This window comes from Castor canadensis, chromosome 1 (assembly GCF_047511655.1).
Source record: "Castor canadensis chromosome 1, mCasCan1.hap1v2, whole genome shotgun sequence".
Taxonomy (NCBI): domain Eukaryota; kingdom Metazoa; phylum Chordata; class Mammalia; order Rodentia; family Castoridae; genus Castor; species Castor canadensis.
In genome coordinates this window covers 156,843,666-156,915,754 of record NC_133386.1, presented here as the reverse complement: position 1 = coordinate 156,915,754, position 72,089 = coordinate 156,843,666, and the positions used below count along the sequence as shown (strand labels likewise).

The window sequence follows — 72,089 nt, the reverse complement described above, 5'->3', positions numbered from 1 at the left end:
TATGGTTTTCAGATTTTTCTGGACCTAAAAAATTAAAAGGATGGTTTGTAAGACATGAATAAAGTCTTAAACAGACCCATACTTAATAATAGCAAGGGGAAGCCAGAAAACTGCTGGCCACCATCACTGCTTTTAATTTAGGTCTGGGGTTTTTTTCAAGTCTTCTTTAAGTGAGGAAGTTCCTCTTTAGTTTTTCAATACTAAGCAGAACACTTCTAAAAGAAAAAGTAATTGTTAAAGAGGGAATTTAGGCTTCAGGTTTCAGTTGCTGAGTGCATGCATGGTCTCTGAAATTCTGGGACATTTTTCTTTTTACCAGAACACAATTGTCTTTCACAAATCACTGATGAATGGTGTGCTTTCATAGTGCAAAGGAGCTTCTAATTGTCCTGATGAAATCAAAGAGAGTTTCCTCTGTTTCCAAGATGTGTTGGTAGTTGGCCAGTTGGGGTGGGGTTGCCTGCAATTAGTAGTGAGCACTCTTCATAATTTACAAAGTGCCATTACTGCTGTAGCCAACAGTCACTCTCCAGGCCGAGGATGGTCTTAATGTACTGTTGCAAACTGGAGGAAATCCTAGGGCAGCGGGAACTGTTCTGATTAGCCTCTGTCTCAATGACTGCTTCTGTGTTTTCTAAGTTTCTCTGCTACTGTTTGCCCTGCCCTTAGGATCTCTCTCTCTCTCTCTCTCTCTCTCTTTCTCCCTCCTCTCCACCCCCCCCCCACTTCTCTTCTTTTCTGTTCTCTCTCTTGGTCTATATAGTCCAGACTGGCCTCTAACTCACAATCCTCATACCTCCACCTCCCTAGTGCTGGGATTACAAGTATGTACCACCATGCCTGGCTTAGGATCACTCTTCTGCTGTACACTGTTCAATTTCTCCAAAGTACTAGGAGACTGTGTCCAAGTCTGCTCTGTCCAGCAGTTATTACCAGAGGATTTTAAAATAATCTCTGTATGGGCTTGCATGGGCATTCTGCAATGTTGGAGTTGTGGGAGGAACTGACCAGACAACTTGTCTTTCAACCAACAAGGGATAAATAGCCACATTTTAAGCTCCACTGTTTACATACCATAAAGAGGGTTAGTACATTTTTGGTGACAGGGAGTGACAAAGGAGTTAAGTTATTATATTTTTAGGCTATGACTGGGGTCCCTTTTCTTCCAAGTTTCACATTCCGGCTTAAGGCATATCCAGGTTAGGTAAAGCCCTACATCCCATAAGGGACAAAATGATGTTTTGTGTATTCATCTAAATAAATACATACATTTTAAAATATATTCATAGTTATATATATTTGAGAGTGTTAAGTTATTTCTGTTATTTGTTAGAGTGAATCAACTTAACAAGGAGTTTCATTGTGATATTTCCATGTGTACACATAATGTACCCTGATCAAGTTCACCCCCACTATTACTTTTTCTTTACCCGCCCCCCACTTCCTTTCATAAACAGTTTTAGTGGGTTTTATAGAGTGATTTTCATACATATATATAATGTGCTCGGTCATATTCACCCCTCATCACACACTCCTTTTCCCTTCCAACCCCATACTAGTTCCCCTCCCCCTCCAACAGTTTCCCTTTTACAATCATGTCATATTATTTTTTAATACTAGTTTCCACATGGGAGTAAAAATGTGATATCTGTCTTTGTGAATTTGTCTTATCTCACTCAACATGATGGTCTCCAGTCCCATCCATTTTCCCAAAAATGACATAATTTCATCATTTTTTATTGCTGAATAATAACCCACTGTGTACATATACCAAGTTTTGAGGGGCACTTTGGCTGATTGTATAACTTGGATATTGTGAATAGTGCTGCAGTAAACATGGGTGTGCAGGTGCCTCTATTATATGCTAACTTAATTCCTCAGATATCTGCCCAAGAGTGTCATAGCAGAATGATATGATAGTTCTATTTTGAGGATTTTGAGGAACCTCCACACTGATTTCCATAGCTGCTACACTAATTTACATTTCTACCCATAGTGTAAAAGAGTTCCTTTTCCTACATCCAGGCCAGTAAATTTGTCATTGTTTGTTTCCTTGATGATAGCCATTCTGACTGTGACTAGTTCCAAAGTCTCTTTCATGAGCTAGACTTGATCGTTGTCTCTGCCTCCTCCAGTAACCTCAACTTTTCCCAACTTCACCAAGTGAAATGAACACTGATTCCAGTGTTGGCCATGCATCTCCCACACACAGCTAGAATCTCTTTCTCCCCTCATTCTTTGTTCCATGGCATCTCACCCACTTATTTTGCAAAAGACAGTTCTTCCGCACAGCCCCGCATTCACTAACTTCTGCTTTTCATTGCGTTCATGAGAGTGCAAGAGCTGTAACTCTTTCCTGTACATATGTGTTACATTTTAAATTAATTCTTCTCGAACTAACCTTTTCTCTAGTTCCTGATCCCCTTCTCCTATTGGCCTCTGTCGCTTTAAAGTTTCTGCATTAGTTCCTTTGCATTGAGGACATCAAATGTTATCTTGGTTTTTTTTTTGAGGGGGGGTTTCTTGCCTATCCTCATACCTCCCTTGTGTGCTCTTGCTTTATCATGTGATCAAAGTCCAATCCCCTTGTTGTGTTTGCCCTTGATCTAATGTCCGCATATGAGGGAGAACATAGATTTTTGGTCTTTTGGGCCAGGCTAACCTTACTCAGAATGATGTTCTCCAATTCCATCCATTTACCAGTGAATGATAACATTCCGTTCTTCTTCATGGCTGCATAAAATTCCACTGTGTATAAATACCACATTTTCTTAAGCCATTCATCAGTAGTGGGGCATCTTGGGTATTTCCATAACTTGGCTATTGTGAATAGTGATGCAATAAACATGGGTGTGCAGGTGCCTCTGGAGTAACCTGTGTCACATTCTTTTGGGTATATCCCCAAGAGTGGTATTGCTGGATCAAATGGTAGATCAATGTTTAGCTTTTTAAGTAGCCTCCACATTTTTTTCCAGAGTGGTTGTACTAGTTTACATTCCCACCAACAGTGTAAGAGGGTTCCTTTTCCCCAGCGTCCTCGCCAACACCTGTTGTTAGTGGTGTTGCTAATGATGGCTATTCTAACAGGGGTGAGGTGGAATCTTAGTGTGGTTTTAATTTGCATTTCCTTTATGGCTAGAGACGGTGAGCATTTTTTCATGTGTTTTTTGGCCATTTGAATTTCTTCTTTTGAGAAAGTTCTGTTTAGTTCACTTGCCCATTTCTTTATTGGTTCATTAGTTTTGGGAGAATTTAGTTTTTTAAGTTCCCTATATATTCTGGTTATCAGTTCTTTGTCTGATGTGTAGTTGACAAATATTTTCTCCCACTCTGTGGGTGTTCCCTTCAGTTTAGAGACCATTTCTTTGTTGAGCAGAAGCTTTTTAGTTTTATGAAGTCCCATTTATCTATGCTATCTCTTAGTTGCTGTGCTGCTGGGGTTCAATTGAGAAAGTTCTTGCCTATACCTATTAATTCCAGAGTATTTCCTACTCTTTCCTGTACCACTTTAGAGTTTGTGGTCTGATATTAAGATCCTTGATCCATTTTGAGTTAATATTGTTATAGGGAGATATAAATGAATCTAGTTTCAGTTTTTTGCAGACTGCTAAAAGTTTTCCCAGCAGTTTTTGTTGAAGAGGCTGTCTTTTCTCCATCATATATTTTTAGCTCCTTTGTCAAAGAGAAGTTGGTTATAGTTGTGTGGCTTCATATCTGGGTCCTTGATTCTGTTCCACTAGTCTTCATGTCTGTTTTTGTGCCAGTACCATGCTGTTTTTATTGTTATTGCTTTGTAATATAGCTTGAAGTCAGGTATTTTGATACCTCCTGCATTGTTCTTTTGACTGAGTATTGCCTTGGCTATTCGTGGCCTCTTGTATTTCCATATAAATTTAATGGTAGATTTTTCAATCTCTTTGATGAATGTCATTGGAATTTTGATGGGAATTGCATTAAACATGTAGATTACTTTTGGGAGTATAGACATTTTTACTATATTGATTCTACCAATCCATGAGCATGGGAGATCTCTCCACTTTCTAGAGTCTTCCTCAATCTCTTTCTTCAGAAGTTTATAGTTTTCCTTGTAGAGGTCTTTCACATCCTTGTTAAGTTTACACCTAGGTATTTGATTTTTTTTTGAGGCTATTGTAAATGGAATTGTTTTCATAATTCTTTCTCAATTTGTTCATTATTAGTGTATAGAAATGCTAATGATTTTTCTATGTTGACTTTATATCCTGCTACCTTGCTATACTGTTGATGATGTCTAGAAGCTTTTGAGTAGAGTTTTTGGGTCTTTAAAGTATAGGATCATATCGTCTGTAAGTAGGGATATTTTGACAGCTTCTTTACCTATTTGTATTCCTTTTATTCCTTCTTCTTGCCTAATTGCTCTGGCTAGGAATTCCAGTACTTGTTGATTAGGAGTGGAGATAGTGGGCATCCTTGTCTAGTTCCTGATTTTAGAGAGAATGGTTTCAGTTTTTCTCCGTTAAGTATAATGCTGGCTGTAGGTTTGTCATATATAGCTTTTATAATGTTGAGGTACTTTCCTTCAATTCCTAGTTTTCTTAGAGCCTTTATCAGGTAATTGTGTTGGATCTTATCAAAGGCTTTTTCTGCACCTATTGAGATGATCAAGTGATTTTTGTCTTTGCTTCTGTTAATGTGGATTATTACGTTTATTGATTTTCATATGTTGAACCATCCCTGCATTCCTGGGATGAAGTCCTACTTGGTCATGGTGAATGATCTTTTTGATGTGTTATTGAATTCAGTTTGTCATTATTTTATTGAGGATTTTTACATCAATGTTCATTAAGGAAATTGGCCTATAGTTCTCCTTTTTGGAGGTGTCTTTGCCTGGTTTTGGGATAAGTGTGATACTGGCTTCATAAAATGTGTTAGGCTGTTTTCTTTCCCTTTCTATTTCATGGAACAGTTTAAAGAGGGTTGATATCAGTTCTTCTTTAAAGGTCTGATAGAATTCAGCAGAGAAGGAACCTTTTTATTTTAATGCAATACTGTTTGTCCATTTTTCCTCTTATTCCTAAGCAATTGAGTCCTATTCAGGAGGACATTACTTATGCTATATCTTCCATTGTTTTCTCTATGTTTTCCTCTAGTATTTTCAAAGTTTCCTTTCTTACATTAAGATCTTTGCTCTGTTTTCAGTTGCCTTTTTATGGTATGAGATATAGGGATCTAGTTTAAGTCTTTTACATGTGGATATCCAGTTTTCCCAACACTATTTGTTGAAGAAACTGTCTTTTCTCCAACATCTGTTTATGATTCCTTTGTCAAAGTCAGACGGCATTTGCTATATGAGTTTATTTCTTGGTCTTCTATTCTATTCCATTGGTATGATGTGTGGATCTGTTCTTGTATCAGCACCATACTATTTTTGTTACTATGGATCTGTAGTATAATTTGAAATCTGGTATTGTGATATCTCCAGCATTGTTCTTTTGCTTAGGATTTCTTTGGTAATTAAAGTCTCTTATACTTCCATATGAATTTAAGAATTAATTTTTCTATTTCTATGAATAATGACACTAGAATTCTGAGGGGGATCGCATTAAATCTGTAGATTGCTTTCTGAAGCATAGGAAGTTTCACAATGTTAATTCTGCCAGTCTATAAACTTGTGAGATCTTTCTAACTTCTAGTGTTTTTTCTAATTTCCTGCTTCAATGGTTTATAATTTTCATTGTAGCTATCTTTCATCTCCTTACTTAAACTTGTTCCTAAGTTCAAACACAAAGTCTTGAGTTCAGCCCTCAGTACCAACAAAAATAAGTAAATAAATAAATAAACAAACAAATTCCTAGGTATTTTTGAGGCTACTATGAGTAAGATTGTTTTCTCATTTCTTCATCTGCCTATTCATTGTTGATATATAGACATATATTGATTTTCTGTGTTAATTTTGTATCATTTTATCTGCTAAAAATGCTTCTCAAATCTAATTTTGGTGTAGTCTTTAGGGTCTTCTAAGTATAGGATTATATTATCTAAAATTAGTGATTATTTGACTTCTTCCTTTCCTGTTTATATCCCTTTTATTTCTTTTTATTTTTCCTTCTCTTCCTTGTCTATTCAGAGCTTTTATCATGAAGGGATAGTGACTTTTGTCAAAGATTTTTCTGCATCTATTGAGATGATCATGTGATATTTGTCCTTATTCTATTTGCATACAGTGTCATGTTTATTGATTTACATGTGTTCAACCATCTTGCATGATTGAAGTGAAACCAACTTGACAATGGTGTTTGGTCTTTTTAATGTGTTGTTGAAAATGGTTTGCAAGTATTTTATTGACAATTTTTGCATTTATGTTCATCAAGTAAATTGGTCTATAATTTTCTTTTTTGTTGTGTCCTTATCCAGTTGTGCATCAGACTTCTTGCAGTCAGTTTGATAACATTCCTTCCCTTTCCGTTTTATGGAATAGTTTGAAAGCATTGATGTTAGCTCTTCCTTAAATATCTGGTAGAATTTGGAAATGAATCTTGTCTAGTCATGGTTTTTTTCTTTGTTGGAAGACTCTCCATTACTGTTTCAATTTCATTGCTGCTTTTAGATCTGTTTAAGTGGTTAATATCCTCTTGGTTCAATTTTGAAAAGTTATATGCATCTAAAAATTTATCCATTTCCTCTAGACTTTCCACTTTATTAGAATATAAATTTTCAAAGTATTTCCTAATGATCCTCCAAATGTCATTAGTATTTGTTGAGATATCCCCTTTCTCATCTCTAATCTTATTAATTTGGATCTTCCTCTTTCTTTTGGTTAATTTGGCTGAGGATTTGTCAATCTTACTTGTCTTTTCAAAGAACCAACATTTCGTTTCATTGACACTTTGTGTCATTATTTTAGTCTCTAGTCCAATTATTTTTGCCCTGATCTTTATTATTTATTTCTGCATACTAATATGGATCTGATTTGTTCTTGTTTTTCTAAGAGTTTGAGGTGTAACATTAGGTTATTTATTTGAGATCTCTCTGTTTTCTTGATGTAGCCACCCATGCTATAAACTCTCTTCTTAGCACTCTTTGCTGTGCCTCAAAGGTTCTGATAAGTGTGTTTTCATTTTCATTTTATTATAGCAATTTTTTATTCTCTCTGTCCCCAGTTTCTTTGATGACCCACTGATCATTCAGCAGTGTATTATTTAGTTTCCATTTTTTCTGTACTATATTTGCTTTTTATTTCTAGTTTTATTCCATTCTGGTCTGATAAAATACAGGAGGTTATTTAATTTTCTTATATTTGTTAAGACTTGTTTTACATCCTAAAATATTATCTAGGCTGCTGAGAAGAATGTTTATTCTTCAGCTGTTGGATAGAATATGCTGTAGATTTCGGTTAAGTCCATTTGATCTGTAGTATAATTTAACCCTGAAGTTTCCTTATTGATTTTATCTGGATGAACTATCTATTGATGATCATGTATTACTGAAGTAGCAACCAACTATTACTCTATTGTGGTCTGTCTGTGCTTTTAGGTATAGCAATGTTTATTTTATGAAATTGGATGTGCTGATTTTATGAAATTGATGCAGACCTTGGTCAGCAGATTACCTCCCTCGGGGAGGAGACGAGGCTTTGGAAATCATGTGACATGGACGGCCTTGGCTTGGAACTCTCAGACCCACCTGGCACAAAAACATGGGCCCAGGTGACAGCTCCTGGAAGCCAAGCACTCTATCAGTCATGGCGAGGCACTCTGTTTCTGTTGTGACCCACAGGTGATGAGACTCACTCTAGCCAGGGAGGGCAGGGCTTCTAATCAATGTATCTGAGCTCCTCTTTCTTGAGACTTCTCATCAGGTCCATGTAAAAGTCTCTCCCTCTCCACAACCACCTCTTGTGGCCATTTCCCAGCCAGACACTGTGGTAAGCTGTCCTAGACTCATTGAGCCGTGATTGTTCTTTACTTTCAAGTTCCAGAGAATCTCAATCTGAATAGGACCCCTCTCAAGAAGGCACCTTATAAAAAAAAAAGGTCACCTTACTGTAGCTATCTGAGGTAAGGGGACAGAAAAAACATTTCTGACGCCACCCTGTTCTACAGTAGCAGTCATTGTCACACCAAATTCACACACTGGATTTAAAGTTTATGAGCTATCCTGAAGCTAGATTTGCCTGTCCATTGCCAGGGGCAACCAGCTTACTTATGGTTGTGTTTTCAGCATCTCTTCTTTTAAGGAGCCAGGAATGGAATTGTGGCCCATTTTCTACTGTCATCTTTGTTTCTCCATGCTTTTCAATTGTCTCGTCATACATTTTGTGATTCCTGATGCTCTTCCTCTCCTCATTTCAAAATGTAGTCTCCCTTTTGTTACTCAGGGGGTCAAATGAAGGATGTTTCTTATCTGCCATCATGCACTACCCTGAAAAATTAAAAGCTATTTTCACACAAAAACTGTATAAGACTATTTAGAACAGCTTTACTAATAGTCAAAAAAAAGTCAGAAGCATAATCCCTGCTCACACAAGATTTATAACAGATAAAGGAGAACCAATAAAATGGATATTAAAAGTTGAAATAGTGTATTAGGCAATGGAGAGTATGATAAAGGAAAGTGTAATAATAACTGCAAATAGGGATTTGGAAATGTCAATATAAGTAAGATGTTCATGGTAGGCTGAGAAGGGCAAAGATTGAGCAACAAAGAGAGGAACTTAATCTTGTGGATATCTGAGGCAAGAGGAGATTGCAAATGTCTAAAGCATCCTAGGAGCAGCAGGGAGGTTGTGGTGGCTAGAGCAGACTAAGTGAGGGAACAGAGTAAAAGGACAGCAGAACAATAGTAATGAGGTCTGATCACATAAGGAATTTACCTTTACACTGGAGGGCTGTGATCACAGAAGTGACAATTCAACAGCTTCATTGTCTACTGAGTTATGAAAATACAACAAAAAGAAGAAGCAAAGGTAATTTTGAACTGTGCAGTAAAGTAGGGAAGAAATAGAGAAGACTACCTCCATGGTGGTAGCAGTAAAGATGATCATATTCTTCTGAAATTAGAGCCAATAGGATTTGCTAAATGTTGGATGAAAGAGGTAGAGAAAGTGAAGAAGTCTCTGGGACTTGGGAATTGAGCAACTGGAAAGATGACATCACCACTAACTCAGATTGGAAAGTCTGTTGAAAGAGATGGTTTACAATTGGCCGTGAAGATTTCAGTTAGAGTCATGTAAGTATCACAACAGGTAACCAGTGAGGTAGCTATAATTCTAAGAGGCCCACACCATTGTATAATCCCTTTTACTTAGGTAGGAATGGGACCTTTAGCTTACTTTTAACCAGTGAACATGATGAAGATGGTGGAATATCACTCCACTGACTACATTACATTATGTGGCAAAGGTAAAGAAATTTCTTCAAAAAACTAAATTAGAACTACTGTATGATCCTGTTATATCACTCCTAGGTATATATCCAAATGAATTAAAGCCAACATTAAACTGATACCTGCATACCCATTTTTATCACTGCGTTCTTCACAACAGCCAAGCCATGGAATCTGCCTAGGTACCCATCAACAGACAAATGCATAAAGAAAATGTGATATATATAGACACACAATAGAGTGATATTCAGCCATAAAAAAATTTTGTAGGATGGATGGAACTGAAGATTATCATGTTAAGCAAAAAAGCCAACTCAGAAAGACAAATGTTGCATGTTTTTTCTTTTATATGTGGAATTTAGATTTTAAAAAAAGACAAGAAACTAGGAAGGGAATTATTTGGGAAGAGGAAGAGGACCAACAGGAAGGGGGAGGAGGGACAAAAGACAGTGATAAGGAGGTATGATCAAAGTACATTATATACATGTGTAAAAATGTCACAATGAAACCCATCATTTTATACAACTAACATACCCTGAAAAAAATGAGGAAAAGGTAAAGTGATTTCTTGGTTGTGGCTAAGTTAATCAAAAGGAGATTATCCTGGGTAGGGATGACCTAATCAGGAGAGACCTTTCAAAAGGGTCTGGCTTTCAGTGAGGAATTCCCAGAGACACTCAACTGTTGCCTTAAAGAAGCAAAGTGCTTGCTATGCTGTGGAGAACACTGGATTCTGCTAAAACCAGTCAGCCTCAAAGAGACACTGAGCTTAAGATAAGTCCCAGAGCCCCAGTTAACTCCTGACTGCAGCCTTGTGAGACCCTAAGCAGAAGACCCAACAAAGTCATACCCTGGCTCCTGACGCATGGAAACTATAATATAATTTATGTGGTTTTTTAAGCCTCTAACTTCATGCTAATTTGTTATGCAGGAACTTAAAAATAAATACAACTGTCAACTAAAGTCTGGAATTAAGAGATTCTGATAGGGATAAAAATTTGGAAATCATTGATATAGATCACATTTGTGAAGTTTATTGTCCATTTGCCCCACTCCTACCTTCCCAATTTCTCTTTATCCCCAGGAAGTTGCCATCTGTTAACTACACACATGAACTCCCTTGGGTCAGCCAATGGGAGGCAACAGTGGGAGCTGAGAAAGCAAGAGAATGGTCAAAATATATATCCCCTACTCCCTCCAAGGTCTGATTAATACAGTACTTTGATGTGAGTGACAGTGTCCCCTACCAAACCAGCAATGCCCTCTGCTACCTTATGGGATTGGCCTATTAGTATCAGTAATAGTTCAGCTACAGTAGTAGAAGCTGAGGTAAAATATAGAGTTAAAGATACTAGAGAGAGGTGGAGCCCTGAGGAGTTCCTCTTGCTATTGTCACAGTAAAGGAAGTCAGCTGAGGTGAGAATGTTGGAGAAGGTGTCAGAGGTCTAAGGAAAGAGATATCAGGGAATAGCTGTCTATGAGAATAGAAGATAAAATGATCTAGAGAAACATAGCATATTGGCTGGCAGCATCAAAGATGCTCTTGAGACAGTTGGTCTTTCTAAAGTGATAACACTTAGCAAAATTCTATCCCCAACTACGTTCAGATGCAGACACAAAATAAGCACAGTCAGAGTTTTTGAGGATTGAGACTTGTCCAGGTATAACAAACTGTTAGTAACCTGTCCAAATCTCATGTCATTCCTTTCATCAATTTGTTTCAAATAATCCACCCACTAGCTGGAGCAGGATCCACTACAAATAGCTCACATCTGCAACCTTCTTCAGAGGATTATATTTGCTTGAGTGGAACCACCTTACCCTGTGATGCCTGACCTCACACAAAGTTCAAAATCCTTTTTTCTTGCCACAGGATGGGACAGAGTCCATGTTACAGCTGATATTCAAGATCAAGATGGGAGGATGGTAGAGTGGCTCAAGTGGTAGATCACCTGCCCAACAAGCATGAGGCCCTGAGTGCAAGCCCCAGTACTGCCACAAAAAAAAAAAAGAGCAAGAGCAAGATGGGAGCCAGGTGCCAGTGGCTCATGCCTGTAATCCTAGATACTTGGGAGGCTGGGAGGATAGCAGCTCAAGGTCAGCCCAGGCAAGTAGTTCATGAGATCCCATCTCCAAAATGGACTTGAGGTGTGGCTCAAGTAGTAGAGTGCCTGCTTTGCCAGTACAAAGCCCTGAGCTTAAACCCCAGTCCCACAAAAAAAAAAAAAAGATCAAGATGGGACTTGAGTTTGCCTGAAATAATCATTTCATAATTAACTATGCCCCTTCCCTATTCTTCTTCCCTCTCTTATAGGTTCTCCTGAACACTATCCATTTCAGGCTCTGATTCTCACAACAGTACAGAGGAAACTTTTTCAGGATGATAGGGAACAATGAAAGGGAAAGGGGAGAAAGAAAAGAATGATTGAGAATCCCAGTGGGGCTTTCTCTGCAAGCTAGAGCCAACAGTAGGAAATATTGTTATAAGACCAGACTCCCTGGTTTCAGTGGGATAAAAGGACCTAGAAAAGAGAAGTGGAACAGTACTATTAATCATTAGAGGAACATAGGTAACACGTGAACAGAGTACCAGCCAGGGGTCCCAATGGAGATGGATAATCATGGAGATGGAGAGGTTAAGATTTTTTTTTCATTTTTCTTTTATTATTCATATGTGCATACAAGGCTTGGGTCATTTCTCCCCCCTGCCCCCACCCCCTCCCTCTCCCCCCCCCTCAATACCCAGCAGAAACTATTTTGCCCTTATTTCTAATTTTGTTGTAGAGAGAGTATAAGCAATAATAGGAAGGAACAAGGGTTTTTGCTGGTTGAGATAAGGATAGCTATACAGGGCATTGACTCACATTGATTTCCTGTGCGTGTGTGTTACCTTCTAGGTTAATTCTTTTTGATCTCACCTTTTCTCTAGTTCCTGGTCCCCTTTTCCTATTGGCCTCAGTTGCTTTTAAGGTATCTGCTTTAGTTTCTCTGCGTTAAGGGCAACAAATGCTAGCTAGTTTTTTAGGTGTCTGACCTATCCTCACCCCTCCCTTGTGTGCTCTCGCTTTTATCATGTGCTCATAGTCCAATCCCCTTGTTGTGTTTGCCCTTGATCTAATGTCCACATATGAGAGAGAACATACGATTTTTGGTTTTTTGAGCCAGGCTAACCTCACTCAGAATGATGCTCTTCAATTCCATCCATTTACCAGCGAATGATAACATTTCATTCTTCTTCATGGCTGCATAAAATTCCATTGTGTATAGATACCACATTTTCTTAATCCATTCGTCAGTGCTGGGGCATCTTGGCTGTTTCCATAACTTGGCTATTGTGAATAGTGCCGCAATAAACATGGGTGTGCAGGTGCCTCTGGAGTAACAGTCTTTTGGGTATATCCCCAAGAGTGGTATTGCTGGATCAAATGGTAGATCGATGTCCAGCTTTTTAAGTAGCCTCCAGATTTTTTTCCAGAGTGGTTGTACTAGTCTACATTCCCACCAACAGTGTAAGAGGGTTCCTTTTTCCCCGCATCCTCGCCAACACCTGTTGGTGGTGGTGTTGCTGATGATGGCTATTCTAACAGGGGTGAGGTGGAATCTTAGCGTGGTTTTAATTTGCATTTCCTTTATTGCTAGAGATGGTGAGCATTTTTTCATGTGTTTTCTGGCCATTTGAATTTCTTCTTTTGAGAAAGTTCTGTTTAGTTCACGTGCCCATTTCTTTATTGGTTCATTAGTTTTGGGAGAATTTAGTTTTTTAAGTTCCCTATATATTCTGGTTATCAGTCCTTTGTCTGATGTATAGTTGGCAAATATTTTCTCCCACTCTGTGGGTGTTCTCTTCAGTTTAGAGACCATTTCTTTTGATGAACAGAAGCTTTTTAGTTTTATGAGGTCCCATTTGTCTATGCTATCTCTTAGTTGCTGTGCTGCTGGGGTTTCATTGAGAAAGTTCTTACCTATACCTACTAACTCCAGAGTATTTCCTACTCTTTCCTGTATCAACTTTAGAGTTTGGGGTCTGATATTAAGATCCTTGATCCATTTTGAGTTAATCTTGGTATAGGATGATATACATGGATCTAGTTTCAGTTTTTTGCAGACTGCTAACCAGTTTTCCCAGCAGTTTTTGTTGAAGAGGCTGCTATTTCTCCATCGTATGTTTTTAGCTCCTTTGTCAAAGATAAGTTGCTTATAGTTGTGTGGCTTCATATCTGGATCCTCTACTCTGTTCCACTGGTCTTCATGTCTGTTTTTGTGCCAGTACCATGCTGTTTTTATTGTTATTGCTTTGTAATATAGTTTGAAGTCAGGTATTGTGATAGAGAGGTTAAGATTTTCAGGTGTCAAAGATACCACTTGAGAGTAGGTAAGGATCAAGAATGGGGAATGATTGCTAAAGTATACAGAACTTCTTTTTGAAGTGAAGAAAATGTTCTAAAATTATACTGTGATGATGTTTGCACAACTCCACAAATATGCTTTAAAAACATAGATTTGTATCACACATTAATGCCTGCTAGAGAGCATCCACTGGGTGGGGGGCGGAAAGCATGAAGCAACCAAGTGAGTAGGATCCGGTAACTGTCAACCAACTTGTGTCCTGGGTCACTCTAATGCTGGCACAATGGGATTGTGGATGGAACAGCCATGGTGGAAAAAATGAAAGTTATACACATGCCCTATGGCACAATTTCACTCTCACCAAGGTTGATATGACTATTGTACTTCTGCTGAATATCTAGACTGCCAACAACAAAGCCCAACACTAAGGCTGCCACTAAGGTTACTCAAGGAGGCCAAGCAGCTACATGTTGATACTTGTGTTATAATTCGACACCTTCATCCAGAAAATAACAGCAATTCATTCTGACCAGAGTGAAAGGTTTAATCGTTGGCTTTTCCTGACCTGAGCACCTCCATCCTCACCATTATCTATGGGCTTGTAGAGTCATCGCCAGGAACAAGGTGAAACCACAAACAGTACTATGTTGGCCTATACCACTAGATTGTCGGTCTCTAGAAGTTCTGGTTCCCAAAGGAAGCATCCTTACACAAGTATACAAAAAAAGATTTTCCTGGCCTTGACAGGAAGTGCTGTCTATGCCAGTGGACCACTGGTCAAAGAAAGGAATTACCATGCAACCAGGAGCTATGAATGTCAAGTCATCATTATGAGGAGGTAGGGTTGCTGCCACATAGTTGGGGTGGGTAGGAATGTGTTTTCCGTTGGCTGTCTCTTACTCACATGCCAAGTTTTAATAGAAATAGGCAAAATGGAGCTACCATGACCTGATAAAGACATGACAAAAAGAAGTTCAGACCTTCAAGGAAGAGGGTCTAGTCTCTCTACCAACTAAGCCACTTAGACCAGCAAAAAACACTGGCTTGACTGGAGAGATCCCTAACAGATGGTAGAGAAGGGAAATGATAAGTAACATTTGTAGTCTGGGGACCAGCTACAGGACTGGGGCTGTAACTCATCCCATATCCCTCTCTTGTAATTTTCACTAGAAATTTTAGCCATCAAGAACCCTGGAAAAGCTGAAACAAGATGAGGTAAAGTCAACAGAAGAAGTGAGTAGGCCGTAGGTCTAGTAATGTAGTAGGTGAACAATAGCAGATATTATTGGTGCTATGGGATTCCTTTGACAAGTGAATTTCTATTAATAGCTCACATTTGCAACTCCACCAATGAATTGCCCTTGTGTGGTTGGAGCCACTTTACAGTTCGCATTGCCCTAACCCAGGCTGCCTCTAGCCAATGACTAAACAGTTCTCTGAACCCAGAGGGACAAGATCTCTGGTGCAATCTACACTCCAGAACTCCTACAAAATCATGAGACTCTGCAACTACAGATTTGTTTATTCTTTAATCTCAGAAGTAATCACCTTCCAATTTATAAACTGTATCTCACTTTATAGGACATTTATTCTTATTTTTTATTCTGCCTTGTGGGTTATACAAAGGCAGGATTTATTAAATACAGTACTTGCTAATGGCAGAAAAACTCTGCAATTTTCACACGGGTTGTCAGGGGGCAAGTGTATTGCTTAATGATCACATCCCTGCTGCTAGGACTTGTAGAATCAGAGGGACTTAAAGACTAAATGATCACAGATATTTAGGTCCTGATACAGCCTTTCTACAACACTTTGAAGTTGAAGGCTCCATGGTTGCCTGACAACCAGCCCCAGCCTCTGTTCACGTTCCAGGCAGTCACAGACCACCACAGGGGACATTTTAACCTGTGTCTTACATTCTCTGCTGCCTCCTGAACCCACTTGCCAAGAGAATCTGCCTTGTGGTGCACTGGAGAGCTTGGTAAATGATTACAATCAGTGAAATCCAATTTCTAGAAGATGGGAGAGGTGAAGAAGATTATGAAATAGAGGTCCTTCTAAGACAAGCCACTGCACACTCAGGGGAGTTAAAGAACATAAAAAAGAAAGCTGAGAATTTACAGATAAAACAAATGCTGTAAAAGGGCTGAATTTAAACAAAAATGAAACCAGTTATGCCATTGACCAAGTGGCCACATCTGTGTAGTTTCACCTCCAGGTTTTACCTCCTGTGTCTTCTCCTGATATTGAAATGTTCCTGCCTGCTTCTGAGGAAACTCCCACAGTCCTCTGTCTTTACCAGCACTGTGTGTCACCTCCCAGTGTCCAGTGTCTGCTGTTCTCTCTCAGGAAGTACATTACTCATCCTTCAAAGGATCATTGCACCTGTTGGTCTCCTGACCTGATTTTTTCTTCTTTAGCTTTGGTTGTAAGTAGAATATACTTCTGTCAACATCTGACTTTCATTTTTGTTTTATGCTGAGGGATGGGAGTTTTTAATCCTTCTCCTCTCTATACAATGGGATATTTTAAACCCAACTTCTCTTGAACCTACTGATAAGAGATAGTTGTGGGGCAGGAGTAATTGATAACTTTTTAAACTTTTGTGTGACAGTTCAGAGCATTTTGTAACAAAAACTATGTATTTCTTTTTTGTTATTTTATCTTGATGACTTGAACATTTTAGTATTTGTGCAGAAAAATAAACTGGTACTGAAGTAATTTGTTTTTATTTGTATCATACACTTACATCTTACTATATCCTGTGTCATTCAAACCAATAGTAAACAATGGCACCCTTGAGCAGTGAGATAAGAAGAGGAATGAGGTAATTTTAAAGTAGTGTTGCATTTTAATCAGTAATCTAACAGTGGATTTGGGTTTTGTTTTGGTTTTGGACTTGAGCCATGCCCCAGCCCCGGTGGGTTTGTTTTTAACAAAAACAAACAAATAAACAAACAAACTTATCAATGTTTTGGAAATTATATCACTTGCTTTTATTTGAAAAGGTGAACCAAAGAATTAGACTACTCGTATTTCATTTCTTAGATTTTAACTTTTCATGACTAAGTCTCTTCTAATGAGTACAATGTCAGACTATGCCTACTCCAAAGGTCTGTGCCATTTGTATAACAAAATAGAGAAGAAAATACAAAAAGAGAAAACAGGTTCAGAAATTCAGCAAGAGGTGGTAAAGTGGTGGAGGGGGTGGAGGGCAAGGGGGAGAGGTGGCCCAAACAATGTATACACATATGAATAAATGTAAAAACAATTTAAAAAGTATAGAAAGCAACCTAAAAAAAATTCAGTGGATAAGAATGAATCTTATTATTCCACCTCACCCCTGTTAGAATAGCCATCATTAGCAACACCACCAACAACAGGTGTTGGCGAGGATGTGGGGAAAAAGGAACCCTCTTACACTGTTGGTAGGAATGTAAACTAGTACAACCACTCTGGAAAAAAATTTGGAGGCGACTTAAAAAGCTACACATTGATCTACCATGTGATCCAGCAATACCACTCTTGGGGATATACCCAAAAGACTATGACACAGGTTACTCCAGAGACACCTGCACATCCATGTTTATTGCGGCACTATTCACAATAGCCAAGTTATGGAAAGAGCCAAGATGCCCCACCACTGATGAATGGATTAAGAAAATGTGGTATCTATACACAATGGAATTTTATGCAGCCATGAAGAAGAACAAAATGTTATCATTCGCTGGTAAGTGGATGGAATTGGAGAACATCATTCTGAGTGAGGTTAGCCTGGCCCAAAAGACCAAAAATCATATGTTCTCCCTCATATGTGGACATTAGATCAAGGGCAAACACAACAAGGGGATTGGACTTTGAGCACATGATAAAAGCGAGTGCACACAAGGGAGGGGTGAGGATAGGTAAGACACCTAAAAAATTAGCTAGCATTTGTTGCCCTTAATGCAGAGAAACTAAAGCAGATACCTTAAAAGCAACTGAGGCCAATAGGAAAAGGGGACCAGGAACTAGAGAAAAGGTGAGATCAAAAAGAATTAACCTAGAAGGTAACACACACGCACAGGAAATTAATGTGAGTCAATGCCCTGTATAGCTATCCTTATCTCAACCAGCAAAAACCCTTGTTCCTTCCTATTATTGCTTATACTCTCTCTACAACAAAATTAGAGATAAGGGCAAAATAGTTTCTGCTGGGTATTGAGAGGGGGGGAGAGGGAGGGGGTGGAGTGGGTGGTAAGGGAGGGGGTGGGGGCAGGGGGGAGAAATGACCCAAGCCTTGTATGCACATATGAATAATAAAAAAAAAAGAATGAATCTTATTGAAGAAAGCTTTAAAAGTTTTACATCATATAAGACCACAATAAAGAAAAATAGCCTACTATCATAACAGAAAAAAATTAAAACATAGAACTGAAGCCTGTGCCATTAATAAAATGACCAAATGCCCTGAGGGACAATAAGAGAGGATGTAGTTTTCCCCCACATCCACCTTAGACCACCTGGGACTGCAGGAACTGGAGAGCACATGACGGATGCCCTCAGTCGTGATGCCTAAAGGGTCCTCTTTCACTTAGCTCATCATGCTCTGTTGAGTACTGGGAGGTCTGAGCCAATGAGGGCCTTTTCTAAGGCAGGAAGGGGGTTCCCGGGCTCTGGAATCTGCTTCTGTTCTCCTCCATCCAACACTTCTTTCTTCCATATTTTCTGGGATGTTCTTCCTGGTAGTTTCCAAATTTATCTATTCTCTAACGATAAGACATATATGTGAATGCCATTTTTAAATCATGAGAGTCAAGGTTCCATTTCCCCATTCCCTTGCCATGTTTGTGGACACTCTGCACTGGCAGTGAAGCTGCAGTTCAGCTGCCAGTTTTTGGAGTGAGACCAGGAACAAATGACTCAACCTCCTTGTGTTTCTGCTTCCTTTTATAAGATGAAAATAATGATAGGACTTACATCCTATGGCTAATTAGGATAAAATCACTCAATCAGCAGATATCGTTTAACTCCTTCTAAACTGATCCTTGCTTCCTATCTGAAACTTGCATAACATCCCTACTTATACCCAAAGCCTTTGGTACAGTGGAAAAGAGCACTTTTTGGCAAGCGCTCTACAACTAAGCCACACCTCTGACAAAAAAAAAAAAAAACTTTCTATAAAAGTTTCTACCCAGAGATTTTCTGTGATCCTAGGCTTTCTGACCTCCACCTATGCTTTGGTTGAACTGGCAAGAAACACCATTCTGCGCTGGCCCCTGGGGCATGTGCAGAAACGCATTCTCCATCAACTAAACCTGGCCGGCACTGACTTCCTCATTCCGTGCTTCCAGATAATAGAGTGCCTGAAGAAACTCCTCACCTTCTCCCACCCCTCTCTATTTCCATATTCATCTCCTGCTTCCACATCACTACCATAGCTTTCACTAACTTGCAAGCCTGAGTGCCATTAGCACAGACCGCTGCCTTCTGTTCCTGTGGTCCATCTGGTAGTGCTGCCACTGCCCAAGACACATGTCAACTTATGTGTCCTTCTGTGGACCAAATCCCTGTGGACAAGCATCTTATAAGGTAACTAATGTAGCTTCGTATTTGGGTACTCTGATTTTGGTTGACAACAAAACCCTCCATTTCTTTTCATCACCACATTGATGATATTCTCATTTGCGGTTCTCTCTAGATGCAGACCTACCAAGCTGGTAAGATCCCTGTGTGGCTCGTCTATTAGTCCTTCTCCTCTCTTGGTAGAATCAACATAGTAAAAATGTCAATACTCCCAAAAGTAATCTACATGTTTAATGCAATGCCCATCAAAATTCCAATGACATTCATTAAAGAGATTGAAAAATCTACTGTTAAATTTATATGGAAACACAAGAGGCCACGAATAGCCAAGGCAATACTCAGTCAAAAGAACAATGCAGGAGGTATCACAATACCTGACTTCAAACTATATTACAAAGCAATAACAATAAAAACAGCATGGTACTGGCACAAAAACAGACATGAAGACCAGTGGAACAGAATAGAGGATCCAGATATGAAGCCACACAACTATAAGCAACTTATCTTTGACAAAGCTGCTAAAAATATACGATGGAGAAATAGCAGCCTCTTCCACAAAAACTGCTGGGAAAACTGGTTAGCAGCCTGCAAAAAACTGAAACTAGATCCATGTATATCACCCTATACCAAGATTAACTCAAAATGGATCAAGGATCTTAATATCAGACCACAAACTCTTAAGTTGATACAAGAAAGAGTAGGAAATACTCTGGAGTTAGTAGGTATAGGTAAGAACTTTCTCAATGAAACCCCAACAGCACAGCAACTAAGAGATAGCATAGATAAATGGGACCTCATAAAACTAAAAAGCTTCTGTTCATCAAAAGAAATGGTCTCTAAGCTGAAGAGAACACCCACAGAGTGGGAGAAAAATATTTGCTAACTATACATCAGACAAAGGACTGATAACCAGAATATACAGGGAACTTAAAAAACTAAATTCTCCCAAAACTAATGAACCAATAAAGAAATGGGCACGTGAACTAAACAGAACTTTCTCAAAAGAAGAAATTCAAATGGCCAGAAAACACATGAAAAAATGCTCACCATCTCTAGCAATAAAGGAAATGCAAATTAAAACCACGCTAAGATTCCACCTCACCCCTGTTAGAATAGCCATCATCAGCAACACCACCACCAACAGGTGTTGGCGAGGATGCGGGGAAAAAGGAACCCTCTTACACTGTTGGTGGGAATGTAAACTAGTATAACCACTCTGGAAAAAAATGTGGAGGCTACTTAAAAAGCTGGACATCGATCTACCATTTGATCCAGCAATACCACTCTTGGGGATATACCCAAAAGACTGTTACTCCAGAGGCACCTGCACATCCATGTTTATTGCGGCACTATTCACAATAGCCAAGTTATGGAAACAGCCTAGATGCCCCAGCACTGACGAATGGATTAAGAAAATGTGGTATTTATACACAATGGAATTTTATGCAGCCATGAAGAAGAACGAAATGTTATCATTCGCTGGTAAATGGATGGAATTGGAGAACATCATTCTGAGTGAGGTTAGTCTGGCCCAAAAAACCAAAAATCGTATGTTCTCCCTCATATGTGGACATTAGATCAAGGGCAAACACAACAAGGGGATTGGACTATGAGCACATGATAAAAGCGAGAGCACACAAGGGAGGGGTGAGGATAGGTAAGACACCTAAAAAACTAGCTAGCATTTGTTGCCCTTAACGCAGAGAAACTAAAGCAGATACCTTAAAGCAACTGGGGCCAATATGAAAAAGGGAACAAGTACTAGAGAAAAGGTTAGATCAAAAAGAATTAACCTAGAAGGTAACACACACGCACAGGAAATCAATGTGAGTCAATGCCCTGTATAGCTATCCTTATCTCAACCAGCAAAAACCCTTGTTCCTTCCTATTATTGCTTATACTCTCTCTACAACAAAATTAGAAATAAGGGTAAAATCGTTTCTGCTGGGTATTGGGGGGGAGAGGGAGGGGGTGGAGTGGGTGGTAAGGGAGGGGGTGGGGGCAGGGGGGAGAAATGACCCAAGCCTTGTATGCACATATGAATAATAAAAGAAAAATGAAAAAAAAAATCCTTCTCCTCTCTATACAATGGTAAGGGAGGGGGTGGGGGCAGGGGGGAGAAATGACCCAAGCCTTGTATGCACATATGAATAATAAAAGAAAAATGAAAAAAAAAATCCTTCTCCTCTCTATACAATGGGATATTTTAAACCCAACTTTTCTTGAACCTACTGATAAGAGATAGTTGTGGGGCAGGAGTAATTGATACCTGTGGCTCCAGGCTATGCAACTGATCAGGTTCGTCTCTGGGCCTAGTCTTCCTCTCTTGCAGCCTGCCTCATGGCATCTAAGGGCTTCCTAAACTGTGGCTTTAAACTGATTACAATGCATTCTCTGTGACTTCACTGCATTGTGTTTGTCCTCCTCTGTTAACAATTGAGCAAACCCCATCATCTACTTCTTCATTGGCTAATTTGGCAATAGCTGAAGCAGTAGACCTCCAGCTGCTTCTGCAGAGGGCTTTGCAGGACACTCCTGATGAGGATAAATGTGGGAGCAGCCTTCCTCAGGGAAGCCTGGGGATGTCAGAAGCAGAGCGGAGCAGTGATGCAGAGCCACTGCCCTGATCATTAGATGTGGCTTTGTGAGTGAGCACGGCCCTGTCATACTTCACAGTTGTCTGCTCTTCCCCAGCCTCCTGCCTCTGAAATACATCAGCCATTCTCAATGTCTTCAAAGGGATTTACTTTACCCTGACTTTTCTAGGTTTTCTACGAGGAAGCATTAGTCTGAAAATAGAATGTCTATCCCTCTGTTATTATGTTATTTTTTCTAAATCATTCCTTTTTTAATTTTTATTAGCATAAATTTATTGTACAAAAAGGTTTCACTGTGGTATTTACATACATGCATATAACATACTTTGATCAAATTCACCCCATCTATATTTTTTTACTCCCTTACCTCCTCCCCCCTCCTTTTTAGGTTTTAGTGGGTTTCATTATGTCTAAATCATTTCCTATTCAGCACTCTTTACTTTCACTGTCACTACAATGGACAGAATTCCTTGCCAAACCACAAAACTCTGTTAATAACTGTTCTATACCTGGAAAGTTAAAAATATAATTCCTAGGCTGGGTGTAGTGGCACATGCCTGTAACCCCAGCTACTTGGAAGGCATGGTAGGAGGACAGCAGTCAGAGACTAGTCCATGCAAAAATCACAAGACCTTATCTAAAAACAAACTAAAGCAATAAGGGCTGGAGACATGGCTGAAGTGGTAGAGTGCTTGCCTAGCAAGTGTGAGGCCCTGGGTTCAAACCCCAGTAATACCAAAAAAATTTAAATGTGGTTCCTTATTTTTCTCTCAGACTATGTTCTATGGGAATCATATTCTGTCCTGTTGGGCCATTGGTGCAAACAGAGAACTTGGTTCTGAGTCTATAGGTCTCATTAGATCATCAGGTCTTTTAGAAAAACATTCTTAAAGATAACCTCTCTGCCTGTATATGAACAGTCCTGTGGGTTTATGAAAATCCCTCTGGAGACATTCATCCCTGGCATAGTGACAGTTGGTCTTGGGTGCTGGTAATAAAGCCCATGGCCTTGCAATGGTGTTTATTTAGCTCTTACCTAGACCAATGTAAACTCTAGAAATTCACTGATCCAGTCTCAGTTGGACATTGCAATTGTTAATTTCAAAGTGAAAAGTATCTTGGAAACCATTTAGTAATAGTTTACAGGTTTATTAGGTTTGGGGAGATAATGTAAGTCTCAAGATTTTGTGCTAATTATTCTGGCTGTGACATTTTTTTCTTCCTCAATCTAAATAATCAATCTTCATGATTAGTAGAATTAAAAACAATGGATCCATCCATAGTCAGGTCAAAGACATTAATAAAAACTAGGCTCAGTACATAGTTCATGGCTATCTGATGCTGATGGTTACTCATTCCACAAAAATTCATGCAGAAAGAAGGACCACCATGAGATGCTATGAAAACAGCACATCTCTATAGATCACAGGCATTGGGCTGCCCATCAGATTTACCCTCAGAGGGGCGAGCTGGCCATTGATCTCTGAGTGTTCAGGATGCTTTAAAATAGCTATGAAATTATGCCATCCACAGTGTTCAATTTTCCCAGCCAAATATGTCAATTGCTCTTTTAACACCATTCAATACACAGAACTCAGACTCCAGACCCAACACTCTCCCTAGTCCAACACTCTTCTGATTCCGTATCCTCCATCTACCTGCCTTGGTTTTCAAATGCCTAGTAGAGTTTGGCTGTAGGTTAATTCTTCTTACAGATGGGAGGAAACAGAATGACAGTAACTGCAGCCTGTGCCCAGGCACAGTGTTTTGTGTGATGTCATCAGCTCAGCCTGAGAATTATTATGAAAGCCATCAGTCTTGTGATTTCATAAATGACGCAGTTTTGATAAAGACTTTTTGCATCATGAAGAGCCCTGTCAAGAAACCTCAAGATAAGAAAGGGGAGATGATTCATCTTTTAAGTAGAATCAACATTTCAGTCCTCACACAAACATTAAACTCTGTTTTGTACACTCTGATATAGAGGATGTCTTAAGAGTTGGTAACCGGTTACTAGAAAATTTGTTCTTCAAGCCACGTAGAAACTCTTTTGAAATATGTTACATATAGTATCCTGATTTTTAGATAAAAGTTGCGTTTCTAACTTCCTGCTACACATGTGACAGAATGCACAAAAATTTCATAATCTCATAAGCCACAGAGAGAAGTGATGTAAAGTTGGACCATTAATTGTATCTGTAATCTTATTTATTTATTTCTAAAGAGAAATCAGTGGCAAATAAGAAACAGTTTTAGCATATGCTTAATGTCACTGATGGGTATGTGAATGTTTACTATATTGTTTTGTGGCTTACTGCCTCATTTACAGACTTCTCAAGCATCAGCCCATTTGTGGTAACCCCAGTATCTACCTGGATGGTCAATACAACATCCCAAGTTCTCCATGTTCTACACATCCTTCTTTAACCTTATCATCCAATCCAGTCTCATCTATCTTGTCATCACCCACATCAGTATAGCCTCCAAAGTCTCAGTGTAGAGATCACTCTGTTTGACCCTCCCCTCTGATATGTACAACTGTTTTTCCTAGAGCCTCAGCTCCAGTGACCTTCCCATAACATCCCCTTTGATCCTCTCTCTCTCTCTCTCTCCTTCAGTACTGAGGTTTGAACATAGGGCCTCATGCTTGCTGGGTAGGCACTCTTGAGCCATTCAGCCAGCCCTTTTTTGTGTTGGATATTTTTGAGATAGGTGTTTGCAAACTATTTACCCTGGCTGACTTCAAACTGCGATCCTTCTGATCTCTGCCTCCTGAGTAGCTAGGATTATAGGCATGAGCCACTGGAGCCCAGCTGACCTAGTTTCTTGACCTGATATGTCTTTCTGACCATCTCTTCCTCATTTCCATGGTTGCCACATTTAGATTCCATGATCTGTTGTTATAATCAGTACCCTGCATACAGTCTCCACCCCCCCATCACACACTCCCATCTGCTGATTTGCCAGACACAAACCCATATGGTTGAATCTATTTCTCACTCCATGACTGCTCTTAGGACTCAATGTGGCTAGCATGTGTGCCAACTTCTTTACATCTCATGTGGACAGCCAATTTATACACTTGGTAACACAAATTAAAAATATAAATAAAAATTCACCATTCAAAATAGTAATCTTCCCTAATAAAATACTTAAGAACAAAAATTCTAACAGATTGCTGTTTCTAGAGAATAAAACTTTGGAAGACATTCACCTAGGTTTTTGTTTTGTTTTGATTTAATTTTGATACACTCCTGCACTATTAGGAGATAAGTTGTAAACATACCCACATTACTACTTTGACAAGAAATGGAGGGGCCAATCCATGAAGATCTTTGAGTGATGACAAAGGAGTATGAGCGTCACTCTTAGAAAGCTTTCCGGCACAGCTCACATTGTTTGCCATTACTGGTCCAGTGGCAGAAAGAAACTCCAAAACAACAATCACTTACAGGAAAGAGGAAAGGATGGACAGAGGGTAGGTATGGGCAAAGGTTGAGATAGAGGAGCAGAGTAAGACCAAATATTGAGAAACATCTTATGAGGAACATGACTCAACAAAGTCCACACTCTCATTTGCCAGTGGGTCTCTGCACAGGAAACCACAGGGCTGTCCAGTATGTTGATAAGCCTTACGTAGCCACTAAACTTCCTTCCGCCTACTGAAGGCACTTCTTCAGGACAGAAAAGTGTTCTTTTCTATCAATCTCAGGAGGCTCTTCCCACCAGCAGAGGACAGCTTGCCATATCCAACAAGAAGAATAGAGGGAAGGTAAGAGTTTATATAGAATTTATTTCTAAGGCTATTGTTGTGTCTTTCCTATTGGTCTATACTCCCAAAATTCTGTGTTATGGTGGAGTATTCAGGGAGCCATGAGTGGGCACAGGAGGGAAAGACAAGAAACACGAAGCTCCCTTCCAGTAACTTTGATGGTGGAAGGCTTGTCAGAAAGGTATTTGCAGCTGCTAATCAAGACTTAATTATGTTTCATCCCTATGTACTTAACCTTAAGGATTCTCCTGCAATTTTGTCCCACCTATGGACTCAAGTAGTAGGATCTTCTGACCAGGTAATATACTCTGACCCAGACAGAGCTGAGGCAATCATAGTGTACATCCAGAAGCTCAGCCTGATTGCAGATTTCAGCCAGTGGTCTTGCCAAATAACAGATTACAGTCAGCTGCCCTATCTGAATTCAAAGCAAAGGCAATAGCCCCGCCGTCTGAACATGGCTCTGCCTACTCAGGGTCATCGGCAGCTGGCCCATTCAGAATCATAAGCTAGACTACATAGTGAAGGTCTATCCCTGCCAAAGAGCATCATGAAAGACACCCCCAAAGAGTGACTATCTCCACAAATGTTCAACTATCAAAAGAAGACTCAGCAAATCATGAGCCCTCCAAAAGAAACTAGCAAGGCACCAACAGACCATAAACCTAGGAAAAGCTATAAAAAGACAGAAAAACAACCCAAAATAATCTTTAAATTTTTCAGTGAATTTCAAGAATATGAAGATAGAAAATTAAATATGGTATAATAGAAAGATGGTGACTGAGTGAGCAATCATCTTCCCACAGAGACACCAAGTTGAACAGCTATTCATTTACCAAAGTAACTTCACAAGAGGTAAGGTAACCAGGTGAGAGACCACAGTATCTATTTTAGTACAATGAGAAAAGACACATTAAAAAAGCAGAAATGACAGTTACCTATTTCATCTCTCCTCCAACTCCAAGTACTGCAATGTGGAGAGAGACACTAGTTGCCTGGGGGAGAGAGAGAGAATTAGGTCTAAGCCGTAGACTTGACACTCCATACCAAGTCTGTCATCTAGAAACCTGGTGCCAAGCACAGCCCCACAGCCCCTTTCTCCTATGTCTGTGCCCAATTACTGATCCTGTGGAACCACATTAGTCCAGGTTGCCAAGGGATTGTCTCCACCATCTCTACTCCAACCTCACATAGCACATCTTGGGAGAGGACTCCACCTGCTGGGAGGTAAAGCAAGAAAGTACACACAGGACATTGCCTTAAAGCTCAATATCAAACCCACTACAGTGAGGCCAGCATGAGGCAGAGCCAAAATGCTCCATCCCCAGTCCAGTGTTTGCTGATAGCATCTCTAAGCCTACCCTGCCACTAAGCAGAGACCTGTGCCTCAAAGGGACAAACTTGTGTTTTTTGCCTGCATCATCACCAGGCTCAGGTGTGGGCTTCAATGCACCCCTGAAAATGTGCAGGTCTTGTAGCTATGAGACTCAGGTGTGACTAAGCTTAACATCAGCCTTGATGGCCAAGTGACTGTCCCTACCAAGTCCTCCACCAACCTCAGGAAGCACAGCATGGACCAAAATTCCATCCACTGTTGGTTAAGACTGGGTAGTAACCACAGGACTTTGCCTTGGAATTAAGTGTTCAGCCAGTGAAACCTAATGTGAGGCAGATCCTAACAGTCTCTGCCCCCAAGCAAGTGCTCATTCAAGGCCTCTAGACCTACTACAGTGCCAGGTGGAGAGATTCATGGCCCCAGTTGGTTGGATTTACATCCAGCATCACTTGTGGATGATTATACCAGCTTCAGCCATGAGTTTACCACAGCAGCAGGATCTTGGTCTTGGTGAGCTGAGAGTTCTGAGTGTGACCTACTATTATGGTATAAAGGACCACAAGACTGCCCCTCTGTCCCTCCCTGAATCCCAGACAGTACAACACAGAGAGTAATTGCTCTGGGGAAGAAAGGGAGGTATGTGCCAATTCATGCACAGGAACCTAGGGTTCATCACTCTGTGTTGATGCCCAGAGCTGGACAGAATCATACAGGGCCTGACCACATGCCAGTGACTGGACAAGCTGTCTGTGCCTAATATGGCACCAGAAAGAAGCTTGTGGAGACAAACCATGTTTTTTAGGCACATCCCTACATTTATGACAAACTTGATTTTTGAGCACCCTCTAGTGGTCAAACAGCAGCAACACACCAACAGTGAAAGCACTGCAAACCAGGAGTTTGGGTGCCTTAGAATGATGAAACAGCCAAAGTGACCACTGACTCAGAGAAAATCAACAACCTGCTTAGAATTTCTGGAGGGACAGGCACAAAGTCAGGTTATGAACACTGGAATAAATACTCAATCCTTCAATGTGCTGATGATGTAGTAAGCCAACAAGCATCAAGAAGTTTCAGGGACAGCCATGTGTGGTGGCACGTGCCTATAATTCCAGCACTTATGAGGCCAAGGCAGGAGGATCATGAGTTTGAAGCCAATATGCGATACATGCTGAGAACCTGTCTGAAAAGAAAGAATGAATGGAAAGGAGGAAGGAAGGAAGGGAGGAAGGAAGGAGGGCGAGAAGCAGGGAGGAAGGAAGGAAGGAGGGTGGGAGGCAGGGAGGAAGGAAGGAAGGAGGGGGAAGAAAGTCTCAGGGAGGGCTGAGAATAGCGTATTTTTTAGCATGCCCAACACCTCAGGTTCAATCCCAAGCACCAAAAAATAAAAAAATCTTTTAGGAAATGATAAACTCACCTAAAACAAAATTAAGGTGAATAAAACAACTGCATAACTATACCTGTGCCATGTAGCTGCTGTGTGCAGACTCTGTTTTAGGGAAACTGAGCAGGCTTCAAGAAAGCACTGAACAATTCAGGGCTCTGAGGACAGAGTTTGAAATAATTTTTTAAATCAAACAGAAATCTTCGAGGCAAAAAAGTTCACCTAGTAAAACTTAAAACACAATAGAAAGCATCAACACTAGAGTAGATCAAACAGACTAAGCATCAGTTAACTTGAAGACACACTTGACAATACTCAGGTGAAAGGAGGAAGAAATACGATAAAGAGGAATAAAGAAAGCTTATGAGAACATTAAAGAACAATTGTTTGGATTTTGTATTCAAGAGGGATGGGAGAATGCTAGAGGTCGAAAGCTCTCTCAAACAGGTAAAAGAAAACATCCCAAACCTAGTCCTGAATAAAATATCTAAGTACAGTAAGATCTAAGATCACCAGTCAGATTAAATTCAACCAAGTATACCCAAGACACTATATTTAAATTTGTAAAGGGTAAAAACCAACATGGGCCAGGCATGGTGGTGTATACCTATAATCGCAGCACTCAGGAGGCAGAAACAGGAGAGTTGCCAGTTTGAGACCAGCCTGGGGTAGATAGTAAGACTCTGTTTCAACAACAAAGAAAAAGACACAGAATGCTCAAAGCATTATTTGTTTCCTGCTAGAAACAAATAACACATAAGTGTGTCCTAATTTGCCTGACAGATGACTTCTCAACAGAAACCTCACAGGCCCGAGGGAGTAGAATGAAATTTTCACATTGATGAAGGAAACAAACATCAATTGAGAATACTGCACCTGCCAAAGTTAACCTTTGGAAGTAAAGTAGAGATAAAGGAATTCCCAGACAAGCAAAAAGCTGAGAGAATTATTAGTACCAGACACATGCTATGAGAAACGCTAAAGGAAGTTCTTTGAACTGAAAGAAAGAGATGCTAGTGAGTAAGAAGCAAACATCGTAGTTATAAAAAGTACTGGTAACAGTAACTGCACAAATTCTGAAGAGTCTACCTCTATAAATATAGTGAGCAAATCATTCATATCTTTAGTACAAGACTAAAAACAAAACAATTAAAAAATAATAATTGTGGGCTGGAGCTGTAGCCCAGTGGCAGTAGTGCTTGCTGTACGTGTATAAGGACCTATGTTTGATCTCTATACCACAGAAACATAGCTTCATTAATGTCTTAAGAGATAGGAAATTTAGAAAGGTGTAAAATGAGACACCAAAAACCACATGTGAGGAGAAATGAAGTTCAAGTGTAATTTCTTTTCTTGGTGGGGCTGGAGTTTGAACTCAGGGCATTGTGCTTGCAAAGCAGGCACTCTACCACTTGAGCCACACTTCTAGTCCATTTTTCTCTGGTTATTTTGGAGATGGAAGCCTGGGCTGGTCTTGAACCACAATGCTCCCAAGTAGCTAGGATCATAGGTGTGAGTCACTAGTGACCAGCATAATTTTTTTTTTGCAGTAATGGAGTTTGAACTAACTGTTAGTGTTTGATAGATACACACTCTACCACTTGAGTTATACCCCCAGACCTCTTATCTTTCGTTGTTTTTTAGGTAGGGTCTCACATTTTTGCTAAGAACTGCTCTCAGATTGCAATCATCCTACCTATACCTCCCAAGTAGCTGGAATCACATGCACCACCAAGCCTGGATTTATCAACTAAGATGGAGTCTTGGTAACTTTTTACTTGGGCTGACCTCCAGCCATGATTCTCCCCATCTCTGCCTCACAAGTATCTGGGATTACAAACTACAGCCTAAAATTTTTTAACAGTACTTTTTCTTTCTTTTTTGTTTTTTTTTCCTACCTTTTTATCAATTAAGTTGCTTTGGTATTAAAATAGCATGTTATAATCAAAAAAACAACAACAAAAAAGGTCTTTTGAAAGCCTTGTAGTAGCAGTTAAGCAAAAGTCTATAATAGATACACCAAAAACAGTAAGCAAGTAGCAAAACACACTGGGGCTAAATCACTTAACCACACAGGAATTCTTTAAGAGAGGGAGAGAGAAAGAAACTACAAAAAGAGCCAGAAAAGTAAATAGTAACAACTTACCTGTCAATAATTACTTTAAGCATAAGTAGTTTATATTTGCCAATAAAAAGACACACATTTAATGAACAGATATAAAAAGAAAGACCCAGACTGGTGGAGTGGCTCAAAAGGTAGAGCACCTGCTTAGTAAGCATTGAGGCCCTGAATTCATACCCCAGTACTACCAAAAAAAATGAAAGAAAGAAAGACCCAACTATCCATTGCATACAAAAACTTCAGTCTACTTCTAAGGATATATATGCATAGGCTGAAAGTGAAGGGACAGAATAAGATATTCCATTCAAATGGATCCAAATGAAATCAGGAGCAGACAAACATATCGGATAAAACAGATGTTAAATGCAGAAATAAAAAAATGACAGGGAAGGTCATTATACAATGATAAAGGGGTCAATTCAGCAAGAGGAAATAACAACTGTAAATATTTATGCATCCAATATTGTAGAACTCAAAGGTATAAGGGAAAATTAATAGAATAAATGGAATGACAGATTTAAATACAGTAATAGGTAATTTAATTTAATATCCCACTTTCAATAGTGAACAGTTCACTTAGTCAGTGTATCAGTAAAGAAATTTCAGAGTTAAATTGTACCCTAGAACAAGTGGCCAACCAATAACTGCAAAGCATAAATTTATCTAAATGTCACAAAACATTTCACAGGACAGGTCATATGATAAACCAAAAACTAAGGCTCAATAAATGTTTTAAATTTTTAAATCATGTGTATCTTGTCTAGCCACAATGAAATAAAACTAGAAATTGATAACAACAACAAAAAACCTTTGGAACTATACAAAGCAACTCTGGAACAAACTAATGGATCAGATATTAAGGAACTATTTTAAAGTTTCTTAAAACAAATGAAAATCCTGTTGGATACTGCACAAGCAGGATTAAGAGAAATTTAAAGCAAACAACATCTACATTAGAAAGAGCCAACATGGTGGCTCATACCAGAAGCCCCAGCTACTATAGGAAGGCAACAAGACTTTGTCTCAAGAAGAAGAGAGAGACAAAGAGAGCGAAGAAGGAGGAAGAGGAGGAGGAAGAAGAGGAGAGAGAGAGAGAGAGAGAGGGAGGGAGGAAATAGAGATGGAGGGGGGGAAGGGCAGAAGTCTCAAACTATCACTAAACCTCAAAAAATAGAAAAATAATAACAAACCAAACACAATATTAGTAAAATAAAAGAAATAATAAAGATCACAGCAGAAATAGAAACCAAAAATAGTACAAATGATAAACAAAACAAAAATTTGACTCTTCCAAAAGATAAAATTGACAAATCCTAAGCTAGACTAAGAAAAATCACAGAAAAGAAATGCACTTCTGACACCACAGAAGTACAGAAATCATAGAGATTATTATGAATAACTATAGGTCAAAAAATTTGATAACCTAGAAGAAGTGAACAAATTCCTGGGTGTATAAACCTTACTAATACTGAATCATGAAGAAACATAAAACCCAAACACATCAATAATGAGTAAGAAAATTTAATCAGTAATAAGAAGTCTCCCATCATATACAAGCCCCAGACCAAAAGAATTCAAAGCTAAATTAGACCAAATATTTAAAGAAGAATTAATATGAATGTTAATTATTGAAAAAAAATGAACAGAAGAGAATTCTACCAAACTCATCCTAAGAGACCAGGATTACTATGATACCAAAACCAGACAAGGACACAATAAAAAGGAAAGCCACAGGCCAATATCCTTGGTGACCATAGATGTAAAAATCATCTACAAACTATCAGCAAACTGAATTGAACAGCACATTGAAAAGATTATTCACTGTGATCAAAAGAGATTGATCCCAACAAAACAAAGACAGACAGCATTGCAAATAAATGCATGTGACACACAAAAGCAGAATGAAAAACATAAAGATATGATCATCCAAATAGATGCAGAAAAGCATTTTAGAAAATCCAATATACCTTCATGATACAGCAAAATCCCCAACTCTGAACTGATTATGTATAAAAGGAAGGTACCTCAATATAATAAATACTATCTGTAACAAGCCCTCAACTAACAACATATTGAATAGGAAAAGCTAAAAAGCCTTCTTTCTAAGATCTGGAATAAGAAAAGCATGTCCACTTTCACTTTTATTCAACATGGTATGAAGTCCTCAGCGGTGTGATTAGGCAAGAGAAAAAAATAAGCAGCATCAAAATTAGAAAGGAGAAGGCTAATATGGTGGAAATATTACGTACTCATGTATGAAAATGGAAAAATGAGACCTGCTGAAACTGTTCCAGAACTGGGAGTGGGAGGAGGAGAATAATGGAAAGGGTGAACTCAAGTAGGATATATTGTAAGAACTTCTGTAAATGTCACAGTGTACCCCCAGTACAATAGTAATAAAAATTCAAAAAAATAGAAAGGAGAAAATTAAATTGCTACTGTGTGAAAGAGACATGATCTTATAATACCAAAAACTCCAAAGAATTAACCAAAAGTTATTGGAACTAATAAATATATTCAGCAGAGGCAAAATACAAAATCACACTGGGGTAATTACACTATAGGTGATATACCTATAATCCTAACTACTCAGGAGTCAGAGATTGAGAAGATTGTAGTTCAAGACCAGCCTGGGCAAAAAGTCAGTGAGATCCCATCTCAACCAATAAAAAGCTAGAAGCAGAAGCAAGTGCCTATCATCCCAGCTATACAGGAAGTGTAAATAGGAGGATCGTGGTCCACACCAGCCTGGGTGTAAAAGCAACCTCTATTTGAGAAATAACAAAAGCAAAATGGGCTGGGTGTGGCTCATGAGGTAGAATGCCTGACTTGCAAGTGCAAGGCCCCAAGTTCAAACTCCAGTACCACTAAAAAAACAAAAAATAGAGAAGTCAAAACAACCCAAAAATCAATAGTGTTCCTATATATCAGTAGCAAATTATCTGAAAAAGAAGGCAAGAAAGCAATCCTACCTCCAATATTTACCAAACAAAATTTTAGGAATAAATTCAACTAAGGATGAAAGAAATCTACCACCAATACTATAAGGCATTGATGAAAGAAATTGAAAAGGGCATTTAAAAACCAGAAAGACATCTCACATTTTGGATTAGAAGAATTGCCAGTTTTTAAATGTCATTTTACAAAAAGTGATCTAGAAATTCAATCCAATCCCTATAAAAATATCAATAAAGGGTTTGAGTTTAGATTAGTGGTAAACTGTGTACTTGGCATGTATGAGGGCCTTGGTTCAATACTCTACATCTAAAAAGTATTGAAATAGCAATGATATTCTTTTAGGAAAACAATCCCGAAATTCTTGTGGATTCACAAGAAACCTGAAATACCCAAAACAAAAAGCAGGAGGCATCACACTGACTTCAAACTATACCACATGGCTATAGCAATCAAAACAGAAATAATATTGGCCTAAAAACAAACATACAGCCCAGCGGAACAGAAGATAAAGCCTAGAAGTAATCCATGCATCTATGGTCAACGAATCTCTGACAAAGGTGCTATGAATGTGCATTGCAGAAAGTACAATCTCCTCAACAAATTTTGTCAGGAAATTGGATATTCCCAGGCAGAAAAATGAAATTCAATCCCTGTTATATCTTTCCATATACAAATATGAACTCAACATGGTTTAAAGACTTAAGTGTGTATGTTAGTTAGCTTTTCATTACTGTGACAAAATGCCTGAAACAATTTAAAGGAGGAAAAGTTTGTTTGGACTTAAGGATTCAGAGGTTTCAGTCCATGGTCACTTGGCTTTAATTGTTTCTGGACCATGATTAGGCAGAATATCATGGCAGAGAGTGTATGTTGGAGCAAAGCTGCTCACTCATGCCAACTGGGTGGGGAGGGACAAGAGGTACCCTTCCAAGGCATCCACCTAGTAACCTACGTCCTCCAATGAGGCCCCACCTCCTAATAGCCCATTCAGATATGGATCAATCCACTGGTGAGGTTAATGACCTCATGATTTGATTGCCTGTCTACAGTGCAGCAGCTGGGGCACAAGTCTTCAACAATATGAACCTTTGGGGACATTTCAGATATAAAGCATAACAGTAGTAAAGTCTCAAACTATGAAACTGATGAAGAAAAAAGCATTGGAATATGCAAGGATTTTGATAAGACCCTAAAAACAAAAGAAACAAAATAAAAATTGACAAATTGGAGTACATCAAACTAAAAGCTTCTGCACAGCAAAATAATTAATTAACAGAGTAAAGAGACAAGCTACAAAATGGCAGAAAAAATTGCAAACTATACAGCTGACAAGGGGCTAATAGCTAGAATATAACTCAAGTTCAATCACACAAAAAATATAGTTTTACAATGAGCAACAGACCTAAACAGCCATTTCTCAAAAGAAGCCATATGCATGCCTAACAAATATATGAAAAAATGCTTACTATAACTAATCGTCAGGGAATTGCAAATCAAAACCACCATGGGTTATCACCTCATTCCAGTTAGAATGTCTATTACCAAAAGGGAAAAACATACAAAGTGGTGGTAAGGATGTGAAGAAAAAGGAACACTTGGACATTGCTGTTGGGAATTTAAATCAATGCCACCATTATGAGAAATAATACAGAGGGTCTTCAAGAGTTTAAAAGTGAAATTACCATATGACCTAGCAATTCTACTCCTGGGTATAATCTGAAGGAAATGAAATCAGTGCATTAAAGAGACACCTGCATTCCTATGTTCATTCTAACACTATTCAAAATTGCCAAGAAACTCCTGTAATCCCTCCCCTAAGAAAATTTAATTGTGCCCAAATTAATCCATGTAAAGTTATGCATGCTGGGTATTATTTGTTGGCATTTCTGCTTCAAGCATATTTTATATAATTTTAAGAAATGTTATGTTTAACTTAAGAAATATAACTGGAATCATACTCACCATGTTTCAACGTGGGAGGAGGAGAAAGAAATGACTGACCCCAATATGAAGGGTCTACAAACTAATCCTTTGTTTATAACTTCCTTTTCATGTATCCCACTTATCATAGTACTTATTTCTAAGGCTTCTAAGAGCAGAAAGAGAAGTAGTTGTTAATGCAGAATTATTTAGATGGCAGGGCAAGTCTATTTCCTATTTTGTTTTAACACTTTGTAACTGAACTTACAGAACAATGTCACAACTGTATTTTCAGTCTCTCAGTAGGAAGTGGGCTAGTCTGTGGTTAATTTTAAAGTTTAAAAGGTTATGAGTATTAGAAATACATACAAACATTAGAATTTTGCCCGAACCCTCCAAAAAGTGGTGGTGATCATGTATGACATCTTTTTTGAGGATTAATTCTAAAATTAAAGGCTTAAGTAGATTGTTTTATTTTCTTCTCAGCCAACCCATCCCAAATATCTTTTTTTGCCTCTGAAACTTTTTTATGAAAATTGCCCATATGGTAGCATTGCTCAAATTTAAATGCCAAAAACACTAATTGTTTCTGTAACACTGTTAAATTAGTTTTTAAATGTTTGCCTCAAGTTAACTATAGATTTAGTGGAGTTTTATTGTACTCACAGTCATTTCACAGATAGTCATTTCACAATATCACTCTGTATTGGACAGTCATTTCATAGACCCATTCCTTTAGGAGGTATTACTTTTAAGAACCATTTCAAAATATTACTTTGTTGAAAGTTTGAGAAAATGTGGTATTTATGCACAATGGAATTTTATTCAGCCACAAAAAAGAATGAAATTTTGTGATTCACAAGTAAATGGATGGAACTGGAGAACATCATCTTAAGTGAAATTAGCCAGGCTCAGAAGGCCAAAAATTGCATGTTCTCCCTCATATGCAGGCTATAGACCTAAAACAAATGCAGTAATATTATTGGACATGGGTCACACGTTAAGGTGAGAACACGTAAAGGAGGAATAGGGAAAGGGAAGGAAACCTAAAACTTGAAAGTGGTTGATGTGCTCACTGTATAGAAATGAAGATAGTAATCTTAAACTGGTCGAGGCCACTATGGGAAGGGGATCAGGAGGTAGGGAAGGGGTCTGGTAGAGAGGAACCAATGTGGGTTGCAATACACATGTGCACGGAAGCAATGCAAGGAATCTCTCTGTAGAGCTATCTTTATCTCAAACTAGCAAAAACGCTGTCTTTCCTATTATCTCTATGTTTTCTCTTCAACAAAATTGGAAAACAAGAGGGCAGAACAGGTTCTGCTTGGAAGGGGGAGGTGCAAATCATGTATACACATGTGAATAAATGTAAAAATGACAAAATACAAAAAAAGTTTAAATAAATAAATAAAATTGGGGAAAAAAGTAATGTATTCACAAAATATGATACCTAAAACATGTTGAAAGATTTAAAAGCAGTCCCTTTTTTTCCTTTTAAAAATGACAATTTTTCTTTTTAAAAGTGAGTTGACAATATAACCATTTTTTAAAGTCAGTTTTTCTTAAAGGGGGTGAATACAACTATGTTAACATTGTAAGAACTTTTGTAAAATTCACAATGTATCCCCAGTACAACAATAACAGGATAATTTTTTAAAAGTCAGTTTTTCTAAACAGGTATGTTTTACTGTAGCATATAACCAATGAAACTAAGTTTTTGACTGGTAAAGTAAGTTCATATATGCGTGTGTGTTCATATACATACGTGCACATATATGTATATGGACTGTTTGCCCAGGAGTGGCACGGCAAGATCATGTTGCAGTTCTATTTTTAGTTTTTTGAGAAACTTCCCCACTGATTTCAGTAGCAGCTACTCCGATTTACATTCCCACCAACAGTGTTATAAGGGTTCATTTTTTTCCCACATTCTCACCATCATTTGTTGTTTTTTTCTTGATGATTGCTATTCTGACTGTGACAAACAAAAATCTCACGGTCATTTTGATTTGCATACCCTTTGTGGCCAGCAATATTGAACACTTCTTCATGTATGTATTAGCCATTTGTACTTCTTTCTAGAATTATCCATTCAATTCATTTGCCCATTTATTAATTGGCTTATTAGTTCTTTTGGAATTCAGTTTTCTTGAGATCTTTACATAGTCTGATTATTAATCACTTGTCAGATGAATAATTGGCAAAAATTTTCTCCAGGTAGTAACTTTGCTGTGCAGAAGCTTCAGAGTTTGATGCAATCCCATTTGTCAATCCTTGTTCTTGTTTCATGAGCAATTGGTGTGACCTATGCCTATGTCCTCCAGTGCTTCCCTGTTTTCCTGTGGTAGTTTCAAAGTTTCAGATATAACATTAATGTCTTTGATCTCTGAAATATTTTGAGTTGGTTTTTGCACAGGGTGAGTAATCGGGAGATAGGTTCCAGTCTTCTATATGTGGATATCCAGTTTTCCCAATACCACTTGTTGAAAAGACTGTCTTTTCTTCAACGTAAGTTTTTGGCTCCTTTGTTAAAAACCAGATGGCAACAAATGTGTGTGTGTTTATTTTTCAGTCTTCTGTTCTATTCTGTTGTATGTTTTGTACCAGTACCACATTGTTTTTCTTACTATGGCTCTGAAGTATAATTTGATTTGATACTTCCAGCATTACTCATTTTTGCTCAGGATTGCTTTGGCTATTTGCATCTTTCATGCTTCATTTGATTGACTTTTCAATTTTTGTGAAGAATGACATTGGAATTTTGATGAGTATTTCACTGAATCTGTATATTGATTTCAGTAGTATGGGCATTTTCAAATTGCTCATTCTGTCCATCCATAAATATGGGAGGTCTTTGCAACTTCTGGTGGGGGTTTTTTTCTATTTCTTTCTTCAAGGTTTCGTAGTTTTCATTATAGATATTTTCATCTCCTTAGTTAAACTTATTCCTAGGTATTTTATTGCGAATGGGATTGTTTTTCCCATTTCTTTCTCAGCTTGTTCATTACTGGTATATAGAAAAGCTACTGTTTTATGTATGTTGATTTTTTTATCCTGTTATTTTGCCAAGAGTGTTCATCAGATATGAGTTTTTGGTGGAGTCTTTGGGGTCTTTTAAGCATAGGATCATATCATCTGCAAACATGGAAATTTTGATTTCTTTCTTTTCTATTTGTACCCCTCTTATGTTTTTATCCTGCCTTTCAGGCACTATATTGAATAAGACTGGAGAGAATGGACATGCTTGTCTCATTTCTGACTTTAGAGGAAATGGTTTTGGGTATTTCCTATTTAATAAATATTGGAAATAGGTTTATAATATATACCTTTATTATTTTGAGGTATATTCTTTATATTTCTAGTTTCTTCCAAGCTTTTATAATGAAGGGATGCTAAGGCTTTTTCTACTTCTATTGAAATGATTATGCGATTTTTGTCCTTTATTCTATTTGTATGCTGTGTTATGTTTACTGATTTGTATACATTGGTCCATCCTTGCATGTCTGGAATGAAATCATTTTGTTCATGGTGAATATATTGTTGAATTAAGTTTGCAAATATTTTATTAAGAAGTAGTGCATCTGTGTTCATCAAGTAAACTAGTCTATAATTTTGTTGTGTCCTTATCTGATTTTGGAATCAGGGTAATACTGGCTCCATAAAATGAGTTTGGTAGCATTCCTTCTATTTCTATTTTATGGACTAGTTTGAGGAGCACTGACATTAGTTCTTCCTTAAAGGTCTTGTGGAATTCATCTAGACTTTTCTTTGTTAGCAGACTCTTTATTACTATTTTAATCTCATTGCACATTATAGATCTGTTTAAGTGGTTGGTATCCTTTTGGATAAATTTAGATAGGTCATATATGTCTGAAATTTATTCATTTCTTCTGGATTTTCCCATTTATTAGAATACAAGTTTTTGAAGTATTCTCTGATAATCTTCTATGGATGTACTTATACAGCAGTGAGAAAAGAAAAGAACTCAAGGAAGGGAGGGAAGATAAGAAAAAGCAGTGGAGGATGTATATTCAAGTATAATATATTTGATACATTGCAAGAACTTTTGTAAATGCTACATTGTACCCCCACCCAGTATAACAATAAAAAATAAGATAAAATAAAATTATGTCTTAAAAAAAAGAACTCAAAGAAAGAAACCTATAAGCAATGCATTTCTTAGTCACAGTTCTTTGCCTGTTTTCAACTTATGGCCACTGTACTCATAGGCAAGAGGTTTTATTTCTCTATTTTTAAAAATAAATTAGACATGGAGAACAAAATGAGATGTTGCATAAATAAATTGAAATTATTGGAAAAACCAAATAGAGCTGTATATGGTGGCACATTGCCTGTAATTCCAGAACTCTGGAGAATGAAGAAGTAGGATAACAAGTCTGAGGTCAGCCTAGGCTACATAGAAAGTTTGAGGCCATCTTGGGCTACATAGTAAGACCTTTCTCAAAAAAAAAAAAAAACTAAATAGAAGACCTAAAGATGATAAATTCACTAAATGAAGTGGAAATTATAATAGAAAGCATTAATGGCTGGCTTAATTTGAAGAAAGAATTAGTGACACTAAAGGCAGAACATATACTATTATTCACCAGAGAAGCAACTAGGAAAGAACAGAAAAAAGAATAAAGTATACAGAAGTTATGGCATACCCTTGAGAGGCTTATGAATGCATAGAGACAGCAAAAAAAGAGAGAAAATGGAGAGCATATTTAAAGAAATGATGAGTGACATTTTCCTAATCTCAGGAAACAGACAACATCAAGATACCAAAAGTACAGAGGTCTCCAATAAAATTCAACACAAAGAGGAGTTTGTCAAGGCATAATAGTCAAACTATCACCAGCCAAAAACTATCAACCAAAAACACTATGCCCAGTATAACTATCTTTCAAAAGTGATGCAAAAACCAAAACTTTTCAGACAAACAAAGCCAAGGTGGTTCATAACCACTTAGCCTGTTTGGGGGAACTTGCTAAAGGGAAGTTCTTTAAACTAAAATAATCATTTGCTATTAATACCAAAAAAAAAAAACCCTACAAAAATACAAAACCAAGTAGTACAGTTCAACATTGAGAATACTCTAGGAATAAAATTGATGTTGTTAAGTAAGATTTTGCCTACCACAAAGGTTAAAGGAAAAAAATTACTCATAATAGCTATGGTTAAATAAATTGTCAAGGGATGCATATTACAAAATGGTACAAATTTGGGCATCAAAACATGCAATACTGGGAGGGAGTATAGAGAGAAAGTTGAGTATGAAAAAAAGTATTATCATCTTGAAATAGATTGTGATCAGTATAAGATATGTATGAAGCCTCATGGCAACTAAAATGCAAAAATCTATAGGACACACACTAAACAAAAAATTTATAATAAAAATAAAGTACTAAAGAAAGCCATCAAACCACAAAGGGAGGGAGCTTTGCAGGTAGGGTCTCACTTTGTGCCCAGGCCGCCTGGTCAGTGATCCTCCTACTTTTTGCTTCTCACTAGAGCTGGGATGTCAGGTGCATGCCACCATACCCAGTCTTTTCTGTGGAGTTGGGATCTTGAACGTTTTTGCCTGGGCTGGCCCGGAACCATGACCCTCCTGATCTCAGCCTCCCACATACAGAGATAACATGCACCCAGGTATTGATTGAGATAGGGATCTCAAGAACTTTTTTGCCTGACCTGGCCTCAAACCATGATCCTCCCAATCTCAGCTTCCCAAGTAGCTAAGGATTACTGGTATGAGTCCCTAGTGCCCAGCTTATATTCTGTTTTAAGCATTCTCTTTACTCTTCTTTTTCCAATGATATAATTATGATTTATTTTATTTTCTTAGGATTGCCTATTTATATATATAAACACTGCTGATTATTTATACAAAAACATGCCATGCAGCCATCCTTTGAAACTCTCTCCTTGGCTATGGTGGTATTCAGTTGATATCTGGGGTGTCCTAGAGTCCCATATCACCTGCCGTCCTCTCTTACACCTACTCCACTTGGTCCTCAAACCACTTTTCCTCTGCAACTATGTTAACAAAATCAGCAATGACTCCACGTTGCTAAGTCAAAGGTCACTTTACAGCTCAGCGGCTCCTGGCGCTACCTACTGACTAACAACTCGATCACCTGGGATTCTGGAACACCCTCCTGGTTTTCCTCTTTCCCCAATGGCTGTTCCTTCTTGTGTTTTTACCAACTAACTTGACCTTTAGTTTATGCCAAATTCCCATATGCATTTCTGTCTAATTCTGAAACTTTTGATACACTGGTTGGTTTCTCCATGTATAGTTTGTTGGATCCAATGCTTTCTCCAGACTTCTATCAGATGAAGACCCCTTTAGATCTCTCCTTCTTTATTTGCTTTCTTTAGGAAAGTGGGAATAATCTCCAAAAAGGCCATACCCTAGTTTTGGTCACATTGAAACCCCAATTTCTGAAGTAAATCCCAGGACACAGTATGTCTGTGCTGTTTAGTAGAGCTATAATAACATACCAAAGACTGGGCAAGTTAAACAAAAGAAATTAGAAGAGTGAGATTGTGTGTTCAATGGGATAATTTAGGCCAAGTCCCTTCTCTTGGGATTGTAGATGTCATCTTCTCATCCCTGGGTTTTCCTATGTTCTTCTCTCTGTATTCTGTGTCTTAATTTCTTCTTATAAAAATGCCAGCAATATTGGATTAGGGAACATTCTAATGACCCCATTTAAACTTCATTATATCTTTGAAGACCTTCATATGCAAAAAAAATCATTTTCTGAGATACTGAATATCTTCAAAATGGGAATTTGAGGAGGAGCAAACTGAGCCCATATCAAGGTCCTTCTTGAATGTTTCCAAATAAATCCACTGGAACACTTTTCTGAATAACTGAAACAGGTTGTATTCGAATGACATCTTTTTAAAGCAAATGACTTAATTTGACCATAGCATGAGGCACAAGAAGGGACATTATAAGAGTAGACTTAAAATGTTAATATCTGCACCAAAGGAAATAAATAACAATTTTCATTAAGTGGAGGTAATAAGTATATGTTTTAAGTACTGAACTCTGCATTTTATAAGGAAAGCCAACTGATCATACTGATAAATTAAAAATAGACACATAAGTTTACTATTCTGAGTTTAAAATATTAAAAGAAATAAGAATGGAAATTATACTGGTGGCCTGTGGAGAATTTAGAGAGACTTTCACCTTGTGAAAATCCCTGCCATTTGGGATGCGTTACTACTATGATAAAGAAAATATACTCCCAAAGTGGAAACAGGCCATGGTAATCCTTGAAAATGCTAACATACGTTATTCTTTAGCTGCAAAGCCCCACAGTGCAAGGTCATGTTGCTTGGTATTGCTACCTAGGCTAACATTTGGCACCTAAAGGCCCCAGAATGGCAATTACTTGCAGGGAGGTGAACTGGACAGGATGGAATTGACTGAGTAGAAATGGGACCAAGGCCAAAAAATGCCTTGGTAAGGGATCACACTTCACATGGCTGCAGTCTCTGACCTGCCCACAGTTACTATACAGGAAGTCACAGGGTTTCCTGCATCTTCATAAGCTTTGGTTGGACATCGGCTTTCACTCCAGCCCTGTTAGGCATCTCCTGTAAAGAGAATAAAAAAGGATCCACTAGTACCACTCATTCCCACAAAGGCACTCCCTCTTCGCTTCAGGTAAATTCTCCACCTCTACGCAGAAAATGTAAGAAAGGGGAGGATTTATACCAAGAACTATTTTTTATTACTGAATACATTTGTGATTTTTGCTCTAATTTCACACCCCACTGTCCCAACCTTGTGGTGCTATTACGGAATCTTCTTTAGGAATATGTAGGAAATAAGCTCTCTAGAAACTAGATGCTGGAAGACCTGGCTGTTGGGTTTCCAAATAAGGATTACCAGAGCTTTCTCCCTTCTGATCCATCTCCCCACATCCTCCCATTTCTCCTAGAAATCTAATTTCATGGAAAAATGCTAACTTTTACATACATTTAAGAAACAAGAGGACACATAGACAGTGCATCCCAAAGATGTGCTGAGTTTTTTATTGAGTTTTTTGTTTTATTTTTTGACAGTACTGGGGTTTGAACTCAGGACCCCACATTTGCTAAGCAGCCACTCTACCACTTGAACCATACCCACAGCCCTTTTTTGCTTTAGTTATTTTTCACACAGAGTCTCACATTTTTTGCCCAGAGGCCAACCTCAAACCATTATCCTCTTATCTATGCCCCCCTTGTAGCTGGGACTACAGGTGTATACCACCACACCCAGCTTGTTTGTTGAGATGAGGGTTTTGCTAACTTTTTACCTGGGATGTCCTCAAACAGTGATCCTCCTGACCTCTGCCTTCCTGCCCAGGTTTCATTGATTTACTTGCTTTTAAAATTATTCTACTTCATGTATCGGAATGGTCCCAAAAAAGGAAACAGATGGACTAAGGTGTAATAATTGAGAAGTATTTCATAAAGGGACTATTTTCAAAGTTAAGCAAGATTAAGGGGAAGATGACCGTGCATTGTGAAGCACCCTGCAGCAAGCAGTAATGAAACACTACTTCCACCCTTAGACTTACAGGGACGAGGGAAGGAGCAAGTATCAGAGCGAGACCAATAGCCAGAAATGTAGCTGCAGCAGTAGGAGATCAGCAGAAAGAGGAACTGTCATTCCCAACACACAACTGTGATAAAACATACTACTTATTTTTTTAAACATTTTTATTAGAATATGATAATTATACAGGGGGTTTCACTGTGACATTTATATATATATAATGCCTCTATTTGGTTCATTCCCCTCCATCATTCTCCCTTTTACCCCATTCCTCTTCTTGAAGTGACGTGAACGGGTTTCAATGTTCCATATTCATACTGGTATAGAAAGTACATTAACCACATTCACCCTCTTCTACCTTCCTCATCTACCAGCCCCTCCCCCTAGAATCCTTCCCTTAACATGATATTTTATATTCCTGTCCTGCATTGTTTGTCTGTTCACTGTTCAGTGGGGATTTTGTCTTGGTATTTTGCCTGCAAATATATTGTGCTTAAATCAATCTAACCCTCTCCACTACTGTTCCTCACCTTTCCCCCATCCTGTGTTGTTCAAGTTTTCAGTGTGTTTCTTGCTTCTGCATAGATGTGCTGTATTTCATTATTATTAACTCTCTATCATGATTTTCTTCTTTTCTTTCTCCCTTAGTCTTCTCTAACAGTTGCACTTTTGGAATATGTTCTGTATATGTTTCTATGTATATATGATAATGTTTGAACATACTACTTACTCATTAGAGTGTAAGTGTGACTTCTCTAACAAAGACCAATTATTATAAAGTATTTTAGACCTGAGTTGGAAGCTTCAAGGCATCAGACACCAGGACTCCTTCCAAGTTGCTGCTCCCCAATCACTAGAAAGGTACCCTTATCCCCCTTATCCCAGGGTCCTACTTGGCTCCTGACCACATCAGAATTCTTCTCTGGAGAAAGAGGAAGAAAGGGAGAATATCTTTTTTTATAAATCCCAGGCCTCAGCAGTTGGTTGCATTACTTCTATGCACTCCCATTGGCAGCACCTACTCACCTATGTTATCGGCATCATGAAAGACTGGGAAATGGGGTCCTTTTCTAACTTAAGCCTTTTAGAATACTACAGGACAGAAGGGAGAATGCATACTGGCAAAATCTAGTAATTTCTACAGTCCCTAGCTGTCTCTCAGATTCTGTGCTCCCATGAAAATATTTTGAAAGCTCCTCAGAAATAATGACTGACATGAGAGAGAATGGGAGAAAGTCTTGGAAAGGGCTCCAGGAGACTGGGAGCTGATATTTAATGACTCTTTATGGTATGATCTCAGGAAAATCTCTTTGTTAAGTCTCAGTTTATGAGGATACTACTGTAGATGGTCTGTAATGAAGATAAGGTCCATGGCCCTGCATGGTGACTCATGCCTATAACCCCAGCTATGTGGGAGACTGTAGGTAGGCAGGTCGTGGTCCAGGCTGGCCCTCGGCAAAAACCCAAGACCCTATCTAAAAAATAACAGAATGGTAGAGCACTTGCCTAGCAGGCACAAGACCCTAAGTTCAAACCTCACTACTGCCAAAAAAAAAAAAAAAAAGAAAAGAAAAGAAGAATATAGGTACATTAGTGACAAATATATGATACCCTAAAAACAGCTGTACAAACTATTGTGTCCTGAGTGGAAATAACAGAGTGTTTGGTTTTCCTCTCCCTTCTTTTTCCAACCAATCAGGACTGTAGGAGCTGTGTCTCTGGGAGAGCATGTGATGGATGCTATACATTCTGTCCAGGGTGCCTCTCTGTGTCTCTTTTCACTTGGAGGCCTCCTGCCTCTTGAATCATCTAGACTCTAAAATCATGACTGCCTTTGTAAGGCAGGAAGGGGCTTCTGGATTCTGATTTCTGTTCCTAGCTGATTCCACCTCTCTTTTATTCTCTATTTGATTAGCTTCTCTTCCCCTCTCTTTCTGGAGTTTGCTTATAGTAGATTAGGATTTTTTTTAAATCCTAATCTCTTGGATATATCTTGGGAATTACTCCTTTGCTTTTCTCCCATCCACATGTAGTCAATACATAGTGGTGATGAATCCAAAGTGTTTGTCAAAGAGAGGAACTTAAGAAACCAATGGTGGGTTCAAATCCATACTGTGTGAGATTATGGGCTAATTGCTCATTCTGTTTGTGCTTTGATTCCATCCTCTATAAAATGGAAAAAAAATTCTTACTATTCAAAAAGACAACTCAACCAGTTGCTATTTGTTAATCACAAAGGTAGAAGCTTGCCTTCTTTCTCCAGCTGAACTCTGCATTAGCAACTTTTTACATTCCAAGCCCCACACTTTTTCTACTCTTTCTCAAGGGCTCCTCACATAGTAGCTTTCATCAGCAAAACAAATTCTGCTAAGAATCTTCAGGGAGGGAAAATAGAGCACACTTACATTGCACACACAACAGACAACTACTTAATAGTTGGTCATAGATACTGCCACACTAATATCTCTTTTCTGGTACTTGGAATCCATCATTACTTATTATTTTCTCCTCTGTGTCCCTGAGTAACTCAGTTCAAACACAAACCTACCTCCACAATGTGTACCAAAATTCTTCTTCTCAGCAACACCATATTCCTCACTTGAAAGACACAACAGTGGTCAGCTTCAGTTATTCGAGCGCTATTAGGAATCACCCACAAAAAGGACGATGGTGAATGAAATTTTCCTCATCTCGCTGTATATGTGTTCTAATGTCTTTTTATTATAATTTCATTTAGCCCAAAACTTCATCGCTGTTACTCTCCTCATTCATGCATTCACTCGTGAAATGAATGTGAATATACAGTGTGCTTCACACATAGCTACACACCAGTAATATAAACGGTGATTCTATCATCAATGGCTGACAGATCCGGGCATTTTTAGCTCACCCTCTGTTAGCAACAGCTCACATTCCAACATGGCCCTAAAGCAAGGTCTTCTTTCTCCTCTTTAGATTGAACCTTCTCAGTCATGGGAGTGTCATGATGGACCCCTGTGTCTTCCTGAATTCCTACATCTGGAGAAAGTTTCCGGTCAGGACAGAGTAGTGCTTGGGTCCTTAGACAAAGCAAGATGACTGGGGATCTGGGATCATAGCAGCAGGTCAACAGAGGATCTGTGCTGCAGTGAAGAGTTCAGCAGTTAGAGTAAGCTGAAGTGGATTTGTATCCAGGTTTCAGGACTCCCTGACTTTTGATAAGTTACTTAACCTCTGAACGCCACTACTTCCTCCCCTGTAACACCATAGCAGTAACTCCCACACACAGTGGGGTCCTGAGAATTAGTGGTGATACAGGTGCTTCTGTCTTCTTTGTATTCCCAGGGGCAGCAGTGAAGAGTTCCTAAGCATGAACGCAAACAATTCATCCTGGGGAACGGAGCCCACGCCAATGAATGGATCAGACGGGAATGTTCCTGGAAGTTTCAATAACAAGATCCTGATCCCAAACGTGGTGATTGTCCTCTCTGCACTGATTGGGCTGGCAGGAAACACCATTGTGCTCTGGCTCCTGGGCTTCCGCATGCGCAGGAACGCCTTCACCGTCTACATCCTAAACCTGGCCGGGGCTGACTTCCTCTTCCTCTGCTGCCACATCATAGATTCTCTGTTGGTGCTCGTCAAATTTTCCTATCCCAACATTATCTTCCTCCCCTGCTTTAACACGGTGATGATGTTTCCTTACATCGCAAGCCTGAGCATGCTCAGTGCCATTAGCTTGGAGCGCTGCCTGTCTGTCCTGTGTCCCATCTGGTACCGCTGCCGCCGCCCAAAACACACATCAGCTGTCATGTGTGCCCTGCTCTGGGTGATGTCCCTGTTGTTCAGCATTCTGAACAAATATTACTGTGGTTTCTTGAATGTCAGATATGAAAATGATCAGTGTCTGGCATCTAACTTTTCCACTGCTGCGTGCCTGCTTTTTTTATTTGTGGTTCTCTTTGGATCCAGCATGGCCCTGCTGGGAAAAGTCATTTGTGGCGCTGGACGAATGAAGCTGACCAGGCTGTATGTGACCATCCTGCTCACGGTGCTGGTCTTTCTCATCTGTGGCCTGCCCTTCGGAATCCACTGGTTCCTGTTAATCTGGATTCAGCTGGATTTTAATGCCATGTCTTACAGCCTTTATCTGACTTCAGTTGTCCTGTCCTCTGTTAACAGCTGTGCCAATCCTATCATCTACTTCTTCGTTGGCTCATTTAGGCAGCAGCTGAAGCAGCAGACCCTCAAGCTGCTTCTCCAGAGGGCTCTGCAGGACACCCCTGAGGGAGAGGAATGTGGAAGCAGCCTTCCTCAGGGAACCCAAGAGATGTCAGTAAGCAAAGTGGAGCAGTGACGCAGAGCCTCTGCCTGGCCATTAGACGTGGCTTTACCAATGAACACGTCACTGTCATACTTCACAGTGGTCTGCTCTTTTCTCAGCCTCCTGCCTCTGAAACGCCTTGGTGACCCCTCCAATGTCTTCAACAAGATTGTTTTAACCTGGCTTTTGTAGTTTTCCTGAGTAAAAGCATTAGTCTGGGAGAAGACTTTCTCCATTCTTTTTGTTGTTATTGTTCATAAACATTTTATTCCAATGAAATAAATCAAAATTAGAAAAAGAAAACACAGAAGATGATGGAGAAAATATACATAAGAACAGTTTATAATCTAATGTCTTTAGGGACTATATTTTAATCAGTAAAGATTAAGATAACTTTTTTGTCTTTTTTTAATTTATTTTCATTGTTGTGCTGGATGGGGGTACATAGTGACATTTATAAAAGTTTTTACAATGTATCAAATATATCATACTTGAATTCACCCCCTCCATCATTCTTTTTTATCCCCCCATCCTCCCATTCCTGGAATAGTTTCAAAAGGTATAATTTTCCCATTTACATACATGTGTACACAGTATTTGCAATGTATTCACCCTCCCACTGGTACCAACCCCCCCACAGCAAGACCTATTCTGCCCTCCTGTTCTACAATTTTGTAAAAGAAAAAAAATGTCATTTTTGCTTGCCTAAAATAACTACACAAGGAGTTTCCTTGTGACACTTCCATGTATAAATGTGTGTGTGTGTAATAACCTCTTCTTGATATTACCAATAAATTAATAGTAACTTCCTCCAAATCTTCCTTATTAAATGCTATTTCTTTGCAATTTTTGTTGTAACAGAAAAAAGTTCCTGTGGAAAACCATAACTCTTGTTTGTGGTTGTTTTCTACCTAATAGTACAGAAAAAGAAGATATCACATGGTTTCCCATGAAATATCCTCATAATACAACATCTTCAGGTGAAAAGGAACACTTCTACACTATTGGTGGGAATGTAAATTAGTGCAACCACTATAAAGCAATATAAAGGTCCCTTAAAAAACTAAAAATAGAACTATGATATGATCCACCAATAACATATTCCAAAAGAATGTGACAGAGCCACTTGCACACCCATGTTTGTTGCAGCATTATTTATAGTAGCCAAGCTTTGGAAGCAGCCCAGATGCCACACAAATGATGAACAGATTAAGAAAATGTGGTATACGTACACAAAGGAGTTTTATTCAGTCATAAAGAAGAATGAAATTATGTTTTTTGCAAGTAAATTCAACTGGATGTAACTGGAGAACTTCATGTTAAGTAAAGTAAGCCAAGCTCAAAAACTCTCTCATATGTGGAAGCTATACCTATCAGTTAAATATAGAGAGAGAAACATATTATATGTGTGTGTGTCTAGATAGATAGACAGAGAGAACAAAATTGTATTAGTGAGTCTGTCTGAGGGAGCTGTGTGGGAAGTGGAAGAGAGAAAGAAAATGCTAGAGAATGAAAAATATTGAAACAACCCATCTATGGATGAATATAATACAATGTACAGCAAAATAAGCTATTGAATATTAGGGGATCCTGGTGACAGAGAATGAGTAAGTAATGGAAGGGAGGGAGTTAATTTTATAAAAGCATGATATATACAGACTTGAAGTACCAAGACAAAACCCTCTTAGACTATCAATATACACTTAATTTAAAAAATGAAGGGCAGGAAAGACAAATAGATGTTTTCTGGGGGAGGTACTTGTGGGAGGGTGTGGGCATAAGGAAAGGGTGAATATGGTGGATGTATTTTGTATCCATATATGAAAATAGAAAAATGAGACCTGTTGAAATTGTTCTAAGAAAGGGAGAAGAGGGAAGAGGGAAAACAATAGAGGGTGTAATTCTAACTAAGATATATTTAAGCACATATGTAAATGCCACAATGTATCCTCCTATATAACTATTATATGCTAGTAAAATCATTAAAAAGACAATATCCTCAGCAAATGTTTTACATTGATGCAATCACAATACTCATTTTGTTGAATCTTATAGCAGCCCTCAGTCTACACTCTGACATGAAACCAATGCACAATTCCTAAAAATATTTTCCAAGTAGGGTCCCTGCAAGTACTGAGGCTACAAGCATTGTGCCACAACCTAGTCCTACTGTCCTGAGATCCAACAGAAGAATCTCTTACCTCCAGTCATCTCACTTCAGCAGCCAGGATCTCCAAATACCTTGCGATGCAGAACCTATGGGTGCTAGTTTAGAAAAGAGCACTTTACCTAGAATTGGAAAATCTGTATTCTAAGGTTAACCCATAATGACCTTGGGTCACATCCCTATCCAGGGAAACTCAGGCAGGTAATGAGGTTATGGAATTTCACTGATTTGATCTTATGCCTTAAGAAGTCTGGAATCTATTTTCAGAATAAGGCAGTGGGATTGACTATTTCATAGACATGGTCTGAATATAACTACCATACTGATTAAGAAAGACTTAATTTCATGCCTCTATGTCTGAACTATAATGAAGATAAGCAGGCGGTCTTTGTCTCTATTTGGCAGCTACCTGTAATTTAGAGAAGCTATTGTGGTGCTCTTTCTGTATGTTGATATGGTGTGTATTGGGCACCAACATTGTCAATACACCTATATTAGCCATGAAAATAGGTGAGATGTGGTTCCTGGTCTCAGGAGCTTACAATAGAGTATGGAAGAAGAGTTCTCTTTAATATACCTATCGTATTGGTATGACTGGTCTTGAGTCCTTCCAGGATACAACACAGAGATGAGTAAGAGAGAGAGGAGATCCCCTTAGTAACTATGTATAGAAGATGAATAGATATTTGAAATTTAAATTAATGAATCTACAGTTTTACCAAACACACCAAAGTTTTGTTGTTGTTGTTGTTGTTTGTAGTAGTGGGGTTTGAACTCTGGATTTCATATTTGTTAGGCAAGTGCTATGCCACTTGAGCCATGCCCCAGCCCTCAACTTGACAACTTCTAAAGAGTACAATGGGAGAAAACATCCAGGATTGAATTTGTAATTTGATTTGTAAAATTTTATCTGTACTTTTTCAAAGAGCTATTGGAAAAATATACAAGATTTTAATATTTGCTTAATTATGGTGGAGAGTGTGTGAATTCTTGTATTTTTTTCTAGCCTAGGATCCTGGTTTGGAAACTTCTCTCCAGCATAGCTAATGTCCTCATTCATGGTAACTTCAATATCCATGTAAGTAGTCCACCCAAAAAACTGATCTTTCAGCTGTTTTTAACATTTCATTCTGAATTAACTATAGACTTAAAAAGCTACAAAAATAGTACAGTTTCTATATGCCTCACTATCCAGCCCATACCAGTGGTGTTATAGTACGTAAATATAGTATATTAGCAAACCACTAAGTTGACATTGATACAACAAAATTACCTACACTACAGATCTAATTTGGATTTCTTCACTTTTTGCATGCATTTATTTTTAGGGGTAAGGGTTACACATTTGTATGATATTACAACATTTTTATTGCATGTATAGTCCATATAACCACCACCACATTCAAGATACAGAGCTGTTTCTTCACCACAAAAAAGCTCTCTTGGTCTTCCCCTTTGTACTCATGCTTACCCCACCCCACTTCCCAAAACTGTCAGCAACCACTGACCTGCTCTCCATCTCTGTATTTTGTCATTTCAAAATGTTATGTGAATGGGATCATACATTGTTTAACTTTTCCTCACAGCATAATGCCCATAGCATCCATCCAACTTGTGATTGTATCAATAGTTTTTTGTTTATTTTTAATTATACTGAAGGATTCCATTATGAGAATGTATTAAGCTTTGTTTCACAAATCACAAGTGAAATGACATTTGACTTATTTCCAGTTTGGGTATTATAAATAAATATGATATAAACATTTGTATACAGATTTTTAAGTGAACATTGTTTTACACTCTCTGGGACATGTGCCATAGGCAGAATGTTGGGTGGTATAATGAGTGCATTTTTAATTTTTCAGAAAATGCAAGAATTTTCCAGAGTGCTAAATCATGTTACTTTCCCATGGCAACAGATAAAAGATCCAATTTCTCCAAATCCTTACCAACATTTGAAATGAAGTGTGTTTATTTTTAGCCATTATTAGAGGGGAATATGGTCTCCTATGCAGATTTCATAAAAGGCCTCTCTCCAATGTTTATACATGGGATCTTCTCCCTGTGTCTTCACATGGACCTCATTCTGCATTTCTGTGTCTTTATCTCCTCTTCTCATTCACTACAGATAAGGCCCACCCTAATGGACTCATCTTAACTTAATTAGTTCTTTAAGAGCTTGGTCTCCAAACACGGAGATAATGGGGATTAGGATTCCCACATATAAGTATTGAAGGGACACAATTCAGCCCACAAAGTCTTTATTTAAATACATGCTGAATTAATCCACTAAAGAAAATTTCTGAATATTTTTAATAGCTTCTTTCTTAGTAAGCTTTGTGTTACTATAATGAAATACTTGATACAGCCTACTTATGAAATAAAGAGGTTAATGTAGCTCACGGTTTTGAAGGCTGAAAGTCCAAATGTAATAGCCCAGGCACAAGTCTCATGATAGATGGAGGGAGTACCATATATCCAGTCAGGTAGCCGGAGAGCTGGATAGGGCCAGGCTTGCTCCTTTTATAACAACTCTCACAAGAACTCTAGGGGGTCAAATGAGAACAAATCCTAGAGCATATCCACAATGATCCAAGGAGCTCCAACCAGACCCCATCTCTTAAAGGACCCAAAGAACTTCCCAATACCACCACCCATGGGACCAAATATCACTCACATGAACCTGGAAGGAGAAACAGTTAAACATATCCAAACTCAACTTCTAATGCAAATTACATTTTCAAAAATGGCAAGTAAATAAGTATGACTGTAGCATAAAGAACAAAAAGGAAGACATGGGAGATAAGAATTTAAATTTTGAATATATACACTAAATTAAATAAATAACAAATTTCCTTAAATGGAGGAAGGAAAGAAAAGAATGTGTTATGTGTGCTGAACCCTTCACATTTCATAAGCAAAGTCAGTTGATCCACTTCCTTACACTGATAAATTTAAAATAGAAATAAAAATTTGCTATTCAAAACTAATAATAATTAATAAGAATGGGTAAGGATAGTTAGTGGTGACCTCTGAAGAATGGGATTCAGGAGACTACCAATGTATACACTTCTATTTCATTTGAAACAAACATTTACACATTAATGCATTGGTACTAAAATAAAGAAAATACTTAAGAGAAACAGAAGATTCCTGCCACGGTAAGCCTAGAATGACTCAAGTCTTTATTTATTAGTTTAAAAACCCTACTATGTGATCTCACATTGCTTGAGGTTGCTACCTAAGATCAGGAACATCAATTAAAGGAAGGAACAGCAATTATTTACATGAAATAGACCAAAAGGAATAGATAGGAGAGACTGATATGTGAGTGGAAATAGGTCAGATGCTCAGAAATATCTTGGTGAAAGACCGGGTCTCAAATGGCTCGGGTCTCTGATTTACTCTCACTCCCTCCACAGTAAATATTAGGCCCATCTAAAATTTTGATACACCTCTCTTGGTCACCAGCTTTTACTACAACTCCTTTAGGCATCTCATGATTTACTAAACTATGAGTTGCCTGTGTTGTCACTCAGTCTGAGGAAGGCTCTTCCCCTTCAGCATGGGTCAGTTCTCTACTGCTGGGCAGGAGAATAGAAGACAGGTAAGGGTGTATTTCAAGAACTTTCAGGTTTCCTGTTAGGATGTTTGCTCCGACTTCATATCCTTATGTTTCCCCACAAGGTGCTATATGCAGAGGGTTATGGTACTTCCTTCAGGGAAAAGAGGGGACATAGGCGTCCTTCTAAAAACGGCATTGACAGTGCTTGTTGTGAGAATTTCAAATGGGATTAACTGGCTCTTTCTCCTTTCTAATCCAACTCCCCTTATTCTCCCCTTTGTTTCCATTATTCAAATCCACTGTCACAGGGACATATGATTAAGAAGCAAAGTGACATGCAGACATGCTTCCCAGAGATGATAAAATGCTGTGAAACAGGTTTCATTGCTTTACATAGTTTTCAAAAATACCCTCCATTGCATAATTCTTCTACCAGGAAGAAACAGATTATTCAAATTGGAATAATAGAGGAATACTTCTGGAGGGGAATATTTATAAAGACGGGCAGGGTTAAGGGAAAATGATAATGCATGATGAAGCACCCTAAGACAGGCAGTGATAAGGCAATATTCCCACACCTAGGCTGTAAAGCACAAGGGAGGAGTAATTACCAGAGAAAATAGCCAGAGTTGCAGCTGTAGTAGTAAAAGAGGATGGATGCACAGTCAAGGGGAGAAGCACTTCTGTTGACACAGCCTCATAAGAAAGAGCTAGGAGATAAATTCAAACCTCTCTCCTCCTGCCCTCCAGGATACTTCCTGATGGTGTCTCAGTGACTCAACCCAACCAGAAACAATAAGGAAAAGGATCTCAGGGATGAGGTTCATGGAAACCACTGTCTTAGAATGTCAAACTCAGCACAGCAACAGGATGGCAAGAAAATTCTCATGGCACACGAAATTATTTTAATATTTGTCTATCTCCTTATGTCTTCCTACCCCCTGGAGTTTTCTCTATCTAGATATCATTGAAGCACTTTTCATCTAATCTCTATTAGTTAATTTTTCACTCTTTCTCTAGTGTCAATTTTCTGGAGCAATCCCCCAGATTGATCAAAAATGCCTTTGAAGCTGGATGTAGTGGCTCACGCATGCCTGTAATCCTTTTGGGGAGCTCCTCAGAAAAATGATGGGGCAGAGAACAGAAAGAAAACCTCCTCAGGAGACAGAGATCAGGAGGATCATGGTTCACAGCCAGTTCCAGGCAACAGTTCATGAGACCTTATCTTGAAAAAACACATCACAAAAAAAAAGGGCTGGTGAGCAGTAAGTGCACCTGTCTGGCAAGCGCAAGGCCCTGAGTTCAAAGTCCAGTGCTATCAAAAAAAAAAAAAAGCCTTTGAAGATAGAATATAATTTTAAAAGAGAAACATATTCCTTATTGGTTAAAATGGGGCCACTCAAATACAGAACCATTATAATAATGATCTTAATAAGAAATCTATTAGACCTGGGCTGGAATCTCCAATTCACCAGACCAAAGGACTTCTTATAAATTTCTGCTCCCAACCGAAAAATGATGAGAAAGTATCATCATCGTGTCTCTCCATGACTCCCAGCAACATCAACATGCCACACTAGAGGAAGAGGAAAATAGGAATGAAAGACTTTATTCCTTCTATGAATCCCATGACCCAGGAATTGGTTAAGTCATTCATCTCCCATTGGTCAGTGATAGCATCAATGTCAGGAAATAAAGGGAAATGAATCCATTTTCTGGCTTAAAACTCAGAGAATATGTTACAGAAGAAGACTCTAGAAGTCTTTATATCTTCTGATGGCCTTTCAAAGGAATGATGGGGCAGAGAACAGAAAAAAACCTTGAAATGGTTAATGACTTAGCTAGAGGGGAGCCATGCATCAGGTGCAATTTACTTAGCCAGAGGGGAGCCATTAATCAGGTGCCATTTTTGCTTTCAAGCTGAAGGAGGTCCATGAAAAGGTCTGGTTCCCATGAAAACGAGGAAAACGGGAGGACCAAACCAGGATACGGTTAAACGATTGTGTTGATTATGTTCACTCAATTGTGTTGATTGTGTTCACTCATGCTGATAGCTAATTACCATTGTCTCACTTCTGTACCTGGGCTAGCTTGCTCCGCAAAGATTGCCAACAGGATGTGGTTTTTGCCTTTATAAACCCTGCTAAAAGTTAGAGGGGGGCTGCTCTGGGTCCTAACGACCTGTTGGTCAGAGCAGTTGCCAGCTGGCTAATAAAGATTCTCCTTTAAAGTCTTTCTTGGGTGGTCGTGCCTCGTCCTAACTCATAACAACCTCAGATGGGACTCCAAGCAACCAGGGAGTTGTTATGGGGCTTCTCTTAAAGATATGATCTAAGGATAGTCCCTTTGACTCTTTTTAAGCCTCAGTTCCTTCATGTATTAAGTGAGGATATTATAATAAGTGGCCTTTAAGGAACACATACTAAATATTAGGCTTCAGTAAGAAATAAAACAGACATAACTTAGTCCTTTTTGAATTTCGTGGTTGATAAGGAAGTTTGTCTTTCTCAAATACATCACGCTGTTCAAACTGTGAAGTGCCTTAAGTAATGACAGTGGAACTCCTGCTTTTTCTCCAATTTCCTGTTCTAGTAAATCAAAACTGTGGGAGTGTGCATTTCTAAGAATGCTCATAGTAGATGCATTCACTTGTGGGTGCCTCTGTGCATGCCCAAGGTAGGATGTATCCTCATTTCACTGAGGCACTTCCTGCCCTGGTGAGTCCTCTGGATTCCAAAACCATGGCTTTCTTTTTGAGGCAACTGCTATCTGATGCTAATTGACTTCCATCCACCTGTGTAACTGACTTCTCTTCCTCTTTTTTATTCTAGATTTTATTTCATCCACAACTTTGATTGTCATCTTGAATATAACTACTCTGTTTTTCTCTCATCTATGTGTAATTAACACACAGGGATTGAACAAAGATCTGCTCAAAAGGGTGGAACCTGGTGTGTTCAAATCCACACTTCATGAGACCAGGGACTAGTCACTCATTATGCTCCAATTCTATCCTCTATAAAATGGAGAAAACACTTATTCTTACCCCATAGGCTGTGGAAAGGATCAAAGAGAAAAAATAGCTGGTAAACTGTCAGTATGGGGTTGTTAATCACCAAGATGTGTGCCCAAATAACTACTGTTAACTACTGAGATGCTTTTGAAGTGAGGATTCAGTATGGCTTTGTTCGGCAGCTAGAAGCATTTTGGTATGAGCTAGTCCTCTTTCCCAGTTGAAATATGTATGAGCAAGTCCCTTACATTCCAGACTTACACACTTTCTACTTCTCCTCACAGACTCCTCTCACACAAAAGCTTTCATCAACAAAGAAAACACTTTGAACAATCTTCTGGAAGAGGGAATAGAGTAGGTTTATTTTATGCACTCACAGCACACCACTTAGTAGTCCTTCAAGGTATTTCCATCCATCAAATCCCTCTTTACAGAAATTTTGTAAAATTTCTCTTTATAGTGGCTGTCGGGCCTCACCTTGCTTACTACTTCCTCTTTAATCTGCAGAGAAATTCGGTTCAAACAAAAATCCCACAGCCACGCTGTGCATCAAAATGCTTCTAGGTGCTGAGCAAAGCCATACTGAATCACTTCAAAAGCATTTCAGTAATTAACATCAGTTATTTGGGCATACATAAGTAATTCTAAATACTCCCAGAGTTATCCACAAAAAAAATTATGATAACTGAGATTTCTTCATTTCATTATATGTATGTGTTCTAATGCCTTTCATTGTATTTTCATTTTGATTCTCCATTTGATCCAAATTATCTAACACTATAAAGTTCTTCATGCATTCATCCATTGACTAAATATTGAGAACACATGGGCCACACACTAAAACTAAGCACTGAGTTCATAAAAAGTGCTTTGTCTTCAATGCCTGATACACTGATCATTTCTAAGCCTAGCCATTCTATTGCCTGTCCTAGCAAGAGGTCACAATCTCCTCATGGCTTTAAGGCAAGGTCTTCTTTCTCCTCCTTGGATGAGATGGTATATTTTGGGCACCAATAGTGTGAATACACCAATGATGACCATGAAATAGATGAGATTTTTGTTATTGTTTTCCAGAAGAGATCTCCTTACATGCACTTGTCATACTGGTATAATTGATCTAAATCCTTCCCTCATGAAAACACAGAGACAAGTATCAGCATACAAGAAGATCTCATTAGTGTGTATGTGGTGGTCAGTAGATAAGGAAGGCCTCTTGGAATACTTAGAATTTGAACTGATGATGCAACAATTTACCAGTCACGTACCTCTGCCATTTTTGCAGATGAGGAAAAAGAGACAATAAGTATCTCAGGGAATGGTGATCAGTATGTAAATAAGTTTCATTCCTTGTGCCATTCCAAGTATTTTTTAGCAATTGCAAGATCCCTCTTAAGAAGGACCATAAGGCTGGAGTGTTATGAGCAATGAGCAATGTCTATCATGGCCTTGAAGTGATAGGGGTTAGCAAAAATTTTGCAAAATTAATTGGAGTCAACTCTATCCTACTTACAAGTCCAGAGAGGACAAGCTGGGTCACCCTAGCAGTAAAAGCCAAAAAGCCATTTCCTAAGTGCCAGACCTTTCCAAATATGTCAAACTCAAAACATCAGAAGCCAAAGATACAAACAACAGGGAGAGAGAACAAAAAGCCCACCCAACATATAAGAAAGAAGAGAGGAAAAATAGAATGCACCCACTCCTCTGATGTAGTCTTTTTGCCTACAAAAGGCCCAAATCAGAACCAGAGGAGATAGTTTGTCATTAAGTTGATTCAGTATTTTATTCCTCACATAAAAAATCAACTTTAAACATTTTTATAGCATTGGGAATTGGTTAACAGAAACTTCATATTCAAAGTCTGCATGTCACCTATATCTCTTTTGAAATTCAGCATCTTGATATTTAGAATAGTTCTTATGTGTTGTTTCACATGAGACACAATTATGCATAACAACTTCAGAAATTCTGAAGAATACAGGTGAAAAGGAATGCAGGTCTAAGGTCTTAGATCTATGTGTCAAATTCTTATTCATTTTTTAAAGGCAGTTTGAAATGAATATGACAAAATTTTAATATATGCTTGATTTTAGTGGTCGGGTGCTTATTATACAGTCATGCATCACTTAAAATCAGGGCTATGCTGTGAGGAATGCATCCTTAGGATACTTCATCATTGTGATAACATCACAGAGTGTGCTTACACATATCTAGATGGCATAGCCTATGGTACACCTAAGATAGATAGATAGATAGATACACACAGACATATATATATGTATATATAGTAAAACCTGTGACTACTAGGGCAATGATGAACAAAACAATACAACATTACATCATGCACAAAAGAAAATGATATATTCAAGAGATTTGATATATGTGGCTGCTACCAGCATAACATGGCATAAAGTTTTGGTTTTAGAGAAAACTTTTTTCTCATGCATAAATGCTAAAATAACAATAAAATAAATAAACCAGTAACATAGTCATTAATTATCATCAGCAAACATTATATAATGTACATAGTCACAGGTACTATCATTTTTATACAACTAGCAGTGTGCTGGGTTTGTTTATACCAGCATCACCCCAAACACATGTAATGCATTGCACTGCAAGGTGACAATATTTACAACATCATTAGGTGTCAGGAATTTTTTCACTGTATTATAATCTTAGGGGACCACTGTAGTACAAGCAATTCATCATTGGTAGAAATATCCTATGTGTGCCTGACTATATTACATTCTTGCCTATGTGTCTGGTTCACAAGCTTCTCTCCACCTCTGTCCTCTGTTTTGCTGACTTCTATATCCATGGAAGTAGTCTACCCAACAAATTGAACTTGCAGTAATTTTCTAACTTTCATTCTGAATTCATTACAAACTAACAAGAAATTGCAAAAATACTACAGAAAATATCTGTTTACCCATCACCAAGCCTAAACCAACAATGATGTATTACACAAACATAGTATATTATCGTAACTGGGAAATTTACCTTGTTTCAATAAGATTACCTATGCTACAGATGCCATTTGGATTTCACCAGTGTTTTTGGTTTTGCATTGACTCATTTGTGTTGGGGACAGTGTTGCTTTTGTTACCACATTTTATGAAATGCATAGACACACATAACCACCACCACTTTCAAGACTTAGAAATTTTTCTTCAGCACACAAAAACTTCCTTGGCCTTTCCTTCATAGTCACACCCATCTCCATTCCACTTCGCCAAACTGTGGTAATTTTATTCTCAACTGTTATTTCTAACAGTTATTTCAAACAGTTTCTAACCTTTCATGTTTGGATTTTTCACTCTGCAAAATGACCTCAAGATCCATCCAAGAATTGGAATATATCAACAGTGTGTTGCTATCATTTTAATTGATAAGTTCCATTCCACTGTAGGGATGTATTGGGATTTGTTTCATTCTTAAGAAGTAGAATGACATTTGGTTTGTTTCCAGCTTGGCTTGTGACAAGAAAATACATGACAATCCAGCCACTATCTAGTCCTAAATAATCTCTGAGAAATCTCCAACTAAAAGGACATATAGTACATTGAAACCTACAACCAAAACTCAGCCCCAGAGCTGGTGGAGTGGCTCAAGTGGTAGAGCATCTACCTAGCAAGTGTGAGGCCCTGAGTTCATACTCCAGTACCACCACCACCAAAAAAAAAAAAAAAAAAAAAAACCTCATTCCCAGATGCACAAACCCCAATGAAAAATACAAATTAAATGAAAAAATGGAAGGCAGTATGTCTCCTTCAAATCCCAACAACTCCACCAAAAAGGAATTAAACAATAGTGAAGAGGAAGAAATTTCAAACAACAAATTCAAAACATAATAAGAACAATCAATAAAATTAAAGAGGAAATGTATAAGCAGCTGAATGAATTCAAAGAGGATACAAATAAACAACTATCTGAACTAAAAGGTAATTCAAGAAAACAGCTGAATGAAATAAAGAAAACAATGCAGGATGGATATGAAAGAAGAACTCAATAAAGATATAAATCTTGAAAAAATCTAATTGAGATCTTGGAAATGAAAAGCTCAATAAACCAAATAAAAAACTCAAGTTAAAACTTAGATAATAGAACAGAACAAGTTGAAAATAGAGTATCCGGTAGTGAAAATAAAGTACAAGAATTAGATCAATCAGTCAAAGACAATGATAAACAACTAAGAAAACATGAATGGGACATGCAAGACCTCTGTGACACCTTCAAAAGACCAAATCTATTGATCATGGGTATATAAGTATAAACTGGGGTAAACTAAATCCATAGATAACTTATTCAATAAAATAATAGGAGAAAACTTCCCTAATCTTGTAAAAGAGAAGATCATCCAGATATAGGAGACTTTCAGAATACCAAACATGCAGGACCAGAAAAGAAACACCCCAGATATAATTGAATATATAATTGAAACACAAAATATACAGAACAGAGAAAAAATACTGAAAGCTGCAGAAGAAAATCAATGAGTCACATATAAAGGCAAACCCATCAGAATAACAACAGATTTCTCAACACAGACTATAAATGCAAGGAGGGTATAGAATAATATATTAGAAGTCTTGAAAGTAAACAACTCTCAGCCTAGACTAGTGTATCCAGCAAAACTATCCTTCATAATTGGAGAAATAAAAACCTTCCACAATAATCTGAAACTGAAGGAATTCAGCTTTGAACCAAACGAGCTTTGCAGAAGATACTTAAATCCTACACAAAGACAAAGACAAATGTGACCAAGAAACTACATGACAGGAGGGAGAAATGAACCAAGCCTTGTATGCACATATGAATAATAAAAGAAAAATGAAAAAAAAAGAAACTACATGAAAGAATAAGCCCTACTAGGCAAGTAGACTAGCAAATGAAGAAAAAAAATCACAAAAACAACAAAATGACAGGAAATATTACATATCTTTCAATATTAATACCAAATGTTAATGGTCTCAATTATCCAATCAAAAGACACAGAAAGGCAAGTTAGATTAAAGAGAATATTCCAAGCAAATGAGCATTTGAGGCAGGAAGATTTTTCCAACCTTTCACACTAAGCCAATGTTTGTCTTTGTCAGTCAGATTCTTTTGTAGGCAATAAATGATTGGCAAGGATGCAGGGAAAAAAGAGCCCTCTTACACTGTTGATGGGAGAGTAAACTAGTGCAACCTCTACAGAACTCAGTATGGAGTTCATCAAAAAACTAAAAATAGACCTGCCTTATGATACCGCTATGCCACTCTTAGGCATATATCTTTAGGAGTATAAATCAATATACAAGAGATATACTTTATACCCATGTTTATTACAGTACTGTTCACAATAGCCAAGCTGTGGAATCAACCTAGGTGCCCAACAAATAAGAAATGGATTTTAAAATGTGATAGATATACATACAATGGATATTAAGTTGTAAAGAAGAATGATATTATGTCACTTGTAGGAAAATGGATAGAACTGGAGATTATCATAGGAAGCAAAATATGCCAAGTTCAAAAAGCCAAATGATAGCTGAGCACCAGTGGCTCATGCTTGCAATCGTAGATATTGGGAGGCTGAAGTTGGGAGGATTACAGTTTGAGGCCAGCCCAGGCAAATAATTCATGAGGTTCTGTCTCCAAAATAACCAGCACAAAATGGACTGAAATTATGACTCAAGCAGTAGAATTCCTGATCTGCAAGCATAAAGCCCTGAATTCAAATCCCAGTCCCTCCAAAAAAAAAAAAAAGCCAAATGTTGCATGCTTTTACTAATATGTGCAATCTAGGTCTAAAATTATAATAATGAAAATGGGACATGAGTGTAAAAGGAGGATTTTGGGGGGAATAGAATTAGTAGGAAGGGAAGTGAATAAGAAAGGGTTACAGGAGATGAAGAGGTTCGAAGTATATTACATATATATACATGAAGATAGCAAAATGAAACCCACAAAATACTGGTTGAAAAGTGGGCACTTAGAGAATATAATGGAAGGGGTACACTTATTCAAAGTAAACTATGCATTTATGAAATTTTCACAATGCAACTCCTTGTACTATTAATGATTCCTAAAATAGACAATTTTTTTATTATTTTATTATTCATATGTGCATACAAGGCTTGGGTCATTTCCCCCCCCTGCCCTCACCCCCTCCCTTACCACCCATTCTGCCCCCTCATTCTCCCCCCACCCCCTCAATACCCAGCAGAAACTATTTTGCCCTTATTTCTAATTTTGTTGTAGAGAGAGTATAAGCAATAATAGGAAGGAACAAGGGTTTTTGCTGGTTGAGATAAGGATAGCTATACAGGGAGTTGACTCACATTAATTTCCTATGCGTGTGTGTTACCTTCTAGGTTAATTCTTTTTGATCTAAACTTTTCTCCAGTTCCTGGTCCCCTTTTCCTATTGGCCTAGTTGCTTTTAAGGTATCTGCTTTAGTTTCTCTGCATTAAGGGCAACAAATGCTAGCTAGTTTTTTAGTTGTCTTACCTATCCTCACCCCTCCCTTGTGTGCTCTAGCTTTTATCATGTGCTCATAGTCCAATCCCCTTGTTGTGTTTACCCTTGATCTAATGTCCACATATGAGGGAGAACATACGATTTTTGGTCTTTTGGGCCAGGCTAACCTCACTCAGAATGATGTTCTCCAATTCCATCCATTTACCAGCGAATGATAACATTTCGTTCTTCTTCATGGCTTCATAAAATTCCGTTGTGTATAGATACCACATTTTCTTAATCCATTCATCAGTGGTGGGGCATCTTGGCTGTTTCCATAACTTGGCTATTGTGAATAGTGCTGCAATAAACATGGGTGTGCAGGTGCCTCTGGAGTAACCTGTATCACAGTCTTTTGGGTATATCCCCAAGAGTGGTATTGCTGGATCAAATGGTAGATCAATGTTTAGCTTTTTAAGTAGCCTCCAAATTTTTTTCCAGAGTGGTTGTACTAGTCTACATTCCCACCAACAGTGTAAGAGGGCTCCTTTTTCCCCTCATCCTCCCCAACACTTGTTGGTGGTGGTGTTGCTAATGATGGCTATTAATCTTAGTGTGGTTTTAATTTGCATTTCCTTTATTGCTAGAGATGGTGAGCATTTTTTCATGTGTTTTTTGGCCATTTGAATTTCTTCTTTTGAGAAAGTTCTGTTTAGTTCACTTGCCCATTTCTTTATTGGTTCATTAGTTTTGGGAGAATTTAGTTTTTTAAGTTCCCTATATATTCTGGTTATCAGTCCTTTCTCTGATGTGTAGCTGGCAAATATTTTCTCCCACTCTGTGGCTGTTCTCTTCAGTTTAGAGACCATTTCTTTTGATGAACAGAAGCTTTTTAGTTTTATGAGGTCCCATTTATCTATGCTATCTCTTAGTTGCTGTGCTGCTGGGGTTTCGTTGAGAAAGTTCTTACCTATACCTACTAACTCCAGATTAGTTCCTACTCTTTCCTGTATCAACTTTAGAGTTTGTGGTAAAATAGACAATTTTTTTAAATAGTAAAACTTCCTTGGAAAAAGTAGGTTGGAATATTTTATGAAGTTAAATGTATGCTTGTCATACAACCTAACATTGCATTCCTAGGTGTTTAGCCAAGAAAAGTGAATGCATATTTATACACAAAGACTTACCCATGAATTTTTTTTTAATTTTTATTTTATTCATATGTGCATACAATGTTTGGGTCATTTCTTCCCCCTTCCTCCACCCCCTCCCTTACCTCCCGCCCCCTCCCTCTTCCCCCCAATCCCTTGCTACCCAGCAGAAACTATTTTGCCCTTATCTCTAATTTTGTTGAAGAGAGAGTATAAGCAATAACAGGAAGGACCAAGGGTTTTTGCTTGTTGAGATAAGAATAGCTATACAGGGAATTGACTCACATTGATTTCCTATGCATGTGTGTTACCTTCTAAGTTAATTCTTCTTGAACTAACCTTTTCTCTAGTTCCTGGTCCCCTTCTCCTATTGGCCTCAGTTTCTTTAAAGTATCTACATTAGTTTCTGTGCGTTGAAGGCAACAAATGCTATCTAGTTTTTTGGATGTCTTACCTATCCTCATACCTCCCTTGTGTGCTCTCGCTTTATCATGTGCTCAAAGTCCAATCCCCTTGTTGTGTTTGCCCTTGATCTAATGTCCACATATGAGGGAGAACATATGATTTTTGGTCTTTTGGGCCAGGCTAACCTCACTCAGAATGATGTTCTCCAATTCCATCCATTTACCTGTGAATGATAACATTTCGTTCTTCTTCATGGCTGCATGAAATTCCATTGTGTATAGATACCACATTTTCTTAATCCATTCGTCAGTGCTGGGGCATCTTGGCTGTTTCCATAACTTGGCTATTGTGAATAGTGCTGCAATAAACATGGGTGTGCAAGTGCCTCTGGAGTAACCTGAGTCACATTCTTTTGGGTATATCCCTAAGAGTTTACCCATAAATTTTCAGACAAGCTTTATTCATAACATCCAAAGCCTGTAAAAAAAATCAAAGTACTCAAGAACAAGTGAGTGAGTAAGTAAATTGTGGTATATTCACACAATAGAATATAAACCAGCAATAAAAGTGTATTATTGACACTTGCAATAAAAAAAAGTAAGACAAAAGAGACAACTAATGCCATTGTGCCCTCTAGATCAGAAAAAAATTACTCTTCAGTGAGAGAAAATAAATCAGTGTTTTCTTGGGGCAATGGTAGGATTGGATATAGACAACAACAAAAAAAAAGCATGAAAAAATTTGGGGGGAAATAAAAAAGTTCTAGATCTTGATTGTGTTATTAATGCTTACCTGAATGTATGTATTTGTCAAGACCCATTTTTGACTATATATCATATAAATAAAATATATGCATTTTAGCCTTTGTGGGCCAGAGTAGAATATTATGATTAGATCTGAAATGTCCACCAAATCTTTGTGTATAGAGGTCTTGGTCCCCAGTGCAGTAATGTTTGGAGGCTTAGCCTTTAGGAGGTGATTGGATCATAAGGGCTCTGACTTCATCAATGGATTAAGCAATTGATAAATTTGTGTCTTAATGGACAACTGGAAAGTTATGGCAACTTTAGGTTAGGGGGCCTAATTAGAGAAAGTAGGTCACTGGAGGAATGACTTTGGAAGGGTATATTTTGATCCTGACCCCTCCCCCTCTATCTCTGTTTTCCCCACAGTCATGAGGTAAGCAACTTTGCTCCACTAAATTCTCCCTCCATTCCAGAAACAATGGAGCCAAGTGACCATGGACTGAAACTTCTGAAAACATGAGTGAAAATAAATCTTTCCTCCTTAAAAAACATATATATGTATCTTATTATATGTAAATTTTAGTTAATGAAGTTGATTTGAGAAATATGGAAACTATATACTCTAGGATCAAAAGTATCCATCAAATTGACTAAATCCATTTATTAACAACAGATAATATTGCTAGCACAGATTTATAACCCTTTACTTGAAACAGATCAGAAAGTTGGTAAGAAGTTAAATATGTTCAACATATAAGGTGATTAAAACAGTGCTAGGGACACAGAAGTATTATTATTATCATTATTATTGTTTTACTATTTGATATCTGATGAATAATGAGGAAAATTCCCATGGACACCAAAGTTTATTGCTAATCAGGATTTTGTGTGATCTTCTCAGACTCCTGGGTAGATATATGAAAACCAGAGAAACTGTGTATGAAAGCAGAGTTCAAAGGACAGGAGAGACCATGAAAACAAAACCCACTGGGACTCCTTAAACACCTGAGATGCATAAGAGAACAGAAATTAAAAGTGCAGCAAAAGAGAAAACCAAGGGAGAGCTCTAAGCCACAACAAGGCTTAAAATAAAACCAAGATTGATGAAGATGCTACACATTTTGACCTGTGTGTTTGCTCACAGCCAACACACAAATAGAAGTCTCGTTAGACACACAAATCCTATTATTTCAAGATCTCGAGAACAGACAGGAATAGCACTCACAACCTTGTTCTCCAGAGATAAGTCATTCTCCATGATCTTCACCAGAGGCCCCACACAATCAGAAAACTGCTTTGATCCCTATGGTTAGAAAAATGTCATGCATATGCTTCAGTGTCTATATTTTGTACCTACAGCCCTTTCCCTTGCTTTTCAGTTTCTGTACTGCAAGCCTTTTCCTTATTTTCTTGCAAAATGATAATGACTTGTGAGAAAATGAGAGACAATGACTAAGTCCACACTTTGGTGTCCAATGGGTCATGTGACCTAAGCAGGACCAATCAGCATCACTTTTTTGCTTTTTGTTTTTGGGGGTTTGGGGGGCTTTTTGTGGTTCTGGAGTCTGAATTCAGGGCCTATACCTTGAGCCACTCTACCAGCCCTTTTTTGTGATGGTCTTTTTTTTCTCCTGGCTGGATTTGAACCATGACCCTCCTGATCTTTTCCTCCTGAGTAGCTAGAATTATAGGTGCGAACCACCAGTGCCTGGCTTGCATGATATTTTTATTCAGACCTATTTTGCACTGCCCTCTGTAATTTAGAAGGTGCTTGAAATTTGAGCCGATACTACATGACTGCTGGATAGACAGCCACTTCTGTCCAGTCACCAGTTGATGAATAAATATCAAATATCAACATTGCTAAGGCACTTTCACTCTGTGGAAGGTATAGAAATGGAAAAGATAATGTGCTACAGGTGTTATCACAAAGGTATAAGATGTTGGCTACAAACATCTGAAACTACCATTTCAGAGAAAGCTGAACACAGATGGTAAACACAGGTAGGACCAATAGTTTGGGGGCCCAATATGCAACAACCTCGTGGAAGGGTTAGAATTTGAAGGCAGAAGCTCTTACCTTCATAAAACTCATCATCATTTACAAAGTGAATTCCTGACAACTTTTTTTGATATTCATAACAGCCCTCAAAAAGTGCAAAAGTTTCTGAAAGAGTACATAAGTTTAAGACAAGAAAATTTTCAACTGCAAGATATGTTGACAGGGGAAAAAAGTCAGAAACATGATAATTATCAGGAAAGCACAAAAACCATGTAGAGAGCCAAATAACAATTTGGGGAAGAATAATAACTTTTCTTTCAACCTCATACATTTTTATTAAGAATGGATCCCTGTAACAAAAGACAGATTAACAACAGGAAACAGAAGTTATCAACATGTACATTTCATGTATAGGAGGGAGACACTCAGGGGATGAGCAATTCTCAAGAGGTGACTTTGAAGTTCAGCTTAAATAAAATCTTCCACAAAAAAGATTCTTTTCCTTGCCAGACAAAGGAAAAGAACTTTGAGTCTTTAAAGGCAGCAACTTGATAGAAAGTAAATAAATGGAAAAATCAATAAATAAAGGCTAGTCACTAAAGCTTATTAATGTAAATTTCTCTGGTACCATATCCAGAGGATAAAAGTGTAAAGTAGTCTTCAATGGTTCATCTTTGTTCTCCCTCACTGAGGCAGAGCAGGATACCTTTTGTCTTTGTAAATCTACCTCCTGGGTCTAGGCAGATAAAGGAAAGGCAGAAAGCTTTCTGTGTCTGCTTCTGCTTGTTTTCAGCTCAACGATCCTTCACTTTTTTAATTTAAGGTTTTTATTAGCAGAGATTAGTGGTACAGGAGGTTTCATTGTGACATTCCCATATATACTTATAATGTACCTTGGTAAGGTTCACCTCTAACATAACTTTTCCTCATCCCCTTCTCCCCTACTTAAAAATGATTTCAATAAGTTTTGTTGTTCAATTTTCATGTAAATATATAAAGTACATCAACCATACTCATCTCTTTTATTCTCTCCATTTACCCTCCCTCTCCCACTAGTCTCAATATCTATCAGCTCCTGTTTTACAATCCTGTCTTTCATTTTTAAGTGTATAAGTCTTTCACTTTTCAGGGTGGCATATTCTGGTCTGCCACAAAAGCACTGAAAAATTCAGAGGTTCCCCCTCATTTTAACAACAGTTGATTGGTAGAGTCTACAAGTGCTGTCTTTAGAGGAAATCTCAAGATCTAGCCAGACTTCGTGTGATGAGGTTCTGATATCCATGGGGTTCTGGCATAATTGGAGTTTCAGAGACTAATACCAGGAAGCAGAAGGATAGAAGTAATACATAAGGTGGAAATGAAAGTAGAATCCGGACTGTTAAATGTCAGAGGGACTAGAAAGTTGATTAAGCATTGTTTTCTTTAGTTGACAGAGGTACAAAAACCATTTATTTTCATTTGAGTTACATGAAACTATGCAACCTGTCCCTGCATCTCCAACAATTGAAAATGAAAAATCAATGCCAATTTCAGAACCACTGCTCTGCTTCTTGTGGTCCCCTTGACTCATTCTCTCAGCTCCCCCTTCTGGATTATCTGACGTTTGCAGCACAGCAGATGACGTGTTAAGAATGACAATACTTGTTCCACAATCAGATAAGAGCTGCAATCACACCACAGGATGTCTCTTCCTATCCCTTGCATCTCTCTAGGGTTCTTCATGAGCAGAGGGCAGAAAGAAATCCTGTCCTCCGTGTAAATTTTCATCAACACAATCACATTGTGATTGAATCATTTGTTTCAACCATGCTCCCCAGGAAGAAATATTTAAATTTTTCCAAAGATGCAACCATAACATTTTACCAGTACTGTTCTGTACACCTTCATCCTAAATTGAAGAATATCTGTCACTGAAGAGAACTAACATCCAAGACATCCTACCCATGTAATCTGTGTTCCACATCTAGGTTGCTGCAGAATCCCTCTGTCCCTGGCAGAGCAAATTTCCACCATTTTATAAATACAAGTCCAAACTCTCAATGGAAACCCTTGCAGGAAAATATGATCATATATGAACACTGATTTAGAAATTAATAAGGAAAGATTGGACTGTAAAATTGATAGTGTGTGAATGGGGTACTTGTGGGGGAGATTAGGGCAAGGGAATATGGTTGATGGACTTCATACACCTATACAAAATAGAACAATGAAACCTCTTTCAATTGCTTGAAGTGAAGTGGGGAAGGGGTCGAGGGGGAGAGATTGTGGAGGCGATCTAACCAATGTACAATATAAGCCTACTTGGAATTGTCAGAACGAATGCCCCCATACAATGAATATCTCTTAATAAAAAAGATTTATCTTATTTAACCATCATATTAGCCTTATGATTTGTAGGTCATTATCATCCCAAAATTATTAATGAAGAAGACAATTTTTAAACTTCTCAGGATAACACAGTAACAGAACATGTCCTCTAACTCAAAACTCCACTCATAACCACAGTGTGCACTGCCTTCTTACATCTTTGTTTCCAGAGGAAGACTGCCTTGCCTTTTATCCATCTCTAGTCCAAAGATGCCAAGGGTTAGACCAGAACCATGAGCAGGACGATAGCATGGGAGCCTGGCCAACTGTATCCTCTGGGAGACCCACAAGACCCTGACCAATGGGGTCAGGTTGGACCTAGTGAGGGTCACAAACAGAAAGGCCATCCAGGTTGCAGGGATCATGTCAAAATCCCCCTAAAGTCTATCTTACAGTTTTTAAGACTCCAAACAGTGAGCCACAGAGGTCCTCTTCCAGGACGCTCAGAAACAGGAACAGACCCCATGACAGCTGACATGTATTGAGAAGCAGAAGTGGTAACAAATGAGTCCCAAAGACAGGCAGTACTCCATGTTAATGGCACTGAGTATGTTCAGACCCATGGCATAGGAGAAGTACTTCACAGTAACCTCTATGAAGCAGCATGTACAGAGAATGGTATGTATACAGCAAGAGCCTAAAAGATGCAAACGAGGTCCTCTATGAATTGCACAGCTGGTGTGGGAGGACTACATTGGCTCAGCCAGGATGAGGATATAGATGGAGAAAGAGTTCCTACACATGCAGAAGCCCAGGAAGCAGAAGACCATCATACTCCCACCAGTCCAGCCAGGGCAATAATGAGAGTAAAAGGTCTAGATTTGAGAATCTGAATAAATTCTTAGAGTAAAATCCACACAATGTGAACACATCAGTGGTTGCTTATAACATGTCTCAGAACACTCTGGTATGCCACTGGGAGCACAGATGAAAACTCATACCTACTACGTAATTGATAATCCCCTTAACCATCCTACAGGATAAGTACTGGAGATAATTAATTGGCTCCCTTCTTTGTCCCTCTACTATAATTTACTAGATAACTTCTCCCATTAAGGTAAATATATTTATTGTCTCCAGAAGGATTTTTCATTGTTATCACGGAGGGGCATTGTCACTACTGAGCTTTCATCTTTCAAAATAGACTACTTAAGAAAAAAAATCTAAAGATCATCTCCATAGATGATGAGAAGTCTTTTGACAAAATTCAATAACAGTTTCTAAGTAAAACAATAAAATATTAACTGGTAGATACAATCATGAATTGCTTAGTGACAGAGGTAGTTCTGGGAAATACATCCTTAGGCAATTGTGTCATGGTGCAAACATCACAGAATGTACTTACATTAACCTAGATGGTATAGCATGACATGCACCTAGGTTATACCCTATTGCTCCTCACCTACAAACCTGGATACCATGTTACTGCACTGACTACTGTAGGCAATTGTACCACAATGGTATTTGTATATCAAACATACCTAAATGTAGAAAACATACAGTAAAAATACTATAAAATACTATAAAAGATTTTAGCCATTGGTGGGAACATAAATTAGTATAGCCACTATGGAAATCAGTATGGAACTGAAAAATAAAACTATTGAATTCTAAAAGATGAAAATAATGCCTGGGGGCATGACTCAAGTGGTAGAGTGCCTGCCTAGCAAGCTTGAGGCCCTGCGTTCAAATCCCAGTATCACCCAAAAAAATTGAAAAACTAGAAATAGAATATATGATCTGTTATGATCTGTTATACCATTCTTGGACATACATCCTAAAGAATGAGTCAACATGCAGAAGAGATACCTTCACACCCATGTTTATAGAAGCACTGTTTACAACAGCTAAACTATGGAATAAGCGTAGGTGTCCATCAACTGATGAATAGATAAAGAAAATATGCTATCAAATACAAACTTTAGCAAATATACATAGAACATGTTTGCAGTAGTGGGACTTTCGATGGAACTAAGGAGGGAGGGAGAGGAAATCAAAA

General features: G+C 38.2%; 1 protein-coding gene across 5 annotated transcripts; it reads left to right on the top strand.

Moving 5' to 3' along the window:
• Nucleotides 1-25,458: 25,458 nt before the first annotated feature.
• Nucleotides 25,459-49,049, top strand: LOC109696456 (mas-related G-protein coupled receptor member A). 5 transcript variants are annotated; one of them, XM_074042814.1, is made up of 3 exons: nucleotides 25,459-25,644; nucleotides 26,451-26,499; nucleotides 47,255-49,049. In XM_074042814.1, exon 3 carries the CDS (start codon nucleotides 47,280-47,282, stop codon nucleotides 48,264-48,266), a length of 987 nt encoding a protein of 328 aa, XP_073898915.1. In that variant the 5' UTR covers nucleotides 25,459-25,644; nucleotides 26,451-26,499; nucleotides 47,255-47,279; the 3' UTR covers nucleotides 48,267-49,049. The 5 variants fall into 5 exon arrangements, with proteins under 5 accessions (XP_073898915.1, XP_073898916.1, XP_020035099.1 ...); XM_074042815.1 differs by having other exon boundaries at nucleotides 26,451-26,512; XM_020179510.2 differs by having other exon boundaries at nucleotides 26,368-26,499.
• The last annotated feature ends 23,040 nt before the right edge of the window (nucleotides 49,050-72,089 follow it).

Excerpts from the sequence above, each read along its gene's own strand:
- LOC109696456 (XM_074042814.1), top strand. The coding sequence starts at position 47,280 with ATGAACGCAAACAATTCATCCTGGGGAACGGAGCCCACGCCAATGAAT.